Source organism: Mirounga leonina, unplaced genomic scaffold (assembly GCF_011800145.1).
Source record: "Mirounga leonina isolate KUSES-001 unplaced genomic scaffold, KU_Mleo_1.0 Mir_53, whole genome shotgun sequence".
Taxonomy (NCBI): domain Eukaryota; kingdom Metazoa; phylum Chordata; class Mammalia; order Carnivora; family Phocidae; genus Mirounga; species Mirounga leonina.
The window spans coordinates 102,239,686-102,311,774 of record NW_023270807.1 but is presented as its reverse complement, the minus strand read 5'-3'; the positions used below and the strand labels follow the sequence as shown (position 1 = coordinate 102,311,774).

Sequence of the window (72,089 nt, the reverse complement as noted above, 5' to 3'; positions counted from 1 at the left end):
ATAATTAGTGTTATAGCCAGGGCCACTGGGGTTTCTTCAGAAAATAAGAGTTTTATGTGCAGAAACAGATGCAGAAAAAAACCCAAACATTTATGTTCATTATGCCTACAAATGTATAATTCTCCTTTATTATAAAGTATCAATTCTAAAACCTTTTAAAATGTTTTCTACTATTCATGTAAATCCCAATTTAGTCTTTCCTGAGATCTATTCTAATTTTAAAAGCATCTAGAAATAATTTCCCATTTCTCTATTATTACATTTCCTTTGTGTTGAAACTATTCCCAAGATAAAAGTTTCAGGAAGGCGCTAAGATATTATAATATACACACTGTTATATGAAGTCATAGTGGTACTGCTACTTCACATTTGTACAAACTATCATAAGTCCCAATACACTTTCACATATATAACCTCAAATGATCCAAAAAATAAACTATCAGACTGTATATCTCAAAGGATTCAATTTTCCTTCCTTTGTAAAGGAAGACATTTTCATCATTTGTATAGGACCTTGCACTATACAGAATTATTCTGTTTCTCCCCTCCATCCCTGAATACACACCTACACCCACACCAGCTTTTTGAACATTTCCAGCTTAGTCAGTTGACAGGTTTCAAAGAACTAGTTGGAAAGCATCTGTGGAGTACTTTGATAAATACTTAATTTCTGTTTGTGGGGGTTTTAATTCAAATTAGACTAGCATATATTCAGTCAGAGTTTCAGGTAAAAATACAGCCACATGAAGAACTTTGTGGACAACAAAATAAAATGCCATCTTCCCTATAATTTTTAAAAATTTCCAGTGTGTGTATCCTTTTAGAGAAGTTTTGGGTTTTTTTGTTTGTTTGTTCAGAAGTTCCTCAACGGAGAAAGACTCTAAAGCCCCCTTTCTTTCTTCTACTTTAATATTTTAGTATCTATTGGCTTCATTCAAAGCCAGGCTGATCCAGTAAAAGAATATCCTGCTATGCTTAATCATATTTTCTAATCCAGTTACAAGAAAAATTAAATGAATTAAATTTCAAAATGTCTGGAAATTTGTTTCCCAGTTGACAGCTCTGACTTTAGCCAGAGTTCCTGTGGCTTAATTCCAGGAAATCTTTTTTTACTTGATTATTACAAACTAGAGGTTGAAATGGTTCTCATGTGGAATTTTTTATCCTTAGCTCTTCATCACTCAATTCTCAGTGAAATAATTTTATTTAAGAAGAGAAACAGCAAAGTAAGTTGATTGAAAGTAACAGAAAAACCAATGCTGAAGGATAAGCAGAAAAATCTAAATGAAAAAAGACATAAAAGTTGATTATTATTTGGTCTCAGGAAGCTCTCAGCATTCACAAAGAGTAACTACATTAGATTTTTCCAGTGGTAAAGACAGTTTCTCCCATTATAATAATAAAACACAAAAGTAAAGAGAAATAATTCAATTTTATTATTTCTAGATAAACTAAATCAAAGAACTGCATTTTTTCCCCTATGAATTTAAACTAGAAAGCAAAACTGAATTTCATAATAGGATCATAGCACCATCTGCAGGTTCAAAGTCTTAATTCACAAGTTTTTTGATTTTTTTTTTATATGTTTCTTGTCTTTTCTTTTAAGGAAATGGATGTAAACCAGAGATCCTTTAACCATCCAATTATGGATGCTTCCAGAAAAATAAACATTAAAAAAAATACTGTAGCTGAATTTATTCTGGATATTTTACTATAAAACTCAGTAAATACAAAAATACAAATGTGAATTTAGCCTTTTAATCTGCTTTTTTGCTACTTTAACATATCTTTTTATAACTTTCTAACATCTTTAGCAAAACTTATTTCCTACCATAAGGCTTCTCAGTGAAGGGATGTTTATAAGAAGAACTGTCATTCATTCGTACACTTAGAACAAATCTCCAAGATCCTTCTTTTACAGATAGGTAAACTGACATCCAGAGTTTAAGCAACTTTTGCAAGGTCACTCAGGTGGCTAATAACAAATAGAGTATTGAAAGGTAGCTCTTTTGATCTTGATAATAGCTTTTTTTCTGTTAATAACTGTTGATTTTCTGTAACTGTTGTTACTACCGTTATCGATGCTAACACATCAGAGAAGGAAAATAAAAGCATATAAAAATATTGGCATCTCTCCTCTCCCTTTTTCACTAACAGGATCAAGAGCAGAGAAAGAAAACTGGCATTCTAAATTAAAATACACTAAATGTAGGGAAGTCAGATGGAAGGAATTTTCAAACTCAGGAGATAGGCAGAAATCCAGATTCACTCTTTTTTTCTTAGTGCAAATTGCTAATAGAGAGTCCTTACTGCTGTTATGGATGATATGCCCAATGTGTCCTCTCTGGCCTCTTGGTGTGACAGCTTTCCTTGCCTAACTCACCCCAACTCACATGCCGCCCTGAGACCTGGTCATCCTGCCAGGGTAATCCTCAGGGGTTAGGTCAAGATGAAGTCTGCAAACCACTGGCTGTGAGCCACATAGGGCTTACCCTTCCAGTTTTTGTATCTCTTAAACTAAGAATGTTTACATTTTTAAAAGGCTGGAAAGAATTAAAAAATATTTTGTGATACGTGGAAAGTATATGAAACTTAAATTTCAGTGTCCATAAATAAAGTTTTATTGGAACATGGAAATGCTCATCACTTATGCACTATCTATGGCTACTTCTGTGCTGAAATGGTCAAGTTAAATGGTTGTGACAAGGACTATATTTTATAGAAAATCATTCCTACATTTCAGAATTTTCTTGTTTTAACCAAAACACATGCAGAAAGAATAATGTATTAAATGCAATGAGCCATTTATCCCTTACTTTAGGGTTGTGTTTATGAGATAATTTTATGAAAGTAGATTTTGGAGGAATGCTGTGGAGAAAATCACAAAAGCACACAATTCCAAGATAGGAAAGTTTAAAAACAAAGTATTAAAGATTTAAGACCAAATTTTATCTGCTTCACAATATCATCTGTCCTCTACGTGTACTCCCCCTTAGACACATTCCATGTAACGAACTCGCTGACCCCCTCACCTTGGGGATCAGAATATCTGAGATCCACAAAGAAAGGGAGACATTCACAGTGAAGGAAGTGAAAGACAAGTGTCCCGTTCCTGGCTCTTAAATAACACTGAAGTCTAGATATTAGAATGAAAGATTTGGCAAAGATATTTATTGAGTGAGTTCTCATGTCCCCTGCATCACTATATCCATCCTCCCCAGACAGGGAAGAATCTCTGAGATGGGGAGAAGAGATTATTCAAGATGAGGAGGCAACCTTCTGCCCCTAGGTGGGAGTTTATGGTAGAGTTGAAGGAATGGGTGACAGAACCTCATCCTATTACACTTAGGGACTAAACAGCAGAGGCTAATTTGGCTTCTTTTTTCCTCTGGTTGCTACAGCAAAACATGGAGAATGACTTTTAGCAATGGTACAGGAGGAGGTAGATAAAGCTGTAAGATAGCGCCCCCTGCCATGCCCTGTTTGCTAAGACCCTAAATACTGTCAGGAGTAAAGAGTGAAAAGGGCCCAATAGTCTACCAAAGGCCAGACTGTATCCAGGGACCAGCACACATCTCAGCAGATAACAGCAAGGCACAGAGTATCTCCTGAGGACCCAAAAGCAGCCTCCCAGATTTCATGTTATTATATACAGTCTCAGAAACTTAGATGTTACTCTGAGAAAAAAGAAAGGTAGAGCAAAACCTGAATTGACAGAATTTTAAATCTTAGTAATTTCTGGGTAAACATGGTAATTGTACACTGTACATTTTCTGTGGAATGGGGATTAAAATAGAGGTTGAGTTAGAGGAAAGCTTTTAAAGCTAATTTTATTATATGTCCTACAATGTGACTTGTGAAAATTTGTTCTTATTATCACTTTACAAATGAATTTGAGTTTTGTATGATTGTGCTTTGCATAGGAGGAACCTGTCCAGACCCTGTATCCTACTTACTATCAAAATCACTTTATAAGAGACTGTGAGACAGAAGCCATTGACCTATCCTAGAATAACAAGGCCGGCCTGCCCTTGCGTCTTCCCCCAACCTCTTTGTCCCTCAGTCCTTCTAGTTGATCTCCAGCTTTTCAGTTCTATTCCCTTCTTAGGCTTCCCCATCCTATTCCCTGGCTTTCAGTCTCTCAGACTGTTTCTTTCATTTTGCCTCAGTCCTTCTATGACCTTCTAGTACACCTAAGTTTTTACTTGTTCTTAGGACAGATCTGATCCCACAGGCTGCAAAAGCAGATGCTCCTCTCTGCTGGATGTTTTCCAATTGCCCCTATGAACCTACTTTTCTCCACACTGCTTTTTATTCCCTAGAGGCTGACCTACAGATCTAGCCATGCCCTGAGGTCCTCTGGCTTCTGTTGGACTAAGCCAAGGAGAGGCAGTGGTAGGAAATGAAAAGGACAGAAGATTAAAGGAAAGAGAGCTCTGAGTATTTACTTGCCATAGGCCATGGTTGGATAGCAGCTACATTCCTCCACCAAGACCAAGACCCTGTAGGTGGCCCTTCAACTTCAGCCTGAGAGGTGCCAACAGCTTCCTGCTGAGGCTAGCCCATGGGTCCTTTGCCACTACATTGGTCCTTGACATCTTTACTAAACTCACTTCCATTCACTTTTGGAGAGAGTCATTTGTGTCCTGTCTAGTCCCTACCTGTGCACTCCCATTCCTGCACCAGACCTCACACTTCTAAGAATACCTGGAGACATTTAATTTTGGGATTCAGTAGCTTTAGAAAGCCTGCTCATTTTTTAAATTTTGATATTTTTATTTCAAGTTGGGAAACTCCTTAGAATAATCAATGTGGAAGCTTGGAAGAAGGTCACTGTTGCCCTGAGCAGGTCTGTCAGATTGGTGAGCAATTGGTTTTTGAAGATTGTGGCTGAAACACAAGTAAACTAGAAGCCCCTTCAGATCCTTGGTGCCCCTCAAGCCCCTCCAGAAAAAGAGGTTGGATCCATTGCTAATCCCTGTGTCGAGGAAAAGTCCGTGTGCTGCCAGAAGCCAAACACCAAGCCGATAGGGGTATTTTCCAGGAATAAAGTAGCAGAACAGCTGTGGGGAAGGATATCTGAGCAAACATGGCCTGCCTCTCCAGGGCTCCTGGTGGCTCATCCTCAGGAAAGAAAACCTCACTGTCTAGGAAGCAGGAGCTCTGGCTATTTGATAAACTTTTTTTTTTTTTTAAATCATTCTAATATCCTGTATCTGTAGTCATTTCACTAGACTTTCCAGCCTGGGAAACTGATGTTCTATCTGTTATATAAACCATGATTTTTTAGCTGGAAAGAATTTAAGATATTTTAGTTCTGCTACTTTGTTTTGGGAAAAACAAATTTTTAAAGATTTTATTTATTTATTTGCCAGAGAGAGAGAGAGAGAGAGAGAGCACACAAGCAGGGAGAGGAAGAATCAGGCTCCCCACTAAGCAAGGAACCCGATGTGGTACTCATCCCAGTACCCTGGGATCATAACCTGAGCCGAAGGCAGACGCTTAACTGACTGAGCCCCGCAAGCATCCCTCATTTTGGGAAATTATAGCAATTCCACATCCCAAAGAGGCAAGTGACTTCAAATGAGTAGCAAAGCTGGAATTCAGACCCTTCTTTTCCCTCTCCAAATTCACTGGCTTTTTGCTGGACTGTGAATCCAGGAGATTAGCAACCCACAGAATAGAGAATGTGTTGTATAAACCAAAGTGACAGGGAAGAGAAGGGGGGAGGGCATGACTCCTTTTGCTGCTGTGATAATGTGGGTTTATTACAGACATTTGACTGTACAGATGATATTCACTGATAGTTACGTCCGGTGATGTACATTTGTTTGGAAAGAGTTCTTACCCAAAATAATAACCAAGTGAAACTGTGTTGAGTGGCATCACAACAGGGAATGGCTTCCTGGGTCCACACTAGCCTCTTTATGGCTCCAGGGTCTTTAGATTACTTTTTCTGTCATAACAGTTTTGAGATTAAATATTAGATAGAGAAAGCATACAGTGTTTCTTTCTCTTCTTCATAAGAAGAAGAGTTGTTCTGGGCATTTGTCTTGTCAAAGGGAGTAAGAATTAGACACTTTCAAAGTTATCTGTGTTTCTAGGTGCAGATATCAATGACCTGACAACTGTACTGTATGTATGTGGGAGTTCTTACCATTTGAGGAAGGGGGGAAAAAAAATCAAATGTGAGACGCCAGGATCTCTGCAACCAAAGCTGAAGACTCACTGAAGAAGGCCACATGGCCATTCTCTCCTCTGCCACTGCCTTAGTTTCTAGCACTGCATCCAGGCTTTCTTCCAATCCCTTCTTCACAAGGCTGACAAAATGATCTTCATAAAACATATCTCTGATCATATCTCTCCCCTGTTTAAGCCTTTCTATGGGTTCTCCATTGCTCTCAAAGTACTGACCCAGTAACAGGCACGTAAGCCTGGTACATGCTGCTTTCAATGGCTTCTTGCTGACCTCAGCCCATCTGGCCATAATTTATTCTCAAGCCATGCTGAACAACCTTCAGTTCCTCAGAAGTGCCATGTTCTCTGTTGCTTCTGATTTTCACACAATACCGTTTCCTCCCTCAGGAAAACCCAATCCAATTTCTGTTCCTTCAGGTCTCAGCTTACAGGACACTTTTCCAGAAAGACCTCAAACCACTCTTCCATTCATTCTGGGCCAGGTGCCCTGCTTTGGGGCTCCCATTAACTCTGTATTTCCCCTAGTATAATGCTGAGCATACTGTATTATTGTAAGAGTATTACATTTCATATACCCTCAGATAATTTTAACATGTGCAGGCACAGTGTCTGACACATAAGTGCTCGGTAATTATTTTAGATAAATGAATGAATTTGAAGTTGTACTCATTTCAACTTTTTTCGGTTTGACCTCAAATCTTTTTATTTTTATTATTTTTTTGTTCTCTTGGCCCAATGTCCAATACTTCTTTCTCATCCTCAAATTCAACTTAGTCTTAGTACAGGATGCTTTTTTCCCAAAATCTTACCAATTTTATCTTTTGAAAGTATTCTCAGCCATATCTATTATTTCTCTAGGGCTGTGTCACTAAATAATAAATAGGCTGCTTTTTAATCTTGAAAAGAAATACTAGGTTTTAGCAGTCCTCTGATTAATGCTTGATTAGTGTTTTGGTGGGTATTTTAACATGGATAAACATTGGCCCAAGCCAGTAGAATTCTTATAAAAATAATAAATTTTCACAAAAGAAAAGGGAGTGTTTTCTAAAAAGTGAATGATTCATCAATCCTTTAGAATGTCTTCTCTCATCCTGCTAGACTTGCTCTCACCCTGCTATCTGTATTTTTCTTTCATAGTAATTTTCACACTGCATTCAAATGACAATTAATTTAACTATGTCCCTTACTTAAACTGAGTCTTATGCACCATTATATCCCCAACACTTGGTACATTATAAGTTCCTCCAAAATGCTTACTGATTAGAAGGAACTTAATAATTTAAATGGGAAAAATGGAAAGTTTTTTTATAAAAAATTAATTTCATCTGGTATTATTTAATCTTAATGTTGGATCTCTTCTTCTAAGGTTGAAACAAAAAGGAAAAAAATCTAGAAATTCTTTTCTATAAAAGAGATCCAATTATTGGTTTTAATTTATAAAACCTTTAGAGTTGTATTCATAGAATTTGTAGAACAAGTTGTTTGCAGACTTGTGTCCCAAAGAACTATCTCTTCAATTATGTGGTTATACTTTAACTCTGCTGCAAGAGTTGGCAAACTACCACCCATGACCAAATCCAGCCTGCCACCTGTTTGTATGTCCTACAAGATAAGAATGGTCTAAACACTCTGAGCGGTTGAAAAATTCAAAAGAAGGATAATATTTTATGGCACATGACAATTACATTAAATTCAAATTTTAGTGTCTATAAATAAAGTTTTATTGAAACACAGCCATGCCCATTTGTTTAAATATTGTCTATGGCTGCTTTTGTGTTGAAATGGCAGAGTGGAGTCATTATGACAGAAACTGTGAGGACCACAAAGCTACAAATATTTACTATCAGGCTCTTTACAGAAAATGCTTGTCAACCTTGGCTCTATATCAACTAAAAGGTTTTTTTTTACATCTATTAATTTTTTTTTCTTTTTAGTGGAAATCTTGAAATTAGTCACTCATGTACTACATTTATAGAAATCGTCTCATGGACAACAATTATGAAATAGTTCTCCTTCCTGGTTTTACTAAATTCTTCATGAACTCCATATTTGAGGTGTTCAAAGAAAATCCAAATGGAATGTTTAATGCCATTTAACTTTGTTTCCTTAATGCTCTACATTTCACAGTATCTCTTTCTAAAAGGTAAATGAATAAATAAAATGAAAAGCATACTTATTTGCTAGACCGCTTTAATATAGTAGTATAACCTGTTGCTTCTAACTGTGAAGGAAAAGGAATTCTTTCATTTTCTATTTTATTTAGGAACATAGAGTTGAAAAGCCAAACACTGTCCAGCTTGCAAGAAAAAAAAAATGGAAAATACAGACAATGAATAAGTAATTATGAGGTGGATTGACCTAAGAAGTACTGTGTATTATGAGAACTAGAGCAAGTATTTCTGAGGAAGTTATATCGAGATGAGATTTATTGAGTGACTGAAGCATCTTAACAAATTAAAAAAAAGGGGAAATAAGGAAGAATATTCCAGGTTTAACAAAGAACATTTGAGAAGATCTGGAGGTATGGCATAAGTAGGAAATTGATATGGGACCTTATCCTAAGGGAAAGGAAAGCCAGTAAGTAGAGATATGATAAGAGCAGATATTTGTTGTTAAAGATACGTATGTATGTATGTATGTATGTATGTATGTATGTATGTATGTATTTGTGAAAGAGAGAGGGGGTTGTGGAAGGGCAGAGGGAGAGGGACAAGTGGATTCTGCACTGAGTGTGGAGCCCAACATGGGGCTCAATCCCATGAACCTGAGATTAGGACCTGAGCTGAAACCAAGAATCAGATACTTAACCAACTGAGCCACTCAGGTGCCCGAAGCTGATACTTGTTTTTAAGAGATCAGACTGGCTGCTACATGGAGTACCAGTTAAATACTGACTGGAGAAAGATCAACATATCAGTCTGAGAACGACTGGAGTTCAAGTTTCAAAGGGCACTAAAGCAGATTTCTTTCTCAGAATGAGCAGATATTTTATAGATACTTCAATTCACGGAATATGAGAAAAATAAGAGCAAACTTAATGCTGCCTCACAGTACATAGCAGGAATAAAAGTGGAGACATTTTGATCACAAAGAGAATTAAGTTCCAGGCTGCTTAGTTTGGGTGGTAGGGGATAGTAATTTTGCAGTGTTGATGGGTGGGCATGCTCTTAGTACCCACTGTCCCTCAGAAAACTGGGTCTTTAGTCTGGTAAACAGAACATTTTTTAGGATGTACAACAGAATCTGCATAGGCCTAGTGTATGTGCTGGAGAGCTGGCCATCCTTCGCTCCTTTTTAAAGACCAGCTGGGCAGCATCCTTACTCTTTGATGTAGGTGAGAATGTATTGGTAGGAAGTTGAGCAAATTACATTTTATGGCTTCTATGGAAAATAGAAGGTGAGATCTTAATTTAAGGGCAGGCAGAAGTATAATATTCTTATGATGAAAGACAGTTTTGTGAGAGAGAAGGGTTGAAAATATCATTTAAAAAATTAAAGTAACTAGAAATACATAGGAATATATAGGAAATGTTGGGAACATATAGGAAATGTTGAGAACCTCAATGAATTAGGATTTTAATCATTTGTCATTTGGTGGAAAATGAGAAATCCAGGAAGGCGAACAGATTTTAAAGAGATGACTTTTTGGAGAGGTTGAATTTGAGGCATGTATGAGCCATCCCACTGCAGATATTTAAAAGGCAGTAGCTATGAGGGCCAAAAGTCCAGGATAATAATCTCAGCTGGAGATACTGATTTGAGAATCATCAGCATCGATATCATAGTTGAAGTCAGATGAATAGCAGAGCCTGCTCAGGAAGAGAGTGTAGAGTTAGAAGAGCATAGAACATACTTTGTAGGGGAATAGCAATGTTTAAGGCATGGACAGAAGAAAAATACTTAAATAGGACTGAGAAAGAACAGCACAGAAGTAGGAGAACTGCAGAATGGTTCTGAGGAAGCAGAGGGGAGAAATTAAGGGTGGGAAGAATGGCCAGTCAGATCTCTGGGGCATGAGAAAGGTCATCACTGAAGAGTATCCCTGGATTTGATGAACATGAAGTATCTTTGGCAAGACTCATTTTGGTGGAGCTGTAGGGCTGAAGTCAAACCACAGTAGCTTCTGGGAGGTGAGAAAGTGGAGAAATTGAAAAGAAAGCTTTCAAGGGAGTTTGATTTTGTCATGAAGGAGAGACATGACAATAGTTCAAGAGAAATGTGAATATAGAGGGATTTTTTTTTTTTTTTTAAATAGGAGAAAACCAAAAAACCTGAGCATTTTTTAGTAGCTATTTTATACCTTCCCCAGATTAAGGAAGTCCTCTGTTATAATTTGCTCTAATATACCCTCTGACCCCCCCATCTTCTGGGATCCCAATTATTCTAATGTTATTTTGCTTTATGGTTTTCATCTATCTTTCTAATTCTCCCCTTGTGATCCAGTAGTTGTTTATCTCTCTTTTTCTCAGCTTCTTTATTCTCCATCATTTTGTTTTCTATATCACTAATTCTCTATTCTGCCTCATTTTTCCTTGCAGTTAGAGCCACCATTTTTTATTGCATCTCATTAATAGCTTTTTTTGATTTTGACTTGATTAGATTTTAGTTCTTTTTATTTCTCCAGAAAGGGATTTTCTATTGTCTTCTGTGCTTTTTTCAAGCCCAGCTAGTATCTTTATAATTGTTCTTCTGAACTCTAGTTCCAATATCTTATTTACATCCATACTGATTAGGTCCCTGGCAGCCAGTAATGACTCTTTTTTGAGGTGAGTTTTTCCATCTTGTAATTCTGTCCAAAGAAGAATAGATGAACAAGAGAACAAAATATTAAAATGGCAACAATGACCCCAGAGAAATATACACTGAACAAATCAGAAGAGACACAAAAATGAAAAATATCATATAAAAATTAAAAAGAGAGAAAGAGAATATAATCAGACAGATGAACAGAACAGAACAATACACTGGATCCTGTGTGTATCTTGATCTGTTTCTTAGAAAACTAGATCCCAAAATTGTAAGGAAAAAAACCTTATATATGTACAAAAATAAAACTAAATACAATGAAAGGATAGAATGTAACTGTAAAAATGAGAATTAAAAAACAAAAAAAAGAAGGAAACTAAAAAGAAGGAATATAAACAGACAGGTGAATAGGACAGAGCAATACACTATATCCTGAGTGTATTTTGGTCAGTTTGTTAAAAGAAACTACATCCCAAAATTGTAAAGAAAGAAAAACATATATATACAAAAATAAAATTAAATACAATGAAAGGATAAAATGTAACTGTAAAGATGAAAATTAAGAAAAGCTTTAACAAAAAAAGAAAGAAGAAAAAAAAGGGAGAGAATATGATCAGAAGGGTGAAGAGAACAGAGCCATACACTAGATTCTGGGTGTATTTTGGTCTGTTTGTTAGAAGAAACTGCATCCCAAAATTGTAAAGAAAGAAAAACTTATATTTATACTAAAATAAAATTAAATACAATGAAAGGATAGAATGTAACTGTAAAAATAAAAATTAAAAACGATCGTAAAAAAGAGTTGATAAAATAAGAAATCAGCTGAAAAAGGAAAGAGAAAAAAATTAAAGTTGAAAGACTAAAGAATTGTGGGAAAAGAACCATGAATTCTATATACTACTTTCCCCTAGCACTGGAGTTCTGCAGTTCTTATTGATTGGTAAACTTGGTCTTGGCCGGATGTTCTTGCTGATCTTCTGGGGGAGGGGCCTGTTGCAGTGATTCTCAGGTGTCTTCGCCCCAGGTGGAATTGCACCACCCTTGCCAGGGGCCAGCCTAAGTAAGCTGCTTGGGTTTGCTCTCTGTAGCTCTCATTCCCTGAAGGCTTTCTGCACAGCTTTAGAGGATGAGAACGAAAATGGCGGCCTCCCAATCTCTGGTCCCGGAGCCTAACCCTTGGGGCTCCTCTCCTCAGTGCACCCTCAGGGAAAAGCAGTCAATCCCTCCTGTCTCCCTGGTCTCCATCCCCACTCCGGGCTCACCCAGCCTGTGACCAAGGGTTTCTATCTCAGGTACGTGACCCTGTTTCAAGTCTGTAAACCCTACAGACCCCTGCAGTGCTCACCCACGCTGCTCCTCCCAGTGGAGGAAGGGGTAGGGGGGTGTCTCAAGGCAGATCAGCCACTTGGTGGGCCCATGCTCAGAGAGCAGTCACCCAACTGTGCCACGGTTCACAGCTTATGGAAACCGAGAGCTGAGAGCCCACTCCTGGGCTAGCTGATTGCAGCTGGTTTCCCTGCTCCAATGCCTGGGAACTCTGCCACACTCAGGCATCCCCGGTCTTCCTGTGACCCTGGGAATCCTGAGACCACACTGTCCTAGCTAGGATTCCACCCAGCTTTGCAACCTGAGAGCCTTTCAGGCAGGGACATCCCTCACCTGAACAGACTTCCAGAAGTTCCGATTTTGCCTTCCACTGCTGTATCACTTTCCAGTAGCCGGCTTATGGAGGCTCCCTCCCCTTGTGGTTTATCTTCCAATATATTGCCTCGGATTCACTTCTCTGCACCTCCTACCTTGCAGAAAGTGGTCACTTTTCTATTTGTAGAGTTGCAGTTATTGTTTTCTTAGATCTCCAGCTGAGTTCACAGGTGTTCAGAATGATTTAACAGCTATCTAGCTGAATTCCTGGGACCAGACGAAACTGAGGTCTCCTACTCCTCTGCCATCTAGGACTATCTCTTGGAGAGAGAGAATCTTAAGTAGATGCCCCACTGAGCTCAGAGCCCAACAGATCAAGAGTCTGACACTCAACCAACTGAGCAACCCAGGCACCCTTGTTTTGTTTGTTTTTTTAAAGGGTTTTTGTTTTTGTTTTTTTTTGACAGACAGTGAGCATAAATAGGCAGAGTGGCAGGCAGAGGGACAGGCAGAAGGAGAGGGAGAAGCAGGCGCCCCGCTGAGCAGGGAACCGGATCCCAGGACCCCAGGATCATGACCTGAGCCAAAGCCAGACACCTAACTGAGCCACCCAGGTGCCTCAGTAACTAGTGAAACTTCAAAGACGTCTAATGAAAACCCAGAAACCTGTCAAGGAACTTTCAAATGTTAATCAAAAAGGAAAAAAAATCACAATATTAAGGAAAGAATAATAAAATGTGTATAATTCCATTACACTGTGATTCCATTTTTCACATTTCCTTTTACCAGTTTGTATTTTTTATTGTTAAAATTATAGTAGATGTTAAATGTGTATTTGTAAATTAGTATTTGCTATCTTTTCTCAATACTTAGACATTTTCCATGATTTTATAAAATTCTTATAATTACTTATAATATTTTTAATAATATTCCATTGTGTTGATATAGCTGCCTTTATCCCCCTTAATATGAGACTTCTGGGGTCCTCCCTCCCCCTGATGTTTTCTTATATTTGATTATAAATAAAGATAGACTGGATCTCTCCATAAGTATAGCTTTTTGCTTTCCCTAAATCATTTTATGGGGATAAATTCCTCGTAGTATTATTGTTGTGTGAACTTGTGTAAACAGTCGTGAAACTGGCAGGAGAAATTCGGGAGTAGTAGAATAAACCATTTAAGTGGACTCTCTTAATTATGTACAAATGAAGCAATACTTCCTATGCTTAGACAGTAGCTGACTGAAAGAAGACATCCAGCTATTACATTAGCTGTTCTAGACTTCTCTCAATTTCAGAACCTTAAACAAAATGTCCACTATACAAATGGTCTTGACAGAGCAGTTAATTATCTCCAGGAGAAAATAATAGCAATTTTTTTATGTTTACGTCCTCTTTAATGACTGAATAGTATTTTGAGTGAAATAGATGCATTGTTCCTTGATTAAATCTCTTTACAGACAGTGAAAAGGCAACATTCTTTTATCAGCAAGTAATATGAATTGTATTATTCACCTGGAGGGAGCCTCACTCAATGGCTAAGGTGTACATGCTGGAGTCACACTGCCTTGGTTTGAATGCAAGCTCCACCATTTACATACATGTGTAAATTCACATGCATACATATATACACTTAATATATTTTTCTTAATCTATAATATATAGATATAGAATCTTGATTCATATGTAAATACACATACACAGAGGTATAATAAGTTTGTATGCTTATGATCTATCTACCTAAGACCTTAAGAAACCTTTGGCCTGACTCCTTGTTGCCAGAAGGAAAACTTTTAACTCATTTATAGCTAACAACCATATTCAGCAAGGTACCTTATTCAGTTACAGAGGAGTACATTTTGTAAGCAATTTATATTAGCATGTTGTTCCAGGAAATTGCTTTGCTTAAAGCTAGACAGCCTTTGGGTGATTTATTCAGCTTCTCTTTTGTAATGTTCAAGATAAGCTTTTGGCTACGCCTGCTTCTAAAATGCTCATGTTAAACTTTTTAACATACTACATGAAGTTATTTTTTAAATTTTATTTGAAACACCCCAAATTATTTTCTGTAAAAATCTTTATCTTACCTAGAGAATATATCCTGGGCTCATCTCTAAGCATATATGAAGTAGGTTTTTCTACCAATTAGTCCTAAATCAGTACCTTAACTTTCATGAGAGGAGGTCAAGCCTCCTCTGGTAAGCTGACCCAGAGCATACATTTTCTTTCTTTAGTGGACATACAGATTTTTTTCATTCTGAGAAGTGGGTAGAGAGCATAACCCCAAAACTCATTATCATATATATTTTCAGAAAGCTCATTAAGAAAAAGATATTCATAACAGATGAGCAGTCTCTTCATTTCTATGAATCAGTGGTTCTCAATTTTTTCTGAAGCAAATATCCTTCTGATAAAAGATACAAACCCTGTCCTCAGAAAAATACATCCATGTTCATAAATACCTGCTAATGTATACAATTTATAGGATTCCTAGAACTCTTTCTTCAAAGTTCATCTGTCAACTCCCTTTGGGTTCTTGAAACGGGTTGACAAGGTCTATTTAAGATACTTCAAAAATCTTCCCCCAAGCCCACGGAAGTGTGGTTTACCTTGAAGATACTGTGCCATTTGCCCTAATAGGTTTATTTTCATTAATTTCCTTTTGTCATCATGACAACTGCCTGAATTAAGACACATCCCCATATAACTCCTTGCTTTAGCTATCCTAAGGCAGTTATTTCGGGTTTTGTTCATTACATCATACAAGATCCTCTTTAGGATAAACTTCAAATGAATGATTATTAGAACTTAAAATCAGAAATTGCTTTGCTTCGCCTGGATGAATGATGTGCCTTTATCTTAGGAGCACTCTGAATAATACATCATTTTTAAAAATTTATAGCTAGAAAGCTAAAAGTCAAATCTGTGGCCCTTGGCTCATCTGTGTTTGGACTATGAGACTGTGTTTTTGAGCACTAACGTAATTCTGGCTCCACTTTATTTCTTCCTAGCTTTATCATCTATTTCTTATTTACATTTTCTTGTTTAGAAGTCCTTTAATAATGTTATATAACAATGCAAAGAGGGAGGACAGAAAAGATAGGAAAAAGAAGGAAAAAAGGGTTTTTTAACTGTTATGTTTCCTTATATTCAAGGTCTTTCAAAGCAAGGAATTAGTTAACTCTGATTTATAGTTTAAAGTTTATAAGGCTTTAGAAAATTTAGAAGACAGAAACAAGGAATAATACTTTTGCTAATCCATGTGTCCCATTGGTGGTTGCTAAAACTCAGTGGCCAAAACTTCATTTTATTTTTTTAGTTCCAAAACATTTTAAACATCTGTATTATTAAAACTTCCAAACAGGGGCACCTGGATGGCTCAGTTGGTTAAACATCTGACAGTTTCGGCTCAGGTCATGATCTCTTGGTTGTGGGATCGAGGCCGGCATCAGGCTCTGCGCTGATCAGAGTCTACCTCAGATTCTCCTTCCCTCTTCCTTCTGCCCACTCTGTCTCTCAAATAAATAAATAAATAAAATCTTTAAAAAAAAAAAAAGCAAAAACAAAAAACAAAACAAAACTTCCAAACATACAGAGGTTGAGAAAATGGCATCATGAACATTCATATACCTATTATCTAGACTTTAAAGTTGTTAATATTGCGCTGTATTTGCTTCTTTAACTTTTTTTCTGCTAAAGTACTTTAGAGTAAATAACAATTAACTATATCTCACCCCTATAGATTTTAGTATGTGTCTCTGAAAATAAGGACCTGTTTCTACATAATCACATAGCATTTTTCACAAAGTCATTATAATCTCCCAACATCACCTAAAACCTAGTCTAGATTCAAATCCCCCACTTATCCTCTCCCCAAAAATACCTTTTATAACTGCCAAAACTTCTTAACTTCAGAAGGTGTGATGGAAACATACTCAAAGCTCCTCTTCATGTGTGTTTAGCCATTTCCTTTACCTCTAAACACCAATATGCATGGGTTTAGCTAAATGGCAAATAAAAATGAAGTGATGGGATTGATGCTGCTGGGATTCCATTCAGCATCAAGGGTTAACTCTATTCTATTTAGGTCATTAATAAAAATTATTCTCTAGGAAAATTTCAACTTTTGATATTACTATAAAATAAGGTACCATTTAATATAAAATATTCAAAGGTTCTATTAATTAAAACCAATAGGCATTGATTTTTAATATAGGCTTACTCTATCACAAAGCTTATTTATTTACAATATTTATAACTTTGAAATAAAAAAGCTTTTCTTCCAGTTCTTCCAGCAATGCTAAACATTGTCACTCTTTTATCATTTAATTATGCTCTTAGTCTCCCTTAAAAAAAAAAAACAACTGGATTCTATCCTAATAATTTACACCATTCCTTGCATATTCCACTATTAAAGGTAGTGTAGTTCTTTTATGTGTTTTAGAAATAACTGATATAAATTTCTTTTTAAAAATTTTCTTTTGGGAGAATTACCTCATCATAAACATTGCCTAATTTTATAAAGCATCTGTAGATCAGGGATCTGGCATATATTATTTTATTTTTAAAAACAAATTTCCTGTAAATGTAGTTTTCAGTTTACACTTAAGTCAAAATCTCAAGATGACTCAAAAACAATACATTAAATTACAAGTGAACTTTACAGATTTGATTTGGTAAAGATAGCACAAGATTCAATGAGACCGTGTGTCTCTGATATGCCTGAGTGAGCAATCAGAGATCATTCAGGAAGATAACGTCAAAGGCCAGACCCACACCACTTATGCAAATACCTTAGGGTGGAATTAATCTAATAAAATGAAACATTTTCCTAAAAAAAAAAAATGTCAAAGCATGTGGGAAATGTTACTGAAGTGTCTCCTCTAATGAAAATTTTAGTGAGGAACAAACTGAAAAGGCATGCACTTAGGGGTAAGGCAGAGACAAATCCGTCACTACACACAGGTCCCATTGTTTATTTCTACCCAGGGAAAATACCACTTCTGACTGGGTTTCTTTTTGGTCAGGTGAATGGAAGTGTCTAAACACAAAGATTGAAATTACCGCAAGCAATATATTTGATTTTAATGTTTATCACACATGAGCATCTCCTCATTCCAAGACCTTTCCGGAAGGGATTGGATCAATAAATTCTACAATGTCCAGAAGGCATCAATTTAATAAAGTTGGAGATTTATTCCAGAGAATTGGAGGACAGAAAGCCTTGGAATGTGTGGTGCAGATTTTGAAACTGAGATATGATGTGGCAGTCTTTTGCCCATCAGTAGGCATCCCACATTTTGTTCCCATTGACAAGAGATTCATGGTTGAGGGAAAGTATGCCATTAAAATCTATCAACTCCTTACAAAGGATGGTCTTCATTCCCACCTGCTATTTCATTTCATAAGAAAAGCAGATCCTGGAGAAACCACTACAATACTCTGGTGAGGGACTGGTGGGATCTATTTCCCATTTTTTAGGACCTATGAGCTTTATGCCAGTAGACTTTTATAGCGAGATGGTCTAAATACCAAGATGTGGATAAGCAGAGCACTTCTGGAGTGCTAACGACCTCTGAAAATTTCCTCCTTCATAAAAACAGTGAGAACGCAGGCAAAATTATAAATACGTAAAACTTTTTCAGTCCTCTGGAAATTAACCGAAGACTTGTGACAACCCAAGGAGCACTTATTCAAGATAAACTGAATCTCAGTAAGAACAGTGGGCTGTGTGGCAGTTTAACTTGCTTCTTCCCAGCTTGTTCTCTCCAGTTCCACGGCAGTCTCGAGAATCAGCAGCCTTAGAACCACAGTACCTGTGAAAACCAACAGCCTAACTGTCACTGGAGAAGTCAAAACAGGTTTTGTCAAATAGAAAAAATAGAGCTGGCCAGCAGAATGGTAAATCCACATATTGGGCAACAGGCAGCCCATGAGTTTGATTCCTGAAAGAAGAAAAACAAATGAAGTTAGTTCTACAATCAAATTTTGAGGGAGGACACATTCCAGAGCAGAAGGAGAGATTCCCAAACAGAGCATACTCGTGGTAGTGAGTTGAAGAGAGTTCAGAGTTCAGGGGGCTGATGTAGCTACCAGTTGCTGTAGTTATAACACAGCAGGAACCAACCATTTTCAAACTTTTCTGAATTTGGGGTGGATTAAAATCAGAAAACATTATATGTTGATAAAATTGATTTCATAAAAATTAAGAACTTGTGTTCTTCAAAATACACATTAAGAAATGAAAAGGCAAGCCAGAGTTGGGAGAAAACATTTTCCAATACATACATCTGATAAATTACTTTTGTCTAGATTGCATGAAGAACTCTTAAAGATCTATAATAGGAAGACAACCCAGCTTTTTTTAAAGTGGTAAAATATTTGAGAAGATATGCCACAAAAAAAAAAAAGTGGCTAATAAGCACAAAATTTGCTCAGTTTTTAGCCTCAGAAAAATATAAATTAAAACTGTAATGAGATGCACTGTACATCTACTAGAATCAATAAAATGTTAAAAACCACAGAAAATAACAAATATTGATGAGGATATAGAATAAGGGAAATTCTCATACATTGCTAATGGAAATTTGAAATGCAGCCACTTTGGAAAAGAATTTTACAGTTTCTTGTGGAGTTAAACATAGATTTACTATACAATCCAGCAATACTGTTCCCAGTTCTATTGTTCCCTATTTAGTTGCCAAATCTTTTTGGCAAGTTACTGTAATCTAAGCCAAATTGTTTTATATAAAAATGGAAATTTTCTAGAAAGCTTTTGTGGTATCTGGTGAAGTTCTACAAAGATTTCATTACTCATGCCATAGGAAGGAGAAGAATATACACAACCAGGCTTCAGGAGCTACCAGAACTAAGAATCTCAAAGCCATTGGCACTTTTATTTTATTCTGCTTTTCTCTGTGAATCAATTGAATGTCTTCCTTACCATATGACAGAAAGGAGCTTTTAAATTTTACTTCTTCCAGTTTTAGCCATCTGAGAGATATTGACCTATCTCTCTCAAGATCCCTCCCACAAAATCCTTTGGAAAGGGCCACTGGATTTGCTTGTTCGGGTATGTTCTTGGAGACCAATCAGTGAGTTGACATTTAATGCAGTGATTGTTCCTGCCATAATCATGTGGGTAGGTAGTCAGGGGAGAGAATGTGATTTTCAGAACAGCAGGGGTTTTGGCAGACAAAATAGTGTGTCCTATACATTCATACTATGAAAGGTAATGAAGCTATCCATCTTTTGCTCCCATCCTCCAGTAGCTAATTAACTTTGGAAATTTCTGGCTTTACTTTTTCCCCTAGTGTGTGATTGGCATTTTTTTTACATTATAAAAAGAAAAAGAGATGCATAACATGTAGAAAAAAGCAAACGTAAGAGAGAGAGGGAAAGAGACTTGGCATTGGAATCCATGATTGCAGTTCATTTCATTTGCTTCTAAAGCCTGGCTTCTTCCTGTTGGAGTTTCCTTGAGACAGTCCTATAATCAACTCCTGCAATCATATTGGAAAGCTGGCTCAAATGAATTACTATTGAGAACTAATATAGGGAACGCTCTATCTGAATCTGCTATGTGCCCACTTATCGTGTGGTGGAATCTCATGTGACCCTTACTTCTCTACTTGGGGCCCTTTGACCTTTTGCTGAGCACCTGAGACGGAGAACAGAATAGGTTGGTTTGAATATTCAGTATGCCAAGTGGATAGAACAGTGAGAGTCTGCAATCTTGAGTTTTGACTCCTCAGTTTCTCCCTTAATTTGTGAAATTTCCATCAACTGTGGCCACTTCTATCATGTTGGAAGAGTCTCCTGCATTCTGAGGTAGACATACCTTGAATTTCAACTTAGTTCACTGCCTAATGTTTAGCTAGATACTTTGGTGACAAGATATTCATATTAGAGGAAGTTCCCTTAATTTCTGAAGCTTTTTATGTGTACGTGTGTGTGTGTGTGTGTGTGTTTGTTCTTGTTGTAAGACTATATACACAGTCCCCCAAAAGCCCAGGTTCTACAAAATCAAGCACTACAGATAATACTGCTTATAAATAAGGTAAGATTGGGGAAAAAATCACTCAAAAGCCCAAAAGACCTGTGGAACTTTGTAACTAGAGCACTAGCAAAAGCAGTGACAATCCTTATAGTATTATTATTATTATTTGTACCTAGGACCAAAGTAAATCCACTATAGCCTTAAGCCTAAAGCTTATGCTTCCTCATTCAAGATATAGTCTTGAAGGACATTTAATTCTCTATTAAGAGACTATTTTCATATAAATTTAAAATCTGATCCAGGCGATAACTGTCTTCCTCAACCATTGTTTTAGTATGGAGAAGTATTTTTGCAGCTTCTCCATCTATAATCACAGCCTTGCCAGGTAGCTTAACATGGAGAACCCAGTGCTTTGTGATGCCAGTTAATCAGCTACCACCTGCACTAATTTTAGTGCACTTGTGTAGACTTTCAGCATTTTTCTTGTGGTTTTCAGATGTTGCTAGAGCCCTTTTCCTTAATTTGAGAGTTTATGCTTATTACTTCAAAACATGAATGTGTTGGGAAAAATCCCAAATGATCTTGTAGGACTTTCTGCCAATTTCATTCCACTTACCCATCATGTATGAGGTAATTACCTCAAAGTAGTAGAACCAACTTTAGTTGTATATATTTCTCTGAGGTTACAAAGAGTTTGTCTTTAGACTTCAATAGTCCCTGGTGGAAAGCCTGCTTAGAGTAAAACCAAAACAGAAACAAATACCCTCCTGAGCAGAGTAATTATCTTGAACTCCGGCCAATTGCTTGATTGGTAGCTGTTTGAAGCAAGGTGTGGTTAATCTTTCCAACCCCACATTCACATCTCTAGGCGTTGTCTCTCCAGAGTTGGTATTCACATTTCCTGCTAGAATTTCCTCCATTTAGCTGATTCTCTATAATATCACATTGTGTCCCCAAGCTGGAAACTGCTTGTTGTTCTTGGTATCCTTTGTCAATCTCAACCGAAGTTAATTGTGTCTTGTTGCTATTCTTTGTGGATTCTTAACAGGAGTTTTTAGTTTCCCTTACTAGGGGTGGAGTTTTATTTTGTTTTGTTTTTAAGATTTTATTTATTTATTTTATCAGAGGGAGAGAGAGAGAGAACAAGAGGGGGAGCTGTAGGCAGAGCAGGCAGAGGGAGGATCAGGCTCCCCACTGAGCGGGGAGCCCAATAAAGGACTCTATCCCAGGAGCCCAGGATCATGACCTGAGCCGAGGGCAGACACTTAACCGACTGAGCCACCCAGGAGTCCCTGGAGTTTTGTTTTCTATTCACAACTTTTTATTTTCATTTTCACCAGTGAATTTTCTAATTTTTCTCTTGTAAAGATTTTTCCCATTGATCATATGAGTGCTTTATGTAAAGATCAGTAACTCATTGTCGTGTAGTTTGTCAATATTGTCTCTCAATTTGCTCTTTATTTTTGAACAAACATGTACCCTGAACACCTTTACTCTGGGATTTCCATGACCATTTGGCCGTTTGGCTTCTGTTACTTACTAGCTGCCAGCCCTAGTTCCTCCTATCCTAATTGTAACCAATAACACAATTTAAGTTTTACCCTTCTTGCTGCCTGCCTTTAGCTAAGCCAGGGCATACCTATAAGCCTGACTTTTTATCAGTAAAGACCCTCTTTAATCATAGAGTCTCTGGCATTCTGGAAATCCCACAATTTGTAAACATATCTGTTTCCGCAGCTAGTTTTCAGTAGTCTCAAACCGAAGGCTACAAGCAGCAGGGACTTCTGGCTGCAGTGATGCAGACAAGCCCTGGAGTTCTATCTCCTCCTGCTCAATTACTTTGGAGCTAGGATCTATTTTTTCCACAACATACCTTCCAAGGGCCACCATGTATGCTAGTGTACTTAAATGGCTGGTTTCTATTTTACCTAGACTGTAAGAGAGATCAGAGATCTGTTTTTCCTGCATGGCTTCACCCCTTGGAATCACTCTAAAGTTACAAGACCCCAAGCTCTTTATTAACTATAATGTCTGAATCATAAGAATCAGAAGTGGTAACAATTTATCACCTGAAAGCTTGGACTGTTTACTTTCCAAATCAGATTAGGCAAATGTCTTATGTCTCCCTACATTATCTCAGGGGCACACCTAGGGTATATGAGGCTCTGGTTAATATTTTTTGTGGGACCCTATCCTATTTAAAAAAAATTGATTTAAAATGTTGGCAGGAGCTCCCCTCTACTTGCTAGATGGAATGCTGCCCCATTCATGAATCACTTAATAAATCCAATTAGAAAAATATAAAAAAATGAAATGTTTTACAAAATTCATGGGCACATGTGAGGTATGGTGATCTTCCCATAAATATTTTAAATGTGTTGAGAAATAACGCTTAAATAGTTGTTTATTATCCAGTCAAATGCACATAAAAATTCTTCATTCTGAGTGAGTTACCCCAAGTTAGCATGTTAGTACCATTCAGGTTATCCAATTTGTGATTCTACAAAAGCAACATGCCCCATTCAGCAGAAGTGATCTGGTTGCCAGGCTGCCGCCTGGAACTGGGACCCAACCATAAGGACCCAGGAAGCCCCATAAATAAAAGGTGGGGAGCATGAGGCATGTTTCGTGTGTGTGTGTGTGTGTGTGTGTGTTTGTGTGTGTGGAGAGAGAGAGAGAGCTGGGGAGCTCCTGGGACGTCTTGTCAACCCCACAATAGGACAGAGGATCAAAGAACACTCCCAAAAAGAAGAAACAGGGACCAAGGTCCACATGGGTTCTGATCTAGGCTCAGGGCATCTTATCCAGAATAACATTGCCAGTAGTAGCCAGTCCGACACACTGAGTTGTGACTTAGAAAATTTCAAGAAAAGTAATCCAAAGTGTGGAGTCTTATGAGACATATGGCCCAGAGCAGTAATCCACCTGTCTGGGCCAGGGCAGAATTATCCCAGTAAAGACATGCTAAGGATCTATTTCTCCTTGAACTGGTTTAGGGGTTAATGTCTTTCAAGTTTGGGAATCATAAAAATATATAAGTAACCTTAAAATACAGGAGTTTATTAAAGGATGCTGCTGTGTTTTTGCCCCAGGTTTTTGCTATTCTGGTGTCTCCTTCCCTTTTGAGGTGTTGATGCTCGCAATCCTCCCATGCTCTCACTTCATCCCAACCTTCTCAGCCCAAAGCAGAAAAGATCTAATTTGTTCAGTTACTCACCATATACCAATAGATGTTCTGGTTCAGTCACACATGTCCAGTATAACAAGACTGGTCTCCCTACAAGCCCACTGCCATCTTTCTCAAAGGAAACTGTGTACCTAGCAGACACTATGAGACTTCATGATCTGTCCAGTGCAAGGCTTTAGATACATTTTACCTGTCTTTTTTTTTTTATTCTTATGTTAATCCCCATACATTACATCATTAGTTTTAGATGAAGTGTTCCATGATTCATTGTTTGTGCACAACACCCAGTGCTCCATGCAGAATGTGCCCTCTTCAATACCCACCACCAGGCTAACCCATCCTCCCACCCCCCTCCCCTCTAGAACCCTCAGTTTGTTTTTCAGAGTCTATCGTCTCTCATGGTTCGTCTACCCCTCCGATTTCCCCCGCTTCATTCTTCCCCTCCCGCTACCTTCTTCTTCTTCTTCTTTTTTTTCTTAACATATATTGCATTATTTGTTTCAGAGGTACAGATCTGAGATTCAACAGTCTTGCACAATTCACAGCGCTTACCAGAGCACACACCCTCCCCAGTGTCCATCACCCAGTCACCCCATCCCTCCCACCCCACCCCCCACTCCAACAACACTCAGTTTGTTTCCTGCGATTAAGAATTCCTCATATCAGTGAGATCATATGATACATGTCTTTCTCTGTTTGACTTATTTCACTCAACATAATACCCTCCAGTTCCATCCACGTCGTTGCAAATGGCAAGATCTCATTCCTTTTGATGGCTGCATAATATTCCATTGTATATATATACCACTTCTTCTTTATCCATTCATCTGTCGATGGACATCTTGGCTCTTTCCACTGACTGTCTTTTAAAAGGCTATTCCCAATCTATCTTGCCACCAGAAATGTGTGAGACTGCTTCTCTCTTAGAATATTTGTCAATAGTGAGGAGATCCATCCTTTTATAAATGATCAGCTAAGATGGTAGACAAAAAGGCTAGAATATTGTTTAAATATACAAATGCAATTTCTTAGTAGTAAAATTGACTATTTCACCATATACTTGTTAATCAACTAAATTTTCTTGATGCATAATTTCTTTTGGTCCTTCACTCCTTCACTGATTTAGAACTGAATGTTTTCCACATCCATTTGTATGAGCTAATCATAATTTAAAGATATTGGCCATTTTTTTGCTATATTTATGGTAAGTCTATCCTCCTCCTCCTCTTCTTCTCCTTCTTCTTCTCCCCTTCTTCCTCCTCCTCCTCCTTCTTCTTGCTTTCAAACTTTGGATAAGTTTATCTTTTAATGGATATAATTTCAGAATTTTTCAGATAATCAAAGCTATTAATATTTTTATTTGTAATTCATTTCATCCCTTTGGCTCTTAAAAAGCGTTCCTTTTCTGTTTCATAGATTTGTTAAACATTTTAAATTCCTCTTGTTTTAATATTGTCTGTTTTTAAAATGTTTATTTAAACTCATGGATACAGAGAGCACATTGGTGGTTGCCAGAGGTGGGGGTAGGGTGAAATGGGTCATGGTCAAAAGGTACAAACTTCCAGTTATAGAATAAATAAGTTCTGGGATGTAGTGTACAGCATGGTGACTATAGTTGATAATACTGAATTGTATATTTGAAAATATATAATCTAAATTAATATTTTGAACAAAAAGTACTCATTTCCTATCTGCATTAATAATTGAAACATCTTGTTCCATTTATTTATGGTGTTACTTGTTTTTAGTTACATATTTTTATATAAAATAAAGTTTGTGTCTCAAGAGTAGGTAAAGAATGATCTAGATTGGGCTAAAATACCAAAGTAAATATGAGATATTCATAGGTCACTCAATAAATAAACTGTGAATCAAAATTGACATCAGCTTAATTTTATTTCATAATCAACTAAACATTTCAAATTAAACAGAACTTTAAAAGTTCCTAGTTTTTATCTTAATTTCACATTTTATACGTTGCACAATATTTATAATATTCAGTTTGATTGTTTCATAACTTGGGGAGAGGGGTGGCAACAATTCTGCCAGATCATTAAATTCACCAGAAGATTTTTGCTCCCTTTTTCCTAATTTGAGAGATATAAAGCAATTTTTATTCCCAATATAAATTCTAGATAAAAACCATACACTTTGCTTACTTATCATGTTAAATATTAAGGATGACATACAAGCAAAAAGATAGCCTTGTTACTAAGTTAATGTCCTCCTGAAATCTTACGTGGCTATATAACAATTGCTAAATTTGTTAAAAACCAACTTACAACAAATTGGTTATTTTGTGAGCTTTTTTTTTCTTTCTTTCTTTCTTCCTCCTCTTTTCCCTTCTTCCTCCCTTCCTTCCTCTTCTTTTTTTTTTTTTTGTTTTCTGGTATATTACATTAGAGAGCATCAATCTGTAGACATCATTAAGAAAAATTGTCCTTGAGGAACAATGGAAAATATATGCTAAATAAAAATATTAAAGAAAATGCTATACACAATCTCTTACTATGTAGAAATTATTACATTCTGATAATATGAACCATACAGATACATTCTGAACCATATTCAGACCCTATTATCTGTGAGCACCGCATTGCAGAAACTAAAATGAGAGTACATTTTTCTTCACTAGAAATCTCAATGTTCAGAGAAACAAATGAACAGCAACATAAGCTAAATAGTCACTATATCAGATATGAACCACAGGCCTTTTGAATAATACTCCAGTGAATGCGTGTCCTTAAATGAAAAGGGGCAGTCACAGGCATTTGGCCACTGAAGCCCTCCGGTACCCATATTTGGGAATGTACCTTTCTTTTTGAGGGTGGCCCTCTGTGGAAGCAGACTCCTTAAGTAACTGCCTGCACCAAGGACCATATGGCATGGTTTAATCATTGTACAAAGACTCTTCATAGAATCTGAGGTTGAAATTCGTAAGAAAGCACACAAGGGATGATGCCTGATGAGTCGATCGAGGAAGGAGAATTCTTCATGGTTATAACATGTATTTCATGACAGTGCTGACCCTTATTTGTTTGTCTGGAAGTTCCAGCAGAAAGTCTCTAGATAAAGTGCTTTCCCAATTGCTAGATTTAGATCTAAGAAATATGATTTATCCCTTAGGAAAAATGTAAGCTCAGTGTTCAAGTTTGTTTTTAGGTCAATGAATTGGATTTGCTGTTGTTGTTTTTCTAACAACATAACTGCAACAGTGAAGAAAAGTTAAATCATCTCAGTAAACCCATGGATTTTGCCTCAGTAATGTAGATAATTATTCTTGGGAAAGGCACAAAAATAAGTGTCAAAATTGAAGTGTTCTATAATACCCACAGAGATTCCCTTTCTTTGCTTGGTTCCCACATCTCTCATAAATGAGTGCCATCAAGGAACTTTAAAATCTCTGTTCTGCCATTTTTGTGCTCATATAATCCATTAAAAATCCAGGTTTGTAAGTTGATTCACGTCATTCTGAAGAAAGTAAAATTAAAATTCCTTAGGACATGTTTATTTTTAAAAAGTGACATAGTGATTTTTTTTCCCTTTATAGTCACATCGGACTGTGAATGAGGATTATAAACCACAAGTATCTGAAGTTTTAATTTTAGTCTAAAATATATATATGTGCTGTATCACAGCTGAGTCTTAGATAAGAATCACCGTCTTTAACAACCTTCACGTTGAGTACAAAATACATAAATAGATAACTATTTGGGAAATATTACTATTTTGTGAGTCACAAGGAAGGAAAGCATGTATTCAAAGAAAATATGTTTTACATTGTAATGTCCAACTGACTGAGCGCAACTCAGCTTGGAAACTCATTAGCTGTTTGGCCCATGACCTCAAAATTCTGTTTAGCCTATTTGTAATTTTGTGTCAGTAAAAGACAAGTAAAGGAAGAAACAAATTAAAAACCAAAGCACCCTCCTCAGGAATCTGGGAATGCCTTTATAATGGACTCATAGGCAGGTGGAGGTGGTGTGGAAAAGCCCACTCGAAGGCTGTGACTGGACCAGTGGAAATCAGGACGGCCCAGACTGTGCGAAGTGCTGATGGTGGGAACCGTACTGGGAGTGGGCAGAGTCACCAGCTGACTGTCAGTTTCCACCGGAAGTGGGGGACTTTGCAGAAAGGGATGGAAAGTGGAAGCTCTGAAGCTTGATTTTCTTGGAAAGGAATTTGCTTGTTCCAGGGAAGCTTGTCGCTGGAAGGTGAGACTGGCCAGGCTGAGGTTGCTTCGCCGTTCACAGCCACTGTGGCGGTAAAATCCAGTTCTGTTGAGGCCATGGTTGTAAGAAGACCTTGATCGCCGGTTCGAACTCCATTGTGAGATGGGGGCGCTGGCTCTTCTTCGAGACAAACAAACAAACAGAGCCCAAATAAATCCTGCAATTATGAGCACAATTGCAATGGACACTGTGAAGGATGTTATGACATCCTCTGAAACAAACAAACAAACAAAAATCAAATAGGTAATTTAATTTGTAAAGAGGTGTTCAATGAAAAACACAGGGCAGAATACAAATAGTAACTATGGAATATGTGAACAATTGAAACAGATTTTGAATTAGGGAAATAAAAGACAGTGCTAGATGCATATGAATATCAGCTGATACGCTTCCATTTATTAAAGCAAAAGGATATAAAATAGCAATTTTAGCTATAGCATTCCCGTTGTTTATGCTATTTTCTCACCTTAAAGAAATAAATGATAAAAATTGTCTTCTTTTCTTTAAAGGCCATTCTTTGGTTCATAAATTTTTATAAGGTTGCAAATATAGTCCAAAGATTATTTCCTTTTGAGTTACAGTGGTAATAATGTGCCAGAAATTGATAAAGGATTTTGTAGTCAAATTGACTTTGCTTTTTCCTCTGTCTGCTTTCATTGACCCCAGTGATGTCTCCCACCTGCTGGCGTCATGATGTCTCACTTCCTGTGCTCCTTCTGAGACAAGAAGTGCTGAGCTAGAACCATCTGGTGGGCTGACTGATTTATGTTCTATTTCCTGAGCTCCGGTACTGTAACCTGTATTTCTGACTCATTGATGACATGACCTATGCAGATTACTGTGCTCTTTCCCACCAGTTCCAGTTCATGCTGCTATCATGCCCTCACTGTGCTAATGAAATTTTTATCCCCTGAATCCATAGAATCTCTGCTATACATCAGTATCCTGCAATTCACAGAACTTGTATTTGTTCAGGATTTCCTGTTCCAGGAGCAGGGGATTGTTTTCCCAAAATGGAAATTCTACCTTATTGCTTCTTGTGAACTGAAAACATATTTTTGAGTAAAGCTGATTAGCAGAGCCCCTGCTCTGAATGTAAAGACACTCTGGATATTAGAAGACCCCTCCAGCCTCATCACCCACCATATTTCTCCACCTTCCACTCCATGATCTAACCCACGAGTCATGTTGATCTTCTCACTATCCCAAATCCTGCCTTTTTCTCCAAAGTTCTGTGTTTTTCCACCTCTTTTTCTTTCTATCTACACAAGTTTTAAATTTCTGTCTGAAAAACCTATTCTTAAAGATTCATTTCAAGTACTGCTTTTTGGATAAAGACTCTTAAGTTTCATAAACAAAAATTAGTTACTGTTAAGTAAAGAGGTAAGCTGTCTTATCAAATTGCTTGTCTAGGGATTCTGTACTGAGAGGGCCATGGATTGGAAATTAGCTAAGTGGGGTTGTGAGAGTGTGAAAACAAGAGAAGGGCTACAAGTACTTTGAAGTTCCTCCCTTCGAGAGGTAGAGTCTCTTTCCCACCCCTCAGAAGCTGCGCTGGCTTCACACCTTGCTTTGACCAATAGGATGGGATGGAAATGAGGCTGTGCAAAATGAAGCCTAAGCTTCAAGAGGTTTCTCAGCTTCTACCCCTGCTGCTCTTGGAAGCCCTGTAACTGCCAGCATCTACAAGCCCAGCCTACTGGTGATGAGAGACACATTGGACCAGTTACCCCTATTGCCCAGGCCAAGAGCCTGCTATCTCCAGACCCATGAATGGGGTCATCCTAGATAATTCAGATGTTGGTTAAACTAACAACTGACTGTGACCCATGAGGGAAGACCAGCAGAAAATCTATTAAGCTGATCCCAGCCCAAACTCCTGACCCTCAGAATTGTGAGCTAAATAAATGATATTTTTAAGCTACTATGTTTTGGAGTAGATTGTTAAACAGAAAAAGCTAACCGATTCTGCGTTCTCAACTCAGCTTTATCCCTAACATATTGTGTGATTTTTAAGAAATTTGTTCGGACTCATTAGTTTTTAAATGAAAAAGTTAGGTTTTATGAGTACCAAGGTTTTTTTTCAGTTTGTTTTTGTAATCTAGGATAATATATAGAAAATCTATAATACAGAAGTAGCAAAACCAACCAATGCTAATAAATACATAAGAATAATCATTGCTCCTTAATTTTAGGATATATTTAGTGTTCTTCCACCTTATATTGTCACATTTATCTCCTATGTCAAGACCATGTGTGTTTAGCTCTACTTTCACAATTACCTTCACAAATGCTTATATCAAAATCCTCTAAAACAGTTGATTATATCAAATCTAAACAATAAATTCCTTACAATAGGAAGATGACTTCTAAATTACAAGATGATTTAGAACAGCTCTGCTAGACCAAGTATTGTTTTTCTAAAATGTGTCTCATAAAAATAATATGGACTTAGCCTTAAAATGCAACCTCTTGAGACAGATTTGAGAGTTAGTCTTTATCTGAAGAAAGCAAATAAACAGTCAGAAACTAAAATCACACTTATTTGTTACATAGGAACATTCAAAATTAACTTGTAACTATCAGTGTTCCAAATATTTGGAACCTAAATAGGAAGTTGTTGGAATTTTGGGTTGCCAAAGCAATGGCAGCCATGCAAATCAGCATTTCCCAACATTTCTTCTGAAAACAAGATGCACAAATAAAACTATACAAAACCTGCCTTCAGCATAATTAGAAGACAAAGAACATCCAAATTTCAAGTTACCTAAAAAGTAAACTGATAAAACAGATACCAGTACATTCTCCCCCTTGCTTCTACCTCAAGTCTTTACTGAGAGGAAAGACAATTCCAGAAAAAGTGTGAAAATACTGAAAAGGTTCTCTGTTCCCTGAGGGCAATGACTATGGTAAAGGGACTTACACATATAGGCAAGAATGTGAAGAGGCAGGCTTGGAAAGTAATCCTTCCCTGAGGAGGAAGAGGATAAAGTATGCAGTCAGAAGATCACATCTTGTAGGATTCCATTTACAGGAAATGTCCAGAACAGGGAAATCTATGGCAATAGTAAGCAGATTAGTGATTGATTGGTGCTGGGGGTGGGGTGGAAGGGAATGGGAGGAGTTGCTAGTGTCCACGGGTTTCTTTTTGAAGGACAGAGTGTTCTCAAATTAGATGGTGTGGTGGTCACATAACTCTGTGACTATAACAAAACCATTTAATCGTACCCTTTAAGTGGGTGAATTATATGAGATGCGAATTATAGCTCAATAAAGCTGTTAAAAAGAGAAAAGAAAGAAAAGGAGAGGTGCTCTTTGGAAACCACACAATGAAGAAGAGAAGAGGGAAGAGTGAAGGGATCCTTCAAGACAAAAAAATTTAAAAACAAAGGACACATAATTCCTCCCTACCTTCATCCTCTAAAAATAGAAGTCCACCAATGAAAACATCATACCTTGCTACACTGAGGAAATGAGGAATCTAGAATGACTCCTGGGATTCTGGCATGTGCAGGCAAGGGTGGATATTAGTATCATTCATCCAAACCAGGAAGAAATGTAAGATTATGGAACAAGGGGAAGTTGGCATTAGGAAGATGCTGAACTTGAGTGCCCCTGAGATACTCATTTGGAATTGGGGTTACATAAATACAGAGCTTAAAGAGAAGCAGAATTGGGACTCTCCGTGCTACAAGAAACTTGCAGCCATCCATGGAAAACACTTTGACTAAAAAGTAAGTGTGCATTTATAGAAGTGAGTTGAGAATAGACTTCCAGGAAAATCACAGTTTAACAGGTGGCAGAAGTAAAAAAGGAAACAAAGAAGGACTAATTTGGGAGTTTTGAGGAGACAAAAAATTACACAACACTGAATCAAAGAAGAGAATTTTAGGTCCAAGTGACTACTGGCTACATGCCCCAGAGACATTTACCTATCCGTTTGTTTAACATATAAAGCATCCACTAAATACCAAGTAATGCTAAGTTTATAGGCAAGTCTTAGCTCTGGTGGAGTTTACATTCTACATTCTATAAGACTTCTCTATAGTCTTATATAGACTTATCTATAAGATAGGAAAAAATGTCCTTTAAATGTCCTTTAAGCTGGACTGTTGTTCACTATGCCCAGAGCAGATTGAGGTCAGATGATGGAAACTCATGAGTGCCTCTCCAGAGAGTTCAGTCTTTCAACCGTGGGCAAGACGAGCAAGAAACAGGCTTGAACAAAGTGACCTAATAGGAAGGACAGAATATAGAGCTAGCAGCGATAAATGGGATAGACCCAGGCCCAGAGCAGGTTGGATAGTGAAACAAGTCTGGACATGCCTGCCATGATTCAGATATGCAGCAGTAGTAAATGGCTTAGTCTGGGAAGTGATGGTAAGAATAGGAAGGAAAAAACTTGGTCATGAGATACCCAAAGTCAAAAGAATCTAAAAATTATTCTAAAGTATTATACCTTCTAATACACTAGAAATTAGACATGGGGTGGGGGAAAGTGGGGTGTAAACTGAGGTTTAGAGGCTTCTGCTCCTAAGATCTCAATTATAATGTTATACTCTAGCAGTAATTTGATGATCAGATTAAATCATAATGTTTTAGGAGAGGTTAAGTATCTGCTCACTTCATGATATTTGCATGCCTTCATATTTTATGTAAGTTTATGAGAGAATAGATTTGCTCAAATTTTTATTTGTATCATAATCATTAACACTAGATTTCCTTTAAGTTTTGGTCACTTGTAATGGCTACATAAATTCTGTACTTCACTGAAAAATGTTTTAATTGGTTTAGAAAATAAATAAAAATCATGAACTACTCAAATACTTCATAGAACTAAGTCCTGTGTCTTCTTTTCAAATGAGTCCAGGCAGTTTATTAAATTTGGTACTTTGGTTTAAAAAAAAAAAAAACTAATTTTGGGGCGCTTGGGTAGCTCAGTTGGTTAAGCGTCTGCCTTCGGCTCAGGTCATGATCTCAGGGTCCTGGGATCAAGCCCCGCATCGGGCTCCCTGCTCAGCCGGCTCCCTGCTCAGCGGGCTCCCTGCTTGGAGGGGTGCCTGCTTCTCCCTTTTCCACTTCCCCTGCTTGTGCTCTTTCTCTCTCTCTCTCTCTGTGTCAAATAAATAAATAAAATCTTTAAAAAAAGAACTACTTTTACCTTATTTCAGTGAGTTTTTGGCAATCTTTGTTTTTGTGAGATGTATTGCATATAATTTGAATAATTCATTATTATATGTTATTAAGTGACCAGTCATTCCTGGAAAAGTTTATTTATAGTTTTACACCTCAGAGAAACCATTAGTTAATTATGATGAGAAACACTTTAATCAAAGAATCTGAACAAAATCACTCAGAAATGCTAATGAATGAAAGATATACTCTTGTTCATCTAGATGTTGTACTTTTGAATAGGAAAATAATGCATTAGGTAGAGACTTAGTAGGTAAACTATAAGCTCCTTCTAAATTTGAATTTCTATTATTCCACCACAGAAAGTTTTCATTAAAGCTTTTGAAAAATTTTGATGTTTGGAGGAATATAATTTATTAAAAAAAATGCAACCCTATTTTTATTTCATTATTTTGTAAAACACTATAGTATGTTTCTAATTTAATTAATTTAATTTATAGGTCACAGGCACTATTTTTCATGTATTATATCACTTAATTCCCAAGCAACTCCATAAGGGAAATTATTTCTGAAGTTTGTTGTCAGAAAAATTAATCTAAAATGAAAGTAAAGAATTTAAAATGCATCAAAATTGTATCAATTTATACCAGATTTTTTAAAAAAGATTTTATTTACTTATTTGTGTGAGAAAGAGAGAACATTAGCAAGGGGGAGGGACAGAGGGGCAAGCAGACTCCCTGCTGAGTGGGGACCCAAGACAGGGTTCAATCCCAGGATCTGGAGATCATGACCTGAGCCAGAAGTCAGATGTTTAACTGGCTGAGCCACCCAGGCGCCCCAACTCAATACCAGACTTGGTAGCATGTTAATAACAGAAATACTTGGGGAAATTGTGCTAAAGCAGTATTATGCATTCTACACATATATTCTCCTGGACCAACAGCCTCTACCAGAGAATTTTAAATATTAACAATTTCAGATACAGAATTACAGATGAAAAGTTTCAGCAAAAACTAACTCTTAAAAATGCCTTGGCTCAGAATCCTCATTTTATTGATACTGGAACTGTCTAAGGTTCATGTGGTCGAACTAACACTTGGTTTATTTTAATAATTGAATACTGACAACTAGCACTGGCCAGGGGGCTATTGCTTTTACTCATGTATGACATAAAATGAGAAGACAAATACTCATTTGCAAAGTATATGCCCCTACTTTTATGTATAAAGCGATGTAAACACTATAGTCTGATTGAGGCTTCTAAATATCTCAGGATATAAGTAGATATAACATGATATTAAAGAGATATATTCACTTCATTTCAACTAAATGGAGATAAAACTAGAATCTTAAAAGAGAAAATAGATTCAGTTATCCAATAAAAAAGCATTTAAGGGTTACAAGGGTTCCTATGCATGGTCTCAGTGTTTGCCCCCTTTGAGCCTCTCTATCGCTGTCTCTCCTGACAAATAAAATGTTCCCAATGGTTTATCTTTATTGAAAAATAGCATAAGGTTCAGTTTCAAGAAAAAAAATTAGAACATTTTAAAACAGAATCAAGGGAAAAAATGTTGTCTATTAAATTGAGAAAATTAGCAAAACCAACCAAAATACGTGGAGTAAGAAATAGTTTTATGTGCCAGATGTCTGTTTGATTTCCAAAATACATTATTCTGACATAAGAAAACAAGGGTAGCATCTAAACTCCAGGAGACCAGTGGTTAAAGAATATGTTCAACCATCAGAATCTTCTTACATGAAAAATTTTAGTTTTGTGGGTAAAAAGATTATTTTGGTGACACTAGAACTAGAACAATATTTCTAGGAGAGCAATTTGACAATAAATCTATTTTAAATTATTACTCTTTATGGCTTCATAATATTTCTATATTGTATTATAATATTTATGATATAATATTAAATATAATATTTAACATGGTAGTTATATTATCTATAATATTTATGATATTATAATACTAAATATAATATTTAACATGGTAGAGCAATCTGAATTTGGGGAAATGGTAGGCAGAATAGGTAATAATGACTCAAAATACTGTATTACTATTATAATTAGACTATATAGGGTTATAGAGATATCTGAAAAAGATTAAATAATAAATTTTAGATATACATGACAATCATGAGAATAATATATACACATTAATAATAAACAAGTTACATTTTGAATGAATGTAAAGTAAGATAAGATGGAGCTTACAGAAGTTATAAAAATGACATTAAAAAACCCATACTGCTTTTGATACGGATTTGCTTAATTTTCATTGTTCAGTTGAGTGCATGTATCATGAAAATGGCTTCCTCAGCCATGAAGTCAGTCAAATATCTGTTGAGAAATTATCATACTAATTCTTATGCCGTTGCTCTATGTGCAGAATTTTTTAATAGTTACAAATGTTAATAATGACATGAGTCTCTAAGACTTGCTGAACTATTGGTAAAAAGCTTATCTTGTTATGTTCTCTTAAATCAAAACTGCAAAAACAAGAGTAGAAATGCAGAAAAACAATTAGAAAGAAATGCTAAGTCATGTTTTTTTTAAATTTCTTATTCAAGTTTAATTAACATATAATGTTATATTAGTTTCAGGTGTACAATATAACGATTGGACAATTCTATACATTTCTCAGTTTTCATCAAGGTAAGTGTCTTCTTAATACCTTTGTCTATTCGAGCCATAATTTTAGTATAACTTGTTTCAGAATGGTCTTCCATAAGGTTTTTTTTTTATTTAACCGTAGTTAATGATTTTTCTGAATCAAACTAGAATCCAGAAAATATATAATGAAAACAGAATCTATTGGTCATACAGCTTTAAATTTTCATATTTATAATTCCATTCTGGCAAATTTTTGATAATAAATTTTGGAAGACTTTTTTTTTTCAATGTACTATAAAAAAAAATGTACCTGAAAAATACAATGGCACGGGAGGGTGGGAGGATGTGTTAGCCTGGTGGTGGGTGTTGAGGAGGGCACATTCTGCATGGAGCACTGGGTGTTGTGCACAAACAATGAATCATGGAACACTTCATCTAAAACTAATGATGTAATGTATGGGGATTAACATAAGAATAAAAAATAAATAAATTAAAAAAAATACAATGGCACAGAAATTTCTTTTTAAAGCACAGTTTGCCTTCTTATTTATCAACAATCTTAGGGGAGGAAAAGTGAGCCATAATTTTACTTCATATAATTACAATATAAAGCAACTTATGAGACAAAACAATTATGTTTAAAAATGCAGATCTCCCTTTGAAAGCAAAAGGAACAAATTCTAACATCAATAAGGTAAGGCGTGTAAATTGGGTATCCTTATCTTGATTTGTAACATATGTCTACAAAAATAACAAGGGGCTGGTACATAAATCCTCAGTGAATAATAACTCTTTCTATTAATAGTTGTATAACTTACTCAAGTCATTTGACCCTTCCTGACCTAATAATAACGGCCACTATAGTGTCTTTCAATTCCAAGATTCTAATATTGAATCTGGCTTTCAGAACATCTAATCAATGCTTCAAAGGCTGTTCATAGTATTAAAATTTAGTAGAGGTCACCATCTAGTGGCCTTTTGTTGAACTGTTCCAAATCTGAAAAGTGGTTTTATCAGTGTCAAAAGAATGGAACACTGATAATTCATAAAACCCTTTGAGATTATAAGAATCAGAAGCTCTTCTAATACCAAAGCAAGCTATCCTGTTCTTGGTACCCTAGAGCACATAGGAGGATGGTTCTTGCAATAAGAAGAATTTGACAAAAATATTTTTAAAAAGAATAACAATTTGACAATAATATTTTAAAGAGAATAATATAACAGAAAACTCGATTAATTATAATAAAGTAAACAAAGAGTAAGAATTTTCTATGTGTAGCTTATCTGCCAGTAAATCCCATTTGGTTTTTTCCTACAGTATTTGCCGAATTCAACTCCTCTTATCTACTCTGTTATCTCCCTAGTTCAAGTGACCACCACCTCTGAGCTGAAATATTCAGGCCTTCTATCTGGTCTCCCTGCTTTTATCATTGCCCCAAGCCCCCAACAACACTCTATTCTCAATACAGTAGCCAGACTGAACTTTGAAAATGTAAGTCAAATCACATCACTCTTCTGTTCTAAACCCTCTATTTCTCCCAGAGCAAAAGCAAACTCCTAAAAATGTTATTAAAGTTCCATTTTGACCTGTTCCCAATTATTTGTGCTCATTTTCACTCTTCCTCTGTCTTAGCTCCATCCACACCGTTCCTTAAACACACTGGATATGCTCCTGACCTAAGTCTTTGCAGTGGTTGTAATCTATTCCTGAAATTCCCCAGCTATCTCCATGGCTAACTTCAAGTATTCACTCATATGTCACGTTCTTATTTAGGCCTACCCTGGTCACCCTATTTAAAATTTCATCTTGTCCCGCCTCTGAGGCCTAACTGGCACTCTTGATTTTCCTTTTCCTTCAAGATTAATAGAAACTAGACTCATTAATTTATACTCTTATAAATTTATAAATAAGATGCATAAGTGTCATGGGCTATAAAAGTGTCACTAAAAATGAAAGATAACATAATTTGCCTCTAGAATGGTTAGAAAAACTTGATGAAAGAAACGAGATTTGAGTTGTCTTTTATGCATGGCTGTGGGTCAAGTAAACAAAAGCCTGGAATATTTACAAGTAGTTTTGACTAAGGGCATAGAGCATAAGCCATATTTTGAAAATAATTAGTCAACACTATTACTAGAATACAAAGTAAAAGGAAGAAGGTAGCATACATTTTTTTTTTGTATATGATGAATTAGCCTATAGGAAAACACTGAGAATAATTAAAAGATAAATATTAAAAATATTTTTTAAAAATCTGTCTGAAGCCATCAAAGACCTACCAAAACTGCTAACTCAAAAGAAAAAATTCCAGAAAAGAATCTCATGTGACAATAATCTGTAAAGAGAGGCAAAAAAGAAAAGAAAAAAAGAGAAAAGAAAAGAAGAGGAAAGAAAAGAAAACCTACAGTATCTCCAGTCTGAAGAAACAGAGGACAGATTGTGGCAACCAGAACTGCTTAAAGATGAGAAAGATATCTTAGAAAAGAGAATGCCAAGAGGAGGATCTCAAAATTTTATTGATAAGCATTTCCCATATCTACAACTGACTCCAGAATACACTGCATGTTTCAAATGGCACAGCTAGAGAAAATATATAAATTAATGAACTAAACTGAGACCTGAATTGCCCTTAAGAGACAGGCTTTAGAGTTTTTTTGTGGTTTGCGTTCTCAACAAAGTTATTTGCCTGTGAGTGCAAACTGGAAAAAAAAAATTACCTTTTACAAGGTAATATAGCAGAATCGAAAGGCCCATTCAAAATGTCCATGATACAATATAAAAGTACTTAACATATGCGGAAATAAGAAAATGTGACCCATTCTCAGGAGAGAAGGTAGTGAACAAAGAAATAGCCTAAGATGACCAGATGTTGGAGTTAGCAGACAAAAATTTTAAACTTGTATATTTATGATCAATGATGTGAAGGAAAGTGTTCATAATAAAGGAAAAGTAGGAAATATCAGCAGAAAATAGAAACTCTAAGAAAGAACCAAATGGGGGGTGCCTGGGTGGCTCAGTAGGTTAGGTGTCTGTCTTTGGCTCGGGTCATGATCCCTGGGTCCTGGGATAGAGCCCCACATCAGGTTCCCTGCTCAGTGGGAAGGCTGTTTCTCCCCCTCCCTCTGCCTGCCACTCCCCCTGCTTGTGTGCTCTCTCTCTCTCAAAATAAATAAATAAAACCTTAAAAAAAAAAAAAAGAGGACAGTGAAATGAGTCAGTAAACTTAAAGATAAATTAATAGAAATTATCTAATTTGAAAAATAGAGAAAAAATAATTGGTGGGGGAACAGAGCCTCCGGGAATTATGGGACAATATAAAAATATTTAATATATGTGTAATTATAGTACCAGGAGCAGAGAATGGAGCTAAAAACTATTTGAAGAAATAAGACTGAAATTTTTCAAAATTAGTGAAAGAAATTAATTTCTAGATTCAAGAGTCTCAGAAATACCAAACAGGAAATATATAAAGAACCATGCATAGGCACATCATAATCAAACAGCTGAAGATCAAAGATAAACTGAAAGCAGCCAAATTAAAAATAACAATGTAATAATGACATACTACATTCAGAAAAAGTAATTATTTGAATAACTACTAATCTCCAGTAAGATACAATCATATTTCAAAATAATTAAAAACTAATCGACCCAGAATTGTATATCCTGAAAATTATCCTTTAAGAATAATGGTGAAATAAAGAATCTTTCAGATGTAGGAGAAAAATTCATCCCCAGCAGCTCTACATTAAAAGTTTTATTAAAGGAAACCTTTAGTTTGAAGGGAAATAATATCAAAGACTTAGATCTTCAGGAAGAAATGAAGAACATCAGAAATAGTATCAATGTAAATATAAAAAGCTATTTTCTTTTATTTTCTTTAAAATAAACACATGCACACAGTAGATAGGTGATATCTAGGTATATAGATTAGACTTGAAAATTTTTTAGATCTGCTCAGCAAAAGACATGTAAGAAAATAAATAAGCAAGCCACAGACAGGTAGAAAACATTTACAAATATATATATATCTGACAACTGACTCATAACCAGAATATGTAAAGGATTTTCATAGTCAGTAATAAAAAGACCAGAAAAAAAAGAAAGAAAGAAAAGAAAAAAGATAAAATAAAATGGGCCAAAGAAATGAACAGACACTTCTTCAGGATAGATATTCAAAGGCCAGTAAGCACAAGAGAAGATGTTCAATGTCAAGAATCAACAATTTTTTTTTTCTGTAAAGACCCAGGTAGCAAATATTTTAGGCTTTTCAGGTCATACATTATTGAAACTACTTAGCTCTACTATTGTAGCACAAAACAGCATAAACACATAAACAGATGCCCCAATAAAACTTTATTTATAAAATCAGGCCTTACATCATATTTAGCCTGTAAATCATACCTTGCCAACCTCTGCTCATCATCATTAGCCATCAGGGAAATACAAACTGAAACCACAATAAGATAAACCTAAATACTGACCAGAAAGGCTAAAACGTAAAGGGTTGAGAATAAAGAAGAGGTATTGGAAAAGATATGAAACAACTGGAAAAACTAAATTGTTGGAAAAGTACACTGTTGGAAAAAGTAAATTGCATAACCACTTTAGGAAAAGGCTTGACAATTTCTTATAAAATCAAACATACATCAATGCTATGACCAGCATTTCTACTTCTAGGAAGTTACCAAGAATAATGAAAACACATATCAACAAGAGACTCTTACAAGAATATCTGTTACAGCTTTATTCTTAATAGCCAAATGAGTAAATACTGTATGATTTCATTTATATGAAGTTCTAGAACAGGCAAAGCTAATCTGTTCTAGAAAAAAATCAAAATAATGGTTTCCTCTGGGGATAGTGTAGACAGGAATTGACTGGGATGTGAAATTAGGGAACTTTTGGGGTTGGTGATAATATTTACTATCTGTGATTGGGACTTGAGTTATTCACATGTGTACATGTTTGTCCAAATTCAGCAAATGTTCACTTATGATCTGTGCACTTCATTATTATTTATTTTACACATTTCATTGAAGGTAATTTGACCTTAAAAAGAAAAAAAACATAAAATATTGAATTCTGATTAATGATATACATACTGAAGTAATTAAGAGGAAGTATACCGATATCTTCAATCTGCTTTGAAATGTAAGCTAATAGATTGGGGGAATAAAATAAGCATTGTAGAAATGTCAATGATAGAATCTAAGTGGTAGGTATATGGGTATTCGCTGTAAAAATCCTTTACATGTTTCTGTATATTTGAACATTTTCATAATGAAATATTGGAAAAACATATAAGAGAATATCCTGAACAACTTTAAGACAATGTATTTGGAAATTTAAGTGGGAACATTTTTAGAAAACACAAATTTCTATAACTAATAGAAGAATCAATAGAAAATTTGAGTAGTCCACTATTGTTAAAGACAGTATTTCTGTCATTTAAAACTTTCCTATTAAAAATGCTATAGATAATTACAATGGTGACTTTTCTAAAGCATTTAAAGAAAAAACAATGCAAATCTTGCACAATTTTTTCCAGATAATAGAAAAATAGGAAACACTTCCTAACTTGTTTTATGAGACCTGCATAATAACATTGATACCAAAATGTGACAAGGCTAATCACAAGGAAAGAGTATTATAGGCAAATTTCTCTCAGGAATATAGATGCAGGAGTTCTAAGGTCAGCCTTCTAGGCTCATACTTACTGAATCATTGTCTCTGAGCATGGAGCCCAGTGAGAGATGCATTTCCAGATTTTTCTACATAATTCAGATGGAGCAGTTTTATAGACAAGCACTTATAAACACTTGTTTTTCAAGCTTTCTAGGTAACTGAGTTAAGGGAAATAATTGGTAGGCTGTTAACATGCAACGATGCATACATGTTCAAGAGTTTTAAAAATACAAATTAAAGGCATACAGTTGAAATATAATAGTATTTGTTTGCTATTTAGGAGGAGGGAATATAGAGGACATCACTGGGGTGTGTATGTCCAGTCCGTAAGCTCACTCCGTCCCCAGTTTCTCTGGAAACATCCTCCTCCCATCTGCAGGGGGTAGACTCCTAAGAGCCAATATTTTTACAGGCCGAAGAATAGAATTTTCAGCTACTAACTAAGGTTTTTCTCCCCCTTGACATTTGACTACCCAATAAATCAATTCACAACCCTTCATTTCTTTGATTACCTTGGAGAGGATTAGTACTGTTAGCAAGCATACATAGAAAAAGAAAAAACTGATGCTTAGAATTTCTAACTGGATTATTAAATAAATAGAATAGAGGAAAACAAAGAGATAAAAACCTTGAAAACCAGCTGTTTTACTGTAATTCACTAGATATTTTGAGAGAGATAAGAGTGTTTTGTTTGTTGGACTTTCAAAATGTTAAGAGTATAAAGGACTCAAAAATATATCTTTTTACCATAAAGAACAGTATTGGAAAAAAGGAACCATAGTCTATGGGTCATGTCCTTGTCAACATGGGCTGCATTACAAAATACCATAGCCTGCATATCTTAAACAACAGACACTTGTTTCTCATAGTCCTGGGGGCTAGGAAGTCCAAGATCAAGGTGCCAGCATGATCCGGGGCTGGTGAGAGCTTCCTAGCTTGCTTCTTTCCTTGCTTCTTCTTGCTGTGTCCTCACTTGACTTTTCCTCAGTACACACTCGCAGAGATTGGGAGAGAGAGCAATCTCTCCTCCTTTTTTTCTCAGGCCACTAAACGTATCATGTAGCCCCCACACTCATGACCTAATCTAAACCTAATTACCTCCCAAAGGCCCCATCTCCAAATACCATCCGTTGCACTAAGGGTCAGAGCTTCAACTTACAAATTTGAAGGGGATGAGGGGAATGACACAAACATTCGGTACATAACAAGTCAATTATCAGAAGCAATGCAAAAAGAACTTTTGGAGAGACAAGGAGACAATCTATAAAGTACGTGACTAGTAAGGGTTTTGGAGAAGTGATCATCACTCTGTCTCCGCCTGTGATGAGTTATAGATTGATTTAGGGAATCCCAGAGAAGCTGGTATCTATTCTTAGCTTTCTGGGATCCAAATGGGGAAGATGACAGGGCCCTCTGAGAAACCCCGGGTGTCTGATGGGCAAAGTAGAAGTGGGGAGGGTAGACATGGGTACATCCGGGTCTAGGGCACCTGATAAACAGCCGAGGCTTTTACAACTCGAGGATTGTGGGAGAGCATTCAGTATGGTTCTGGACCACTGAAACAGATGGAAAAGTACCTGAATGAAAGGCAGTAGACCAGAGGGGACATAAAGAAAGGAAAAACCATTCCATTAACAAATGTTGCATAGACCACATGAGCCAGATTTTATGGTAAAAGCCACCAGCAGCGGAGACAAGGAGGGAAAGGGCAATGTCCTAAAAACAGATGAGAAATATGCATCAGCAGATGTCAGCAAAGACCAGAACTTGATCAAGAATCAGAGGCCCTCTTCTTCCAAAACCCTCCAGAGTATATAACCCCACCACCACCACCACACTATGCCCTTTCCAACCTTAGAGAAAAGTCCTAAGGAAGAGGAAAACAGGGAGATCTGAAGTCACAAAATTGCAAATTATTTTGTAAAATCAAGTCAAACTTTTATACTGACATTCAAAACTTTACACAAATCTGCCTCGTCATTCACCTCCACAAACGTGGCTCGTGTGTTTTTGCTTCGGTATATTGGCCGGTAACGTTTCTTCTGAATTCCCTGAAATTGTCCAACTATGCCTTACTTGCATCACTAACACCTTAACCCATCGACTAATACATAGTGGGTGGTCAGTCAGTGCTTCTGTGTAAACTAATAAACTGGATCTGTAGATGAATGGGTTAGTAAGTTAATGTAGGGAAAATGAATGACTAAAATGTCCTCCCAAGGATTATCTCTCTCTTTGAACCTTATCTGACTTATAGGAACAGGTAAAGCCTCATTTTTTCTTCTAAGAAAGATTTTGGGACCATTTCGGCTATTTTTTTAAAAACTCATAACAATCGTTGCCATTTTCCCATATATTGTCTTATGTTACTCCATAACAATATAGGCGTATATTTGCATATGTATGGAGATACAATCTCTTCTAAGAGTGTGATCTTCTTGAAGACAGACATAGTTTTGGTAAAGATTAAATGAGGTGAATAAATAAATGCAAGACCCCGAACCAATAACTCTTAATTTTTCAGTGCTGGCCAAGAGAAAAAAATGCATGGTGAGGCAGGAAATTCAACCAAAACTATGTCTTCTTTAGGACTCTTAAGTACCAAAAAGATAACCAAGTTTAAAGATACGTGTCCACTGTTTCATGAAGGCAGGATGCAGCAAACTTACAGGTTCTGGTTCCTACTGCTTCGGTGGGGAATTTTCACAGAGAAGGGAAATGCATTACAGAAAGTAAAAGTGGGAAACACACGGTGGTCTTCAGCTGTGTTGTCAGTCTCAAACCAATTTTTTTGTTTCTTCTTGCACTGATTACTATAATGCTTGCAGACCATTAAGTAAGTTTTAGTGGGTGATTACCATGAAAACACGAGCTATTATATTGGTAATAACCTGATATCGTTATCTTATTTTTCAGCCTTCAATAAAGTAAACCAAAAATATCATATCCGGAAAACAACTTTTTATACATCTTAAGTGTGTTAAGTTTGAGAAATGCATATGGTTCAATGCACAAGTTTTGCTTTTCTCATCTATTCTATCTTTATTCTCTAAATTTGAAATGTCAAGCAGATAATTGAGTTTGGGTGCAATAGACAACACATTGCACTGTACTTTATAAAATTTTCAAAATAATATATTTGTGGAATCCGAGATCACAATAGATATTGATTTAGATACAAAAAAGAAATAAAAATTTAAAAGGTCAACATTTGTAGCTTAGGAAATTTTTACATTTAGTATATTTACATTCAGATTTTTACATTTTACACTTAACATTTTTTGCCCCAGAAGAAATAATGTAATCTTTCATATTTTTTCCCCAAATCATCCCCAATATATCTGTTCAATATATTTGCATTGGTTTTGTTAATGCTTATCAATGTAACACTCTCCTTCCTGGTTTTCACTATTTCCATCTATTTTCCATTGTATTCACATACTAAGACAAAGAAACACTAGCAACTATCTTCGGAACAATAAGTTTGAATTCTTTCTCCAGCACAAATTTCTATATTTAAAAAAAAAATCAATGTTTTTAGGATTGGTAAATAGACTTCTATTAAGCATTCTCTTATCAATTCAGATTTATTTTATGATTATTACCCATGTTTTAGTCAGTGGCTAATAATTTCTTTTACTTATGTAAACCTGAAATTTAACTTCTAATGGTCTTTAAAAAAGAGATCTGGCTTTTACAGATTAATTTTTACAGTAAGAACTACTTTACTTCTGAATAATTTGTACGGTAATTTTTGTAATGATGAATTTAGTGTAAACACACTCTAGCTATGTTCAGTTTGTATCTGGTATATTCACTTTCAGTATAAATGAGGACAACAAGCAGTATGGTAACAAATATATATAATGAAGACTTCCATAATTCTAAGGCTTATTGTGTGTTGGTTGTCTACTTGGAATTACTTATCACCAAAGCCGTTCTTTACAATATGCAAACATAATTTACTTTCTTCTTATTTTTTTTAATAATTAGATTAGGATGTTCACTAATATCCCTCCTTTCCAGGCCTGAAGCAAACACAAAGGGTTGATGGTAAAAACAAGAACGCATTAATTCCCTTCATGCACATTTGTATGATGGCAGACAGCTAGGTGAGGATGTTAGGGACGGTCAACACTGCTGCTCACTTTCACTGATAGTTTCCAAAGTATCCCCACAAATCACAAAAGAAAGTATGAAATAGTTCTCTGAGAGAACTAAACACTTGTTCTGGACTGATAAATAGGACTATTGATCTTTTCATAAACTCCATTGTCTCCTTTAAAAAAATTTTTTTCTGAATTTAACTGAAATTGCTCCCTTTATTTTTAAAATTTCCCTGAATCCAAAAATAGTTGCCAGTTTTACATCTTAGCCCTTCTTCCCTTGCCCTTCCCTTCTTTAGTCTTGAAGAACTGGCTATTTCAACCTCAGCTCTACCCTGCTATTGACCCTAACTACCTAGTAGCTGTGTCTGAACTCAGCCAAAAAGTGCTTTTATGTTGCTTCTTTTTTTCCCTGTGATAAGTTTCCTTTTAATGTTATATGTGATGTTATTTCCAGCGAACTTTTTCTACTATAGTTTTTGTCTTCCTCTAATTTCATAAGATTCCTTATTTTATCTGTGTCATCACACTCCTGAAGTATAGATTTTGTTATTTTGATTCACTTTGAAAAGTAAAGAGTATAACATTGACAATGTAAGCTAAAATAACCTCTATACCAATTCTTGATTTAATTAAATAAGATATATAATTTACAACCTTAAGACAAATAAAACTTAATTTTCCAACAAAATCCACATTATCATATTCAAAATAACAATTACTTCCATCTTGAATTTTTCTCATTTTTATTCTCATTATTTTCTAATTATATTTTGTAACACCAGCCAAAATCTATACTTGTTGCCCAGATTCTTCTTGGGTGTCTTCATAACCCACTTTAAAGACACTATACATGAATGTACTTATTATAAAAAACTTATGAAAACTTAAATAATCAGTTTATGGTAAACAAAATGTCTCAGAGATTTTCAATGTTTTAATAAATTATGCAGTATATTTTCTGTATCCTAATTTTAAATTAAAAACAGTTAAAGAAAATATCTTACCCCAAAAGTTTTCTGGCCATGGACTCCCTAAACTTGTTGTGTTATTAGCCATAATATCCACAAGAAATAGAAGAAACAGAAGAAAAAAAGAAAGAAAGAAAAGCCAGTATGTCCAAAAGAAGGACTTTGATTCTATGCCTTTGTGGTTCAGCAAGAGAAAAATAATTTTCACACAACCCCTCATATATTGTGCTTGCATAAAAGGAAACAAGTGTATCATGTTTCCTGCTTTTATACTCAAATTAGCAACTGTTTTTCTTATCTTGGAATTCCACATGGTTCCTGAGACACAAAACAATTTCCTTCTCGTCATTTCCTCAGCTAAATTACTAAGTTTCTTCCTCTGGGCCACCTCCAAACTGCTTTTGGGGTAAGAGGCTCCTTTTCTTGCTCCTTCTCCAACTCCTACTGACATACATAGGAAGATTCTAAAATCTCAGCTACAGCACTCTGGGCTAAATTTATATAGAATAGAGAAAGAGACCACTTGAACATTTGACAATTAGATTTATACAGTAAGATGAGAAGGCTGGGGTGGGGAATTCTGGAAATCCATAATCTAGTCAAGTACAATTAATTAATTTTGCCTAATACCCATTTTTATAAATCTCAGTTATTTATTAAAATTCTTAACATGTCTCTTTTCCATTTGGCATATCAAGTTTGAAAAGTTATTCACATCATTTCATAAATATTTATCTAAAATGCAATTTATATTTAATTTTTATTACTCTTCCATTGGTATTTAAGTATGAAAAAGATGATTTCCACACAGAAAGAGCCTGTTTAAAATCCAGCAAGGGAAACATAAATACTAACATTCAACTGTAATAGAATGTTTAGTGCTATAGCGAGAAGTACAATGATCACAGTAATGTTTTTCATGGAGGTGTCTGAGAAAAGTGATGACTTTTGTCCTCCATGGGAAAGTATGAGAATAATTTTACCAAGGGGAGAGAGTAAGAAGGTAGGACGGTCAATATGAACAGAGGAGAACAATCATTGCAATTCACACAGGGATATTGTGGGTGTGATTATAGGAAAGAATTACATAAGACTTTTCAGGAGATGTAGATAAGTTAAAATTTCAAGAGTCTTCCTTGTTTTAGCTTTATTAGTTTAGACCAGATCCTCTGAGCACAGGCAATGCCAGACTGCGCTTAAGTGCACTAACTTACATTCAGACCTGATTTACTTTTCAACATTTGTTGAAAAAAAATGATAAAAATAGAAAATTAAAAGACCATCTTATATTGGAAAAACATAATCTGGATGAAAGTGTATTGAAATACTTCTAAATTCTTACAAAAACAGAGTGGGATTCTTCAATTATTAGCTCTATTTTCAAGTACACATTTTATGTTAATATAGGCTGTTGGACTCAATACATACTAATTTTAAAAATGCGTGCATTTTTATGAAGAGTTATATAGAACACGTTTGCCCTAAAACAACAAACCCTGTGAGTGGAACAGATGAGTCTGGGTTTGTCAAAACTGCCTCACGTGCAAGAAGCAGAGCTAGCTCCATTTCGCGCACGGCCGGGAGACAGGCTGAGACTTCCTTTCATTGTTTCATGCTTAATCACCTAGATGTTCTCCTCAGAAGTTTTCACTTTTGTAAATGGTCAGAAGCCGGTCAAAACTCTGAAGAAAATTTGATCTCTAGCAATTTATGACCTAGGCATATTTTTCTTCTCTCTTAACAGCTTGTTGGAGGCATGAGTTCTTATCTGTGCGTGTAATGTGCTTGGTAAGGATTTGTACTTTTCCTTGGCAGAGATCCATATAAATGAGTGTTTATGTCTATGGGATCTTTGAGTCCCATAACTTGTAATGCCAAAACAGGAAGTTGATTTTTATCTTTACAAAAATGTTAGGTCTGCTTTTCTACTGTTCATTATTTCACAAGTTGGGTTTTTAGATCTGGATTCTCCAGTAGTCAGAAAATACATTGGAGGTTTGCTCTTGGGTAAGATCATCACAGGACTTCCGTCCCCCATTCAGGTGTCTGCTCAGATCACCTCCTTACAGGGATTCATTAGCCATCTTGCTTCAAATGTCCCCACTCCAACCACTGTCCCCTGAGCCTGCATTATCATTTCTTTCAGAGCACTTATCACTTCCTGATATTATACTATATTTTCTTTTGCTTTGCTTTTCTTTTTGTCTCTTCCACCAGAAGTTGAGTCCAATGGGATATTGATCTTGCTCCTGTTTCTCCTGTGGCTAATAAAGTGTTCTTAATAACAGTTATTAACGTTATTAATAAATAACACTACAGGCTCTTAATAACAGGCTCTTAACAAATATTTATCCACTAAAGCAAAGAAAGAATTCCAAGGGATCTGAAGATGAAAGTATTCTAGACATTCCAAGTCTGGTTAATAAAAAATTTCGCCTATACTTAAAAGCAAAAGTTTAAAAACCTCTATTAATAGGCATGTCAGTATTTTAAAAACTTGACAAATAACTTGTTACGGACTCAAATGACACAAAGAACACTGTCACACTTAAGGGTAGATACATATTTGACTTTAAACCTTCCTTTTTTAGCTTTCTCTTTTAAAATTATCTTGGGCTTTGTCTTCTCCATATTAAATTAATCCAAACAATGTAGTTAAACTGAAGGATTCTCAGAACACATAAGAACTACCCACAAAAAAACCCCCAAATTTAAATCTTTTTGAAAAAAAAATCAAGTTTTTAAAAAGTCACTTGGAAGATAAATTAAAATTTAAACATATTATTTTAACATACTTGTGACCCTTTTATTCTTCTTGTTTACATGGCATGAAAGTTGGTCTTCTTTTTCCTTTCTCCTTAAACTCATTCCCTTTGGGAGAGGGATGACAAAACAGAGAGAAACAAAAGTAGAGGTCAGGTTATGTGTCTGAAAATCTCACTGCTGGGGGTTAGGATTTTACAAATCACAGGGTAAATAAATAATAATTTCCTGGGACTGGGGTAGGTGAGAATTTTTTCCTATGTAAATATGTCTTCCTGAATGTCTGAGTGAAGCTACAGTAAGTGATGATCCGAGAGAGGGAGGAGCTGACCCAGATGAACAGTGAGAAGCCGAGCTAGAGCTGCAGGGTGGGAGCCTGGAGTTGATGTCCAGCCTGAGGATGTTGTCAGCCCCTGCTGGTCAATGCAGTGCAAATCAGAGAAGAAAAAGGAATTGTCCTGTAAAAGATTTGCTTGCCTTGCCTTGACTCAGGGAAAGTGGAGGAGAAAATAAGGCTCCTCTGAGAATTCCTAATGAAAATCCTGTACTTACATGTGTTAGGGTCTGAATTCATGGTACCGGAAAACATCACATTGGAAATTTAAATTATTTAGCTGTATTAGCAGTAACCTACATGCTTAGAGAAGCACATTTTCTAAAGGAACACACTTTAAACCAAGGTCTCAAAGAATGCCCATAGATGAAGTTGAAAGAAACAAGGGCTTATAATTTAAATATATATATATATATATAAACCCATCTGGAAGGCAGAACCCCCTCTCCCCCAAGATATCCACACCCTAATCCCTGATATGAGTGTCACATCACATGGCAAAAGGACTTTGCCAATGTAAGTAAGGGAGATTATCTTAGATTAATTTAGTGGGCCCAGTGTAATCACGTAAGATCTTAAAAACAGAAATTTCTCTGCTTGGAGTCAGAGAGATGTGGTACAAGAGACAAATGAGGGACACAGCCATGAAGAAGTCAGAGACCCCAGTTGAAACAGGATTAACATGCCTTTGCTGGCTCTGAGATGTGGGGTCCCTGTCCAAGGACCAGTGGGAGGCTTCTAGGATCCAAGGGCAGAACTTGGCTAGCTAACAGCCAGCAAGGAAATGGGGAGTTCAGTCCTACAACTGCCAAGAACTGAATTCAGCCAACAACCTGAGCAAGCTTGGAGCAGATTCCCGCCTAGAGCCTCAAGCATTAAGGGATGCAGGTCTGCTAATGTCTTGATTCCAGTTTTAGGAGACCTGGAACAGAGAAATCAGCTAAACCACACTGTGGCCAGACTTCTGGCCAACAGAAATAGATTATTTCCAAAAGAACTGAACTCCTCTAAAAGATGACCTGTAATGGTAACAATGGGAACCAGGAGAAAATGGAATAATATCTTCAAAGTACTGAGAAAAAAAATATCACCTAGGTAACAGAGTATTCAGTGAATCTACTTTTTAAAGATAAAAGTGAAATACACTTTTAGGAAAACAAAAATTGAGTGATTTTGTTATCCTAAGTTAATTACTGAAGATTTTGGTTCAGAAAGAAGGAAAATTATTCTAGAGAGAAAATGAGATGTAAAAAACCCCCAGAGGGGGTGCCTGGGTGGCTCAGTTAGTTAAGCGTCTGTCTGCCTTGGCTCAGGTCATGATCCCAGGGTTCTGAGATAGAGCCCCACATTGCATCATGGGCTCCTTGCTCAGCAGGGAGTCTGCTTCTCCCTCTGCCTGCCACTCTGCCTACTTGCATTCTCTCTCTGACAAATAAATAAATGAAATCTTAAAAAAAAGAAAAAAACAACAAAACCAATATGCAAATAAATATGCAAATAAATCCAAACATTTATATTATGAAAATGATAACAACAAATTCTAAATTGTTGGAATAAAAAAAAATCAAAACACAACTAAAAGCCTATAGGAGAATACATATCATAAGTAAAAGGTACAAAAGAGCTAAGGCATTCAGGTGCCTTCATTCTTCAGTGAGACAATAAAGATAATGATGATTAATTATAGTCTGAAGAAAAGAATGGAACTTGCTTAACCTGAAATATAGTGTACATTAAAAACAACAAATATCATAATCACCAAAGAAATATTAAAATATTCCCTTTGAAATTCTTTTCAAATATTTCCTTTAGAAACAAGACAAATTTGACCACTATCACTATTTCTACTCAACATCAGCCTGAAGAATCTTGCCAGTACAATAAGACAAATAAATAAATATACAATATAAAGGGATAGGAAAGATAGAAATAAAATGATAATTTGTTGCGATTATATAATTATCTACATTACCACAAAACAAAAGGTATAAAAGAAGTCATTAATAACAACAAAATAAACAAGAAAAATACACAAATATGTGTAAGATTTATATGGAAAATGATTATGTTTTATTGAAGAACATGAAAGAAAACTTTTAAAATGTAATGGTATAATATGTTCATGGATGGGAACACTTGGTAAGAGAGAAAACTAAGGTAGGGGACTTATAGATATTGTGACTTATTATACTGCTATAGCATTCAGTGCAGTGTAGTTTTGATTCAGGGGTAGAAAAGCAGATCAGTGATGCAGAACAGAGAACCCAGAAATGGATCCAGAATAAATGGAACCTTGATATATGACAGAACAACAAGTACCAATCTATGTAGAAAGATGATCTGTTCAGAAAACCACGCTGTTGTACAACTGAGCATCCAAGTGGGACAAAAATGGGTCCCTAATTTGTACCATACAAAAATCAGAGTTCCAGATAGATACTTTTAGAAAACAAAGTAGAGAAGGACCTGATAAGCAAAACACACCAAAAACACAGACCTAAAAGAAAAGATTGATAAACCTGAATATATTAGAATAAAGAACTTACATCCCTCAAAAAACTTCAGAAAGAAAGTTAAAATACAAGCCACAAACTGGTATAGAAATTTAATTGACTTTGTATATTGATTTTACCTCCAGCAAACTTTTGTAAGGCTCTTCTTATCTCTAATAATTAGTCAATAGATTCTTTAGAATTTTGCATATGGACAATTACTCCATCTGCAAATAACTATAGTTTATTTTTATATTTCCAAAGACATTGTAGTATATAATGAAATGTCATATATCAGGTGCAAGATGCAATAACTCTTCCTTTACCTTGGAAGTCATAGGTCACTATGTGGGAGAATTAATGAAATCCCTACTCTATACCCCTGCTATGGAATTACAGGTTGCAATCCTCAAGGGGACCTGGACTCTGCTTTATTTGATATACTCTGGGGTCTAAGACTAGGTCAAGTCTGGAAACCAGAGGAGGGATCATGATTTTTCAGTGGCAGATATCCACCAAGAGGTTTTAATGTTAAACTATGAGAAGCAAGAAGAGTCTTTGGTAATTTTACTGAATTAAACACCAAAATACTAAAAATCAGCAGTTTTCTTATATATCATAAATAACCAATAGAAAACATAATAGAATGTAGTCATCTTAATGAAAAAAAAGCTATAAAAAGATAACTAGGATATACTAATAAGAACTATACAACATCTATCTTAAGGAAATTATAAAATTGAAATTGTTGATTAAAGAAAGAACAAATATTGGAAAGAAACATCACACTCCTGGAATAGGAAGACCATACAATATTAAAGATATCAGTTTCTCCTAATATATTATATGCAATACCAATGATTAATGTATAATATCTATTTTAAAAGATCTTATTAACAAGATTTATTTTGTTGGATTTGATCAGCTGGCTCTAAAATTTTCATGGAAAAACAAATGTGCAAAAATGTACACCTGAGTATATGTTTAAACACATAAGCTTCTCCCTAAGGATTCATTTCACAGAAATATATCCACAGTTCATGGCAGCATAGGCCATGATCACAAAATCAATATTTTTGTGGAAAAATTGTTTGAATTAGCAAAAAAGTTGAGAACAGCCTAAATATCCTTAATAAGATCAATTAAAAATTTTCATACTATGGAATACTATGCATTTACTTATTACATTTAGATAAATGTATGTGAAATGAAACAAAACAATCTCTAAGAGATGTAGTTAGATGAAAAAAAACAAGCTGCAAAACAAAGATAGTAATATTTCAGTTTGGTTAACAAAAGAGGGCTAGCTATAAATATGTGTAATATATATTTAATTTACCTGAAAATGCACAGGAGAAAGAATCAAATGTTGGCAATGATTAAGTTTGTGGAGGGAAAGGGATATAGAATAGAATGTTCAAGGACTTTTACTTTGCTCTATATTTAAGATTTTTATAAAGAGATTTTAATGAGTGGCTTGTATAATTATGTTCAAAGGGAAAATGTGATGCACTAGTTAATAAGGTTGAATTCCTTGCTGTCTCTCCAATAAATATTCTTTTTCCTCAGGAAAAGAATTTTTAATTCTCACATAATGAACCAGCTAAATCCTAAAAGCCCCAGTATCCTACTAACCAGGTATGTGCAGGCAATCAAGTGCTGACCAATTAGATGTGAACAGAAGTGAAAGGGCCACTTCCTGACCCTGCCTTAGAGTTAGGCATAAGTGTCCTCTCTCCCCATTTCCTGTCTTCTTGATGGAAAGCAGATGATGTCGAAGTTGCTGGAGCAACCACCTAGGATCAGGAGATAAAAGCTATAGTCAAGAGTGGTAGAACCTAAAAAGAGTGAAATCTCGCCATTTGCAACATGGATGCAGCTTGAGGGCATTATGCTAAGTGAATAAGTCAGACAGAGGAAGACAGATATTGCATGATCTCACTTACAGGTGGAAATAAACCAAACAAAATGAAACCAAGATTATAGATACAAAGGACAGATTGGTCATTGAACGGGGACTAGGTGAAATGAGTGGAGGTTAAAAGGTATAAACTTCCAGTTATAAAATAAGTCATGGGGATGTAATGGGTGAGTATAGTTAGTAATACCGTATTGCTTATTTGAAAGTTGCTAAGAGAGAAAATTTTAAAAATTCTCATCACACACAAAATTTTGTAACTATGTATGGTGATGGATGTTAGCTAGACTTATTGTGATGATCATTTTGAAATACGTACAAATATTGAATCATTACGTTGTATACTTGACACCCATTTGAAGTTATGTGCCAATTATACCTCAGTTTAAACGAAAAGGAAGAATGGTAGGACCCCAAAAAAGGACTTGAGTCCCTGATGATTGTAGCTACCATAAAGCTTGGATTGCCTACCAGGCATTTTCACATAAGCAACAAATTCAATTCTATTTATGCCTTCACATTCAGAACCAACCCAAAGGGGCCTGAATGATTCAGTACTCCTGAGAAGTCGGTGATGTTCGCTGATTTTACGTCACCCATGAGAGTAATTCACTTAGTTTGATACAACTTTAGTTTATAGTAAGGGTCTTAAGGCCTGAACATTTTAATAAGAAAATTAATTTAGCATGGCATGACTTGCTATTATGGTCATAATCCAGGATCCTAACATGATCACTGTTCATTCTTGAGTACCTATCCCCCAGCCCCCAACCCCCACACACCAAGTCATTCATTCAAAAATTCATTCTAAAATCTATTAGTTTTTTTTGGCAATTATTTATTTATTTATTTATTTATTTATTTATTTATTTATTATTTATTTATTTATTTATTTTAAAGACTTTATTTGACAGAGAGGGACACAGTGAGAGAGGGAACACAAACGGGGGGGGGGCGGTGGGAGAGGGAGAAGCAGGCCTCCTGCAGAGCAGGGAGCACAATGCGGGGCTTGATCCCAGGACCCTGGGATCATGACCTGAACCGAAGGCAGAGGCTTAATGACTAGGCCGCCCAGGCACCCCTTTTGGCAAATATTTATAATAAATTTTAGGAACCAATTTTGTTTCTTTTAAAGAAAACCATTCCTATTCTCTATGATTCTCTAAACTTATATTTGATAAATTGATATTCAAACTCCCATTACACTAGAATCCAAATTGCCTAGACCAGGAGATTTTACTCATTTAGAAGTACATATTAATATACAATCTCTTGGGCGCCTGGGTGGCTCAGTTGGTTAAGCGACTGCCTTCGGCTCAGGTCATGATCCCGGAGTCCTGGGATCGAGTCCCACATCGGGCTCCCGGCTCAGCAGGGAGTCTGCTTCTCCCTCTGACCCTATCCCCTCTCATGCTGTTTCTCTCTCTCTCTCTCTCTCAGATAAATAAATAAATAAAATCTTTAAAAAAATATATATATACAATCTCTTTCGTGACTCATGCCTTCAGCTCTTTCTTTTCCATGTTTGGTTCCTCCTTTCAGTCTAAAGCTCTTTATCCCTAACTAGAAAGAAAGAAGTGAAAGAAGAGTCAAGAGTTCTATAACTGGCCATTGTTTCATTTTGATCTTCTGGCTCTAATCATAATTTTAAAAGCCCTTTATGTTGTTGATGGTAATAAATTTGCAAATCTCATTTTGTGTTTTTTACATTCCTACACATGTATGTTATATTCCCATATATTCTTTTTGTTTTGCACATTTCTTTTTTTAAATTTTATTTTATTATGTTATGTTAATCACCATACATTACAACATTAGTTTTTGATGTAGTGTTCCATGATTCATTGTTTGTGTATAGCACCCAGTGCTCCATTCAATATGTGCCCTCTTTAATACATTTCTCTGAAAATATATATTTCGGATCCACCTAAAATGCAAATGATTTTTCCTACCACTTTTCCACACATAGCTCCATGGAACTATTTCTCATCTATTTCTGAGTTCCACTGCAATTTTTGTCAAGTGTAAAATTCTGTAATTGTTTATTCTCTAAATGCCTCCTGATATGGAGGTTTTTTTCCAGTCACGATGCATGGTGTTTACCTCCTTCATGTTTTTAAAATCTTATGCTATCTCTTTGGGCATAACATAGTTACTTAATAACTATTATATTTACCTAGAGTATTCAGTGATTGATATGATGTATGACTTATTAATTATTTTAATATTAGATATTAGTTAACCTAATAAAATCAAGTTTCTATTTTAAAATAACACTAGTATTTTGCTATTATGCATTATCATAAACGTAACAAAATATTTCATGCATATTTAATAATGCACGATAAATGTTGATGATTCTTAAGTGTATTGACTATATCCTTATTGATCATTTGAAGGCTTTTGAGTGATATATTAGGGAAAACTTTGAAAATGTCTTGAACTTATAAACAAAAAGTTCATTTTTTTTCTTTTTTCAGAGATTTTATTTATTTGACAGAGAGAGGGAGCACAAGCAGGGGGTGCAGCAGGCAAAGAGAGAGGGAGAAGCAGACTTTCTGCTGAGTAGGGAGCCTGACATGGAGCTCCATCCCAGGGTCCTGGGATCATGACCTGAGCCGAAGGCAGTCACTTAACCAACTGAGCTACCCAGGTGCCCCACAAAAAAGTCATTTAAAAATCATTTTATTTCATAATTTACTATATATACCCCATACCCATAAATGGAATCCATCAGCTAAGAATTGTTTCTCTAGGTAATTGCACACCTGTCACAGAGTGAGAACCAATAAAATAGTGGGTTAGCCTGATCATTCTAGGAATTTTCTTGTATTTTATGCTTGGCGGGGAGAGTGGGGCTAAGGGGCAGAGGACTGTGTTGGCCATAGTCATCCATTCATGATACTCCTTCCTCGTTGGTCTATGCTTCCTAACTTCCTGTTGTGTTACCCAGCCATCATTATTTTGGATGGATCATGGTAAAACATATAGTATTTAAATATACACATTTTTAGTAAGAAGCATTGTGGTCTAGACCTCATTCTGTTTCTTATCTTTTCATATATAACACTTTTTTTAAGTCCTATCCATTTTGCTGTGTGAACATCTAGTCTGTTGTAAGTAGCCTATGCATTACCATGCTCTGTGGGGAGCACCCCTTTTTACTTATTCATAAGAAACACATTTTAAAAGTCTCATTCATTAGGTCATGTTTACAGTCATTTGTTCTTTAATTACTTAGTATTATGAATTGAATTTTATTAAGTCCAAGTTCTTACAATCCAAATGTGTTTTTTGTTCTTGTCTTAAGTGGATAGCACTCATAGTTGTTTGTTTGCTAATGAATTTGTTAAATTTTTTATTCTGACTTTAAATTTGGCAGATAATCCATGGGAATTTTGAGAGGTGAGATTAAGGCTGCTTTCTTCTAGGATATATTTGGGATTTTTGTTTTTCGGGTGTTTTGTTTGTTTGTTTGTTTTTTGCTGGTCAGTGGAGACACTTCCAACCTGGGACCACGTAAATTATCATAGTATGGGTTTCCCTTCAGGTACTGTAAATTTCAAACCCATACATACATAAGGGTAGTCAATGATTACAAATGCTCAGAAGAAACAATTATCTCTCTTGAAATGTGGGAGCTTTGGCAAGGCAGACATTTTTTCTTCTTAATTCTCTGCCCATAGGCAGATTTCTTTTTTAACTAATGCTTTCGTTAAAATGCAATCCTTTTTTAGAGTGACAGTTTTATGCAAGGGTTTCAGGCTTATCTCCTCCTGTTAAATGGGCCCTAGGCCTAGTTTCTTTTCTCTCCTTAGATCCCAAACCCCAAATTGGGAATTCCTGGTCCCAGCATCTGTTCCCAGGACAACCCAAACTTTACAGAGTTTTACGTCCTTCTCCAGTCACAATTTCATGGTGTTTATTATGTTTGTGGTTACTACCTGTTTTTGTTTTTGCCTCTAGACATGTTTCTTACTTTCCAGAGAGCTCAGAAATTCATTTAAAAGTATTGATTTTATTTTTATCCTAAGAGAAATGTCTATTGATTTGGAAAAGTAAGGGAGTGAAAACAGTGTGTGTGAGGAGAGAGGAAATAATTTCAGAAGAAAGAAAACCAGAAGGGTATACTGTTATAAAAGCTAAGGAGAAAGTGTGTTTTCAAAAGAAAGGGAAACTCAACATAGTAAGAATGTCATTTCTCTCTAAATTGAGCTGTAAGTTTCATAAAATTCTTATCAAAATCCCACAAGGTTTTTGATAAACATAGACAAGCTTATTCTACAAATTTAGAAACAATCTTGAAAAAGAATAGAGTGAGAGGAATGACTATGCAGTGTTAAGGTTTACTGTAGAGCTGCAGTAATCAAGCTAATGTGGTATTGGTGAGGGATAGACACACAGATCAACAGAACAGAAGAGAAAGCTCAGAAGCACACAAAAATTTCCAACTAATTTTTCACAAATGTGCAAAAGCAATTCAGTAGAGGAAATATAGCTTTTTGAACAAAAGATGCTGGAGGAATTCAACACTATAAACAAAACAAAACAAAACAAAAAAAAGAAAGGACCTCAAATGAAATCTCACACTTTATATAAAAAGAAACTGAAACTTAATTACAGACTTTAATGTAAAGCTATAAAAATGTAAAACTGATTACCATAAAATGTAAAAATTAAAAAAAAAACATAGGATGGGTGCCTGGGTGGCTCAGATGGTTAAGCATCTGCCTTCGGCTCAGGTCATGATCCCAGGGTCCTGGGATCGAGTCCCGCATCGGGCTCTCTGCTCCTTGGGAGCCTGCTTCTCCCTCTGCCTCTCTCTCTCTGTCTCTCATGAATAAATAAATAAAATCTTTTAAAAAAACAAAACAAACAAACAAACAAAAAACATAGGAATAAACCTTGGGAATCTAAGTGAGATGAAGAATTCTTAGATTAGACAACAAAAGCACAATCCATAAAAGGAAAAGTTTAGGGGCGCCTGGTGGCTCAGTCAGTTAAGTGTCTGCCTTCAGCTCAGGTCATGATCTCAGGGTCCTGGAATCAAGTCGCTCATCGGGCTCTCCCTGCTTCTTCTTCTGCCACTGCCCCTGCTTTTACTCTCTCACACACACTCTCTCTCTCTCAAATAAATAAATAAATTCTTTAAAAGACAAAAAGAAAAAGAAAAATAGTGACAGTACCAAGTGAATGTGAAAAAACTGGATTACTGATATATGGCTAGAGGAGATGTTTAATAGTACATCCTCTCCAGAACACAATTTGGCAATTTCTTGTAGACTAAACATCCACTACTATATAACCCCACTCTTGTGTCTTTATCCCAGAGTAATAAAAACGTATGTTCCCACAAAAAATCTATATTAGAGTGTTTATAGCAGCTTTATTTATAATAGCCCCAGACTAGAAACAACTCAAATGTTCTTCAACAGATAAATGATCAAACTGTGGTATCTCTATACTGTGGAATAGTATCCCCGAAAAAAAAAAAAAAAGAACAAATTATTGCTACACACCACAACTTAGATGAATTTCAAGGGAATGATAGTGAGTGAAAAGGCCAACCTTTTAGAGGTTGCATACTGTATGATTCCATTTATAAAATCATTTTAAGATGACAAAATTATAAATAGAACAGATTAGTGGTTGCCATGGGGCTAGGGGTGGGGTTGAGAGTGGGATGGAAGTAGATGTGCGTCTGTAAGTAGAACAGGAGGCATTTTTGTGGTGATGGAATTGTTCAGTTTCTTGACTTGTGTTAGACGAATGAATCCACGTTTGTGATAAAATTGCAAAGAAATAAGCACACACACACACAAATGCATTAAAAGTGGAGAAATTGAAATAAAATCAATGGGTGTACCAATGTCAGTATCCTGGGGGTGATGTTGTACTATATTTTTGCAAGATGTTAATGGAGATACCAGATAAAGCATACAAGGGATTCCTCTAAGGGAATGAATAGGAAAAAAGACACAGGAGAGGGTCTCTAGGAATTGAGTCTCTCTACCTTGACAAACTTCAGAGAATGTTGGAACATGAAAATGCCTAGTTTGAGTAAAAGTAGAAGAGATGTGGGAATGAAAATAAGGAGATTAATGTTAAGTACATTGGGCTGTTCACTGCCCATTTCCCCCACAAGTCTCCAACCTAAGAATACCTGACAGCTAGGTAACCAGGCATTCCCCACACCACCTCCCACTTCCCATCCTCCCTCACCACTCCTCACTCCTCCCTTCTGCAAATGGTGGTTCCTTTCTGCTGAGGTGCTATGAACTTTCTGGGGTCCATGTTCCAGAACAAAGCTCATGGACTCCTGCCTTTACAGGATTTCACAGAGCAACATCTATCACCTCATCTACTTCTGGTCAAGCAAAAGCCTTATCTGAAAACTGGGGACTCTAATATCTGGCACGTAGGGTTGTAAACATAACTTTACAATATGTGATAGGCTATGCAAGGTTTGGTTAATAAAAATCCAACAATAATAATAGTGAGAAATCTGTTAAATTAATTAAACAAAGAGGCCTTTGGACTGTAGTGTCTTTAACACCATAGTAACCCAAGCAATCAAACAAAACCTAAGCTCAAAATTCGGAAGGTTAAGAAATCAAAACCCAAGGACAACCAATTATGAAAAGTTATCAAGCCTTTTCCAAATAAGGCAAATGCTTAGGTGTAGTCAATCAAATAATTTCCTTGCTTTTTGCTTCCACCCTTCTCCACAAAAAGAAGTCTTTCCCCTACAGCTCCTATAGGTGGGGCAGAGCACTATAACCATTTCTGGTTTGGAACTGGTTTTTGCTCAAACAGACTCTTACAGTTTTTAATACGAATCAGAGTGCGTGTGGGGGTGTGCGTGTGCACGCATTTTGGGGGTTTTTGTTTTGTTTTAGCACATCTAAGGAGGAACGGACAAATGGAGAGTAGGGCTAAAGATCGTCGGTGGGCATAGCGGTGCCTGGCTCAGTGATAAAGGCCCTGCATACTGGAGGCTTCTCTTCTCAACAACGCACCCTGTGCTCTGTCTGCCCCTGTGCCCTGGTGCAAGCTTTCACTTGGCCACAGAGCACACCATAGTCTCCCTTTCCACTGGGACTCACAGTCAGAACATCACTTGCTCAAGTTCTTTCTGTTCTCTGCCATGACAGCAAATCAATTGTTAAAATTAGAACCAGGAAGCTCCTTCCTGCTCTCAAGTAAGAGTCAGGAGGAAAGAGTTCTCTTGGCTTTTCCCCTTCCAAAATCTCCTCTCAGGCTCCAGGCCCAGAGCTAGACTTTCTGGCCAACATTCAGGCACTAAAAATGTCACTTTGTGACCTTGGCCAACTCATCTAGCCACAATGATCTTTTTTCCTAACCTGTATAATGAAGTTCAACAACTTAACCTAAAGCCAAGTATACCTAAACTCTGTCTGCCTTCGAAGTTGATTTTACATGATGATCAAGTGACCAATGACGAAAAGGTTTTACAATATAACACTCCTATGGGAAACACAAGAGCTTCATTTTTATCTTTCAAATCATTTCTAATTTGATAGATTAGAAATTGTATTTCCTCTTAAATATAACAATTCGGTTATAGTTAGAGTTTGCATTCTTTCTTTAACATATTTTCCAATAACCTGTAACTTTTTATTAATTTCCTGTTTGCATTCGTATCCCACTCGCTGAGTGAGGTCCTTCCTGTTTTAGCACCTGGCGCGTGCCTTGCTCATGTGTTGCAGGCATGTACCTCGTTGTCTGTTTGCCAATTGATTTCCTTCTTTCATTCCTTCCACTCCTTCCTGTCTTTCCCTCTCTGAACTTAAATTTCTTCATGTGCTGGGGTGATGATAATACTTACCCCACATAGTAAATGAAAAGACTCTTGTAAAACATTTAGATCCTGAGGTCAATATATGGTAACTATAATTACGCCCCACCTCTGGGAAGCCCTGTTATCAATGTCTTATGAAATGAGTTGGATTAGGAAATCTCTAAGAGCTGTTCTAGCTATTATTTTAATCTAATTTTATGGTGATTATTTCCTAATTATAATGAGTTCTTAATTATAATGGGTTCTCATTTTTTTAATGTCAGGCTATTAATCTGAGAAGATAATGAAATAAAGTTAAAATGAAAGAGTGGTAGTGGGCCTCAACAAGGATGCAACTGGTTTTATTAAGGACCCAAATACAAATTTTAGTAGAAATATTTATATAAAACTTCAAAATCAAATGACTAATAGAAACAGAAAAGAGAAACAGCAAAACAAAGGTAGAAAATTTTTTCAGTGAATATTATATCTTGAACATAATGTTATTTCTTACATTGTGACAGTGGCATGTTTTTATAATTTTGAATAACTTAAAATAAATTTTACCTTGAAGAAATAAACTTAGGGCGCCTGGGTGGCTCAGTTGGTTAAGCGACTACCTTCGGCTCGGGTCATGATCCTGGAGTCCCGGGATCGAGTCCCGCATCGGGCTCCCTGCTCAGCAGGGAGTCTGCTTCTCCCTCTGACCCTCCCCCTTCTCATGCTCTCTCTATCTCATTCTCTCTCTCAAATAAATAAATAAAATATTTTTAAAAAAAGAAATAAACTTAAACAATAAAAGGAGAAAGATAGTTTGTATTTTCCTATAGGTGGGAAAAAAAGAAATCTCTATCACATGTATCTGTCTCGAGGCCATTCATGACCCATGGAAGCTTATGACTAAGCAGTTCAAACAAATTGTCCAGATAGAAAGTATTCTCAGTTCCCTAGCAAATGTACTTGTTGGTTATTAATAAAATGCTGTCTAAGATTTAGAAGGGTGTTATTACACTAAGAGAAATATAATACTCTTAAGTAACTAATTTTTTTCCTCCAACTTTTTCTTCCATTAGCCTCTTACCCTGTCTCTCAAAGGTCATTAGAATTTTGAAAACAAAAAGCAAGCTAGCACTGGAGTGGTTGTTTTTAAGTTTTATTAAAGACTCATTTCCTCTCCTTGGTTCACACCCTAAGAGAAGAATTCCATGGGAGGAGACAGTAGAGCAATGTCCTTGAAAATCTACGTATAATCAGTAGAATTGTACTCCCCTGGGAGTGATTATTTTTATTATTTTTTTTATCATCACAGTTTACTTCAGTGGATAACAAATGTCCATACAGCCAAAACCCAATGTCCAAATGCTTCATCTTGTAACTGAGATTGTGTTATAAACTCTAAAGTACAAACTTTTGCTTGAAACAACTGTTTTGTTATTATTGTAACCTGAATTTGCCCTTATCAAAATAATTTTGTATTTATCATCTATAGGCAATGGATGTACTTCCCAAAAGATAATTACAATATCTTTTTAATAAAACATGTGAGTTCATTTTTTAAATGAACCTCTAGAGTATTATTTTTGGTAAAGTAGTGATTCATTTTATACTATAAAAAAATCAAATAATAAGTCATATTTTGAAAACAAGGTAGATATATATTATGTGGGTTCATATTGTATCTTTACAAAATTTTAAGTTTTTATTTATTCTAAACAGATTTTATTGTATGTTTTAGCTTGTTAAATATATTATGAAAACATCTTTTTATTATTATTATTATTTTTTTTAAGATTTTATTTATTTATTTGAGACAGAGAGAATGAGAGAGACAGAGAGCACATGAGAGGGGGGAGGGTCAGAGGGAGAAGCAGACCCCCCGCCGAGCAGGGAGCCGATGCGGGACTCGATCCCAGGACCCCAGGATCATGACCTGAGCCGAAGGCAGTCGCTTAACCAACTGAGCCACCCAGGCGCCCTTAGAAATGATTTTGTGCCTGTTTGTAAACAAGTTCTTTTTTTTTTTTTAAAGATTTTATTTATTTATTTGCGAGAGAGAATGAGAGAGAGCATGAGAGGGGCGAGGGTCAGAGGGAGAAGCAGACTGCCCGCTGAGTAGGGAGCCCGATGCGGGACTCGATCCAGGGACTCCAGGATCACGACCTGAGCCGAAGGCAGTCGCTTAGCCGACTGAGCCACCCAGGCGCCCTTTTTATTATTTTTTAAGTTTATTTTGTTTTATTTTTAAATTTTTTTTAAATTTATTTTTATTTTTATTATATTTTTTTACTTTAATTCCAGTATAGCTAACATACAGTGGTATATTAGTTGCAGGGATACAATATAGTGATTCAACACTTCCATACATCACCTCATGCTCATCACAACAAGTGCCGTCCCTAATCCCCAACACCTATTTCACCCATCCCCCACCCCCTTCCCTTCTGGTAACTACCAGTTTGTTCTCTATAGTTAGAGTCTGTTTTTTGGTTAGTCATTCTGTCTCTTTTTTTTTCCCTTTGCTTGTTTGTTGTTTCTTAAATTCCACATATGAGTGAAATCATATGGTATTTGTCTTTCTCTGACTGACATTTTGCTTAGCATAATACTCTCTAGCTCCATCCACAATATTGCAAATGGCAAGATTTCATTCTTTTTTATGGCTGAGTAATATTCCATTGTATATATATTCCACTGCTTCTTTCTTTTTTTATTTTTTCTCTAAGTTTTTATTTAAATTTAAGTTAGTTAACACATAGTGTAGAATTGGTTTCAGGAGTAGAATTTAATGACTCCTCACTTATATATAACGCCCAGTGCTCATCACAACAAGTGTCCTCCTTAATGCCCATCACCCATTTAGCCCATCCCCCCACCAACCTCTCCTCCAGCAACTCAGTTTGTTCTTTATAGTTAAGAGTCTCTTATGGTTTGCCTCTCTCTCTCTCTCTGTTTTTATCTTATTTTATTTTTCCTTCCCTTATACTATGTTCATCTGTCTTGTTTCTTAAATTCCACGTTATGAATGAGATCATATGGTATTTGTCTTTCTCTGGCTGACTTATTTCACTTATCATAATACACTCTAATTCCATCCACATTATTGCAAATGAGAAGATTTCATTCTTTTTGATGAACGAATAATATCCCCATATATATATATACCACACCTTTTTATCCATTCATCAGTCTATGGAAACTTGGGCTCCTTCCATAGTTTGGCTATTGTTGATAATGCTGCTATAAACATTGGGATGCATGTACCCCTTCCAATCTATATTTTTGTATCCTTTGGGTAAATACCTAGTAGTACAATTGCTGGGTCATAGGGTAGTTGTATTTTTAACTTTTTGAGGAACCTCCATACTCTTTTCCAGAGTGGCTGCACCAGTTTGCATTCCCACCAATAGTGCATCATGGTTCCCTTTTCTCTATCCTTACCAACATCTGTTGTTTCCTGTGTTGTTAATTTTAGCCATTCTGACTGGTGTGAGGTGGTATCTCACTGTGGTTTTGATTTGTATTTCCCTGATGATAAGTGATGTTGATCATCTTTGCATGTGTCTGTTAGCCATCTGTATGTATTCTTTGAAAAAACGTCTATTCATGTCTTCTGCCCATTTCTTAACTGGATTATTTGTTTTGGGGGCATTGAGTTTGATAAGTTCTTTATAGATTTTGGATACTAACCCTTTATCAGACACGTCATTTGCAAATATCTTCTCCCATTCTGTAGGCAGCCCTTCAGTTTTGTTGATTGTTTCCTTCACTGTGCAGAAGCTTTTTATCTTGATGAAGTCCCAATAGTTCATTTTTGTTTTTGTTTCTCTTGCCTCCGATGACATGTCTAATAAGAAGTTGCTATAGCCAAGGTCATAGAGGTTACTGCCTGTGTTCTCTTCTAGGATTTTGATTATTTCCTGTCTCACATTTAAGTGTTTCATCTATTTTGAATTTATTTTTGTGTATGGTGTAAGAAAGTGGGCCAGTTTCATTCCTTTGCATGTCACGCTCCAGTTCTCCCAACACCATTTGTTGAGGAGACTATTTTTTTTTCCATTGGATGTTCTTTCCTGCTTTGTCAAAGATTAGTTGACCATATAGTTGTGGGTCCACTTCTGGGTTCTCTTGAAAAACATCTCTTTAAAAAATGTATATGCATAACAGCTTATCCTGAATTCATTTCGAAGGTCTTTTTTCAATGTTTTGGTACGTAAGTTAGATATGATATAGAGATGATACCCCATAGTGTAGAAGATATAACCTCAGCCTTTTTGCATCATAAACACTAAATGCATGAGTACAGAGTATGAGAACAGAATGCAAGAAATAAAACCATGCAGCACCAAAAATAAGCTGTGAATTAGTGGTGTTAAGGGAAAAACCTTTACATTACACATTAAAGATAATTAAATCCCAATTAAGGACAAAACTGTTAAGTTTTTAACATTTGTTAAAAAGATGCTAAGCAAGAGCAAAGATATAATGTGATGCCATAATAATTTTCTTAGAAATTAACATTTAAGAGTAATTTTCACTAACACCCATTACCAAAATTATATTATTATATATTATAGTCAAGGACTCAAATTACTTCTTTTGCCCTTCTCACAGTGACTTCCAAGTGGCCAAATAGAACAGAGGATCTAAAAGTGGGGAAGGGATGCTGTCATGCTGGTACAATAGTAAACAATTGCAAGAAAGCTTGTATATTCTATAGCCACTCTATCCAATATGGCAGCCAGTTTAGGCTACTTAAAATTAAATTTAAATTAAGGTTAAATTAAATTAGAAGTTCAGTTTATCAGTCACACCAGACACATTTCATGTGCTCAATAGCTACATGTGACTAGTGGCTGCCATATTGGGGCCACAGGTATAATTTCCATCACCATAGAGAGCTTTATTGGATAGTACTGCCCTAAAATTGTCAGATTTGGAAAAGGCATCCAAGAAAATATGGATTATTTTCAAATGTCTTTGGAATTGCTCAAATTTTATAAAGTAGTGATGAGATAGTAGAAATATGCTTCTATAGTATTAAGAGGTTATAGAGTCTTATGAGAAGAACACAACATTCGGCCTCAGGTGATTCCGTTAAGTGACCTTAGACCTATTACTTTTAGTTCTTGAGTCATTGTCCTTTTATTTGGAAAATAGGGTAACATGATGTTTGCCTCATAAGAAGTTTACAAGTATTAGAAATTATGTGTGGAAAGTGCTTCTTATAGTGGATGACACATAGTAGATATTCAGCTATGGTAGTTATTGTTTTTATTAACAAATGGAAAACGAGCAATGCTGTTGATCATACACAAAAATCATACTTTAGAACAAAGTGTGAGACTATTTGCTAGGAAAAGTATCTTATAAGGCCTCAGTTCCTTCCAGAAGCTTTACACCAAAAATGTTTGTGATCGTGGAAATCACAAGACAGGGAGGAAATGGCCAAGCCAGGACAGGAAAATATACAACCTCAAAGAAACCAGTGAATCTGGAAGAGGATTATGAGAGAATAAACTAGTATGAAAAGGAGAAGTGAGAGATGATTTAAAAAAAAAAAAAAAGGTACATATATCCAAGGGTAGAAAGGGGAAAAGCTAACATCAGATGAAGTTTCTCCTAGAAACACACTGGAAACAAGTATGAAGCATAATCATATAATCAAAGAGGGAAGGAAAAATCATTTCTCACTACAAGACTGTGAGGAACCAGTTTTCTATAAAACTAGTTTTCTATAAAACTATTTTTCTGTGCTAGAGAGGCAAATATGTCTAAAAGATCCAAAGGAAAAAAGATGTCAAAATGGCTAAAAACATCTACTCCTGGTGTGTGTTATAACCTTAAAGTCACTCTAAATTAATGCACCACTGTTCGTGAAACACAAAATGCATAGGTTGAACCAGATGATGTTAAATCCCTCCAGGTTCTGTAAGTCAAATTTGCAATAAGTTATTTGTATCTAAAACTAAAATTTGCATTCTCTGAGATCATTCATCAGAGAGAGGCATGCCAGAAAGGGCATATGGCCCAGTTTCTGGGGGAAACGTATGTAAAGGATAACACAAGTCACATGTCATTATGGCCAAATCCTCCAGAATAGAGACTAAAGGAGTCAAAGAGATAAAATTTCAGAGCTAGGGAGGAATCTCAGGTATTGTCTGTATATTCCATGGAGAAAGCATCAGGTGCCTGAAATTAACCTGGACACTGGAAAAGATAAGACATTTGGAAGAGGAAGAAACACCCCTTTAGCAGAAGGCTGGGGCTTTTTAACACCCAAAAGTAGCAGGAATATGTTGGATGAAACAAGAAACAAGGTGAAGAACTTAGAAAACTGTTGAGAGAGCCCAGAGGCCTCAGACTCAGGAATCAATCTCCATTTAATTCTGAAAAATAAAGTCATGACTATATAGACAGTAACAAAATCTATTATTATTCAGCATCTATATACTGAATACCCACATGTGCTGTAAGTACTGGCAGGTACTAGGGATGTAGTGATGAATGAAACAATCACAATCCCAGCCATTTGAAACTTAAAAGCCATCTGTGTCTAAAATTAGGTCACAATTTATATCGTTAGTTTAACAGACACATATATTTGTACTGATAAAAGCATTAGTTTGGAAAAGTCAGCCATGTTAAGGGTCTATTATTAAACCTCATCCTCCCCCTCCCCCATGAAGCACTGAGGAGCATTGATGAAACTGACCAGAAGATGGCAATACATAATTCCTCTCTCCCTGCTGTCCAAATTGCTGCAGCCAAAAAATGAGACTGTATCTAGCCAGCAATACCTCTATTACAAGTGCAAATCATACTTTTCATTTCAGTTCTTTGCAATAGGCATGCTGAGTATATTTTGATCACCAGGCAGTATAGGCATTGCCAGATTTATAGGTTTTATTGATGATCAGGTAGTTTAAAAGTGCAATGTTATAAAAATCTCCGATCTCAAGGCCCATAGGAAGACATCCTTGGCATCTACTCAATCTCTTCATCCTTTTCCTATTTTCAATAATGTGCACAGCAAAATTTATGAACATGAAGTAGAATTCTCCTAAATTAGTTGCTTTTTTTTGAATTAGAATCTTTAGCCTTAAAATGTATGTGTTTATTTATTGTATTATAAAAATTCTCAATTATAGTTTATTTTTCCTGGAAAAAATTCAGGTTTTAACCATCATTAGTTATGCAAAATACTTCTCGAGTTGAAATTCAAGATAAAAATATTTCAAAATTGCTTGCTTTACTTTTTTTAATAGAAACAGCTAAACATTCAACTGCTCACTTTCAAATCAGTTGGGTTTACTTGACATAGATGTAACACCAGTAATTTAAAATTATGACTTGGTCAGTCACATTCATAAAAATGTGGGAGAAACTTGCTATCTATTTAAGCAAAGTAAGTACTACTTACTACTCGAGAAATCTAAAAGCAGTTGAGAAATAAAGATTTATGTTTTTTTAAAATTTTTAGAAGATTTTATTTATTATTTGAGAGAGAGAGAGGATGAGCAGGGGAGAGGGCCAGAGGGAGCCCGATGTGGGACTCAATCCCAGGACCCTGGGATCATGACCTGAAGGCTGAAGGCAGATGCTTAACCAACTGAACCACCCAAGCACCCCATGATTTATGTTTAATTCCATTTGATGCTGTGGTTGCTTAGAGTTAAACCTCTGATAAAAAGAAAGACATAATAAAAACTGTGGATGTTTGCTCTTTGTAGAAGTGAAAAATACGTTATAGCTCCCAGCAGTAATACGTCAAACAGGGTGTTTGTCAAAGATCAATGGGTTAATAATGTTCAAGTTTAGGAACTGAGAAGGGACCAAATAGTCAAGCAGAACCTGTCATATTCTTTCTAAACTCGTCACTAAAATATATAAAAAGACTAAAAAAGATAAAATTGTAGGACTGAAATTTAAGCAACTTCCAAAATCTAGGAGGAATTTCACTAACTATAAAAGTGATGGAACTGGATAAGAGAAATGGAATCAGTGATAAGCCTTCTTCGGCCACGCTAAGTAAGAATAAAAAGAAAACTTGTTCTCCCTTCTCTGCTAGTTGTCTCTCCCTTTGTGGAGAATCCAGAAACCCAGACATGCACTGATAATGAGAGTAATAATAATAATGGGAAGAAAATTTTACAGGTTTAAAAAAAACTAGGTAGATCAAAAGTGTGTATTTTTACGATTATAGTCCAGATATCCTGATTTTTAATAATGTTGTGTATATCCTTGGCTCCTTAAGACTAGGATTCCATATCTTGAAGGTCTGCCAACACCACCTCTAATCAGCAAAAATCCCTAACTCTTTCTTTTTCTTTTTTTTTTTAAAGATTTTATATATTTATTTGAGGGGGGCAGGGGCAAAGGGAGAGAAGAAACAGACTCCCCACTGAGCAGGACACCAGTAGCAGGGCTCAATCTCAGGACCCTAAGATCACAACCCGAGCCATCTTGAGATCATGTTCTGAGTGATCTTGAGATCATGTTCTGAGCCATCTTGAGATCATGACCTGAGCCAAAGGCACATGCTTAACCAGCTGAGCCACCCAGGTGCCCCTCCATGACCCTTTCATGGTTTTCCCCACCACAAATATTTCTAGGAATCCTTTAAAACATTTTCAGTTATAATCTGAATTCATAAATCTTGGTGACTTGGATGAGCAGTCTCTATCAGCCTTTAAATAAGAGCCAATAATTCAAGTAATGTAAGTTTACTAAATAATAAGCATAAACACTAAGAAAAGTAATGTAGTTAAATAATATTGATTTTCATAGGAAAAGTAGGGGAAAGAAGAAAGAGGAAGTACAGTATATATTCATTGCTCATATTTAATTGTCAATAAATACTGTCTAAATATATAGAAGATGCAGAGACAGTGAATTGAATTAGAAATAGGTACTGGTATAAAGGCAACCACTAAAATAAAAATAAAAAGCTGCCAAATTAGCAATTAATCACACATACGTAAAAAATAAAAGAAAACCAAGCTGTCTAATGAAATATATTAAACACACACACACACACACACACAGAAAAGAAGGAGGATAACAAATTACGTTGACGGAATTAACACTAAACATATCTATCATCTTGAGACCCACCAATGGGCTAAACTCACCCAAAAAAAGACTTTCTGATGGTACCTCAAAGCAAACTGAACTCTCTACTATGTACAAGAATTACATCTACAATACCAATGGCTCTGAAAGTTTGAAATATTTTAAAATAAGATCTAAAAATACCAAGCAAATAGCAACAACCACAAAAATAATAGATCACACTCTCAATATCAGATGGAGTATGTTAAAAGAAAAAAAAAAGGGAGAGAGAATATTTTAAAAGGCATTAAACTATTTAAAATTATAGAGAATAAAATGCACAATGACACTCTAATAACTGTTGATATTTATCAACTCTCATAGCATAAAAATTCATTTAGCAAAATGTAAACTACAGGGCATCCACCCCAAAATTTGCTTCAAATGTCAAGGCTGATGATAACCCCCCATATAGCAAGAAGGTATGAAAGTTTTATTACTCAAATAATGAATTTTTCTAGGTAGAACAAAGATTCTAGGCATGTCTGAAAAAGACTGGAGAGAACAGACAGGAGACAGGCTTGGGGCTTCATTGTGGCTAGAGGATGGAGTGGAACCAAGGTGTGGGTTCCCGGTAGGTGGGGGCTTGTGTGGTTTAAACTTCCCACCAGACCCGAAGGAGGGAGCCATGGGCTTTCTTATCAGCTTGTCCCGATTCAAGCAGAAGGAGAAATGATATCCATTAAAATGTATGGAGCCAAGCTCTTTATTATACTATTAAAGAACTGAACAGCCAAACAGAGCATCAGGGAATTATAAAAATGGTGACTTCAGGAAGCAGCTACCACTTCTACAGGATGGAAAGGAGGAGATTGTAATTATTACACTTAGATTCTTCCAAGAAGAGCTCCATGGAGCTGAAACTCAAACTCTGAGTAGGGGCCTCTGCTTGACTGGTACTGGTATTTCTCAGCTTGGAGATGCACCATGGGGATAGGACCAAGATCTCTAAAAAAGTAAATTGGAATTGTTAGGTTTCAGTGCCCTTGAATTTCTCTACTCTGATGGCACAATCCAAAGGGGTACAGGGCTCACTATTGAGACAGAAAGAGGAAATTGCAGTGGTTTCCACTTGAGTCCTTCTTCCATGTATCATCGGACCATGAGCCTCACTCCGAAAGGTGGAACAAAATAGCATTTTGAGTTCTTA

At 35.9% G+C, this 72,089-nt stretch overlaps 1 protein-coding gene across 2 annotated transcripts; it reads right to left on the bottom strand.

Moving 5' to 3' along the window:
• Positions 1-26,133: 26,133 nt before the first annotated feature.
• On the bottom strand, positions 26,134-46,762 carry MYCT1 (MYC target 1). 2 transcript variants are annotated; one of them, XM_034991034.1, is made up of 2 exons: positions 46,557-46,762; positions 26,134-28,121 (listed from the first exon to the last, which is right to left on the bottom strand). In XM_034991034.1, the coding sequence occupies exons 1-2, from the start codon at positions 46,574-46,576 to the stop codon at positions 27,701-27,703; spliced, it is 441 nt and encodes a 146-aa protein (XP_034846925.1). In that variant the 5' UTR covers positions 46,577-46,762; the 3' UTR covers positions 26,134-27,700. The 2 variants fall into 2 exon arrangements, with proteins under 2 accessions (XP_034846925.1, XP_034846924.1); XM_034991033.1 differs by having other exon boundaries at positions 26,134-28,212; positions 46,557-46,760.
• Positions 46,763-72,089: the final 25,327 nt, after the last annotated feature.

Bases quoted from the DNA above. Each gene is read 5' to 3' on its own strand.
- MYCT1 (XM_034991033.1), bottom strand. From the start codon at position 46,755: ATGCAAGCACAATATATGAGGGGTTGTGTGAAAATTATTTTTCTCTTG. The intron at 28,213-46,556 runs GTAAGATATTTT...TGTTTGTTTCAG, and splicing joins ATGGCCAGAAAACTTTTGGG to AGGATGTCATAACATCCTTC.